General features: G+C 57.6%; 4 protein-coding genes across 8 annotated transcripts; all 4 read right to left on the bottom strand.

Annotated features, from left to right (window-relative positions):
• Nucleotides 1–8,797: 8,797 nt before the first annotated feature.
• On the bottom strand, nt 8,798–20,915 carry MAP4K2 (mitogen-activated protein kinase kinase kinase kinase 2). Of its 2 annotated transcripts, XM_054570628.1 has the most exons (32): nt 20,806–20,915; nt 20,625–20,682; nt 20,295–20,385; nt 20,142–20,206; nt 19,844–19,899; nt 19,497–19,544; nt 19,366–19,408; nt 18,929–19,001; nt 18,718–18,849; nt 18,578–18,640; nt 18,115–18,196; nt 17,911–18,018; nt 17,444–17,522; nt 17,198–17,256; nt 16,571–16,614; nt 16,447–16,485; nt 16,322–16,355; nt 16,088–16,193; nt 15,920–16,008; nt 15,797–15,838; nt 15,633–15,717; nt 15,459–15,538; nt 15,310–15,370; nt 15,102–15,219; nt 11,478–11,536; nt 11,294–11,397; nt 11,020–11,197; nt 10,020–10,088; nt 9,815–9,901; nt 9,530–9,600; nt 9,376–9,431; nt 8,798–9,270 (listed from the first exon to the last, which is right to left on the bottom strand). In XM_054570628.1, the coding sequence occupies exons 1-32, from the start codon at nt 20,899–20,901 to the stop codon at nt 9,183–9,185; spliced, it is 2,463 nt and encodes an 820-aa protein (XP_054426603.1). In that variant the 5' UTR covers nt 20,902–20,915; the 3' UTR covers nt 8,798–9,182. The 2 variants fall into 2 exon arrangements, with proteins under 2 accessions (XP_054426603.1, XP_054426604.1); XM_054570629.1 differs by lacking the exons at nt 19,497–19,544; nt 19,844–19,899 and having other exon boundaries at nt 20,806–20,868.
• A 334-nt stretch (nt 20,916–21,249) lies between these two features.
• Nucleotides 21,250–27,561, bottom strand: MEN1 (menin 1). Of its 2 annotated transcripts, none has more exons than XM_054570916.1 (10): nt 27,488–27,561; nt 26,620–27,080; nt 25,433–25,641; nt 25,101–25,229; nt 24,792–24,832; nt 24,623–24,710; nt 23,866–24,002; nt 23,315–23,450; nt 22,746–22,910; nt 21,250–22,535 (listed from the first exon to the last, which is right to left on the bottom strand). In XM_054570916.1, coding segments are annotated over exons 1-10 (1,851 nt in total). In that variant the 5' UTR covers nt 27,490–27,561; the 3' UTR covers nt 21,250–22,052. The 2 variants fall into 2 exon arrangements, with proteins under 2 accessions (XP_054426891.1, XP_054426892.1); XM_054570917.1 differs by having other exon boundaries at nt 27,476–27,517.
• A 1,021-nt stretch (nt 27,562–28,582) lies between these two features.
• Nucleotides 28,583–28,975, bottom strand: LOC129068474 (39S ribosomal protein L27, mitochondrial-like). The gene is made up of 2 exons (XM_054570695.1): nt 28,861–28,975; nt 28,583–28,770 (listed from the first exon to the last, which is right to left on the bottom strand). Exons 1-2 carry the CDS (start codon nt 28,973–28,975, stop codon nt 28,583–28,585), a joined length of 303 nt encoding a protein of 100 aa, XP_054426670.1.
• A 7,657-nt stretch (nt 28,976–36,632) lies between these two features.
• CDC42BPG (CDC42 binding protein kinase gamma) lies at nt 36,633–55,573 on the bottom strand. 3 transcript variants are annotated; one of them, XM_054570913.1, is made up of 37 exons: nt 55,389–55,573; nt 52,715–52,806; nt 52,551–52,634; nt 52,108–52,203; nt 51,652–51,800; nt 51,031–51,124; nt 50,575–50,775; nt 50,201–50,449; nt 49,731–49,810; nt 48,770–48,867; nt 48,596–48,676; nt 48,199–48,305; nt 47,916–48,095; nt 47,519–47,611; nt 47,255–47,376; nt 47,110–47,179; nt 46,773–46,879; nt 46,563–46,677; nt 46,181–46,329; nt 46,003–46,091; nt 45,642–45,694; nt 45,462–45,560; nt 45,324–45,383; nt 44,944–45,049; nt 44,517–44,650; nt 44,304–44,443; nt 44,132–44,213; nt 43,197–43,413; nt 42,360–42,422; nt 41,639–42,238; nt 40,503–40,600; nt 40,105–40,189; nt 39,843–39,963; nt 39,564–39,681; nt 39,315–39,429; nt 39,112–39,197; nt 36,633–37,779 (listed from the first exon to the last, which is right to left on the bottom strand). In XM_054570913.1, the coding sequence occupies exons 1-37, from the start codon at nt 55,546–55,548 to the stop codon at nt 37,723–37,725; spliced, it is 4,650 nt and encodes a 1,549-aa protein (XP_054426888.1). In that variant the 5' UTR covers nt 55,549–55,573; the 3' UTR covers nt 36,633–37,722. The 3 variants fall into 3 exon arrangements, with proteins under 3 accessions (XP_054426888.1, XP_054426890.1, XP_054426887.1); XM_054570915.1 differs by having other exon boundaries at nt 45,462–45,557; XM_054570912.1 differs by having other exon boundaries at nt 45,462–45,694.
• Between the last annotated feature and the right edge of the window lie 6,843 nt (nt 55,574–62,416).

Raw genomic sequence — 62,416 nt, 5'->3', positions numbered from 1 at the left:
CTTATCTCTTCTTTGGTTAAGTGTCTTGTCTGGTGACTGCTTCTTGACCCTTTCCTGCTGCACAAACACACTGACATAGTATGCCTTGGGCCACGCATAGGTTGATGCAGCTTGGACCAACAGGCCCACAGGGCTCCGCATGGGACTGGATGGGCCTGCGTCCCATTAGTAGACGGTCCCCAGTAGTCTGTAGCGGTCATTATTGTAGTATTCCTGCATAGGGCTGCCAGCATCCACCCCATGAGCTGAACAGTCTAATTTGAAGTCCCATTTCTGCATTCAACACATAGGAGTACAGACTGTCATACTTCTACCTGTAATGCTGATAGTCACCCCACACCCTCCCAAACCTCATACATGAGCCATGGCTTGGTGCGGTTAGCCTGTTGGCTCCTGAGGGAAAACACCTTTTCTCACGTCTGATGGAAGAGGTGATCAGAAGCCTTCCAGCCTTGCATCCAGTCCCACCACCATGGTAGGCCGGCGGAAGCAACAGTGGAAAATTCAGTGCAGACCCAACAATCGGAGTGGTTGCTGACGGCTGCTAGCATACCAGCCCACTGTAGAAAGATGTTTCCAGAGCAGAGTGAAGGGGTAATAAGAGAGATGTTTAATAGGAGCTAACAGAGTCTGGCAATACTCTATTAGCAACAGTCCAATCTTTGGTTAATATCATTACACTAATGAGTGGATGCCCTGGCCACTGTGTACCATTCCCTATCTGGCTCTAGGCTAAGGGCCTCCTGTACTTGAAGGGCCAAGGGAGGTGTGTGTACTTGCCAAACCGAGGCTATAGCTGTTCCCTTAGGAACTGAGGTCTGCTGTGGGTTGTATCAAATAAGGGTAAGGGACCAGGAAGACATTACCATAGGTGCTAGGTGTAACCCCATTATGAGTCCCTCTCCCCAAGGAACACCAAAGGGACTCTATCTGCACCTGCCAAGTAACTCCATTACTACATGGGAGTAATGGAGTGGTAGGCCCCAAACCTTTACACTTCCCATGAAGTCCTCTGCCCTGTGTGACGCATCTTTCTGTGGAGCTGCTTGACTGTGTCCTGCTGGAACCTCGTCTAGTGAGCGGATGTGTGCCAGGTCATTGGCCTCAACATTGCCAGGGCTGCGGAGAGGCTGGTGTCCTTGGACATGGAAAGAGTTATTACCTTTTCCAGACTATATTCATAAATGTTCTTCCATAGGTTCTGTCCCCATAAGGGTCGCCAAGCCACCTGCCAGTCGCCTTGTTGCCAACAGGGCGACAATATGGTTAACCCTCTGTACACTGCCCAGCTGTCTGTGCAAATCACTACCAGCCCTGGTTCTCAGGTTATGACTATCCAGACGGCTCTCAACTCAGCCCATTGGCTACTTTGTCCCAAGCCATCTTCCATCCACACGATGTCCGTGCTGGGCTGATGGGCTACCACCCTCCAGGTGGGTGGCTGGCCCCAGCAAGATACCAAGTGTCCTCAGGTGCAGGTGCTTGTCCCTCCCTAACAGTGAGTTCAGGCATGGGAAGGGGAGTGGAGGCCTCCGTGTCTGCAACTTGGTAAGTAACCTGGCCCAGGAGCTGCTGCAGTTCTTGGCTTAGAGGGCTTATCTGTTTGCTGCCCTGTCGGAGCTGGGCACTCCACTTAGAGTGGCGGTCTGCGCTACTGAGCTTGTGGGTCGGTTTATAAGGTCCTTCACCTGGCAGCAACGTGATAGGTAGTTTGGACTCCAACCTCAGCAGGGCCAGTGATGGCTTCAGTAGCTAGGAGAGCTTAGTAAACAGCGTTCACTTGTTCTGTTGGGTTGTAGCAAGCCTCCTCTCCCTTCCAGAGCTGGGACCAGGAGCCAATTGGTACTTTGGTACACCGCTGCCATACGCCCCAGGTATAGCCTTCAGGGGTGTCGTGGATGTCTAAATTCATGTCTGAGTTTGATTATAACCCCTAGTGCCTGTACCATCTTTACCACTTGTTTAGTTTCAGTTATTTATGCACTTATTGGTTGACTTGTATGTGCCCTGACTAGCGATCAAACCTGCAACCTTGGCATATTCAGATGATGCTCTGACCAACGGAGCTACTCGGCCAGAGCAGGACCTATTGTATTTTCAAAATGTGCTTCATACTTTTTAAAAAATGTAAGACATGATTCCATTTACCTAACATTATAATATATCTGTATAGAGAAATGCGTTGACAAGACAATCACGAAATTTCCAATGGTGGTGGGAACTCACGTAGTTCTTCCTTTTGTCCTCCGATTTCTATGTATTAATTTAATTTTTTTATACTGAGCAGGTATTATTTATATAATGAAATACAAAGCTAATATTGTGGATAAGAAAGGAAAAATATGACATGTTTTAAGTTATAGTTTGAAAATGAAGGAAAAAATAATTTACTCAGTAAATACAATAAACTCTTTGGAGAAGGAGAGAAAAGAGTCATTCAATGTTTGAGCAGCTACTGAGTGCAATACAGTGTGGTAGATACCGCAGTAAATAAAACGCAGTTCCTGCCTTTCAGAAAATCATCTAGGGCCAGAAATCAAACGCCTCCTGATTTTATAAACAAGAGTGCAGTATAAAAATTATGCACGGAAGTTTCTGAGTGATAGGAGTGTCTTGTTATTTATAACAAATCCCTTTGGACCCTTCCTGAGTTTAAGCTAACAGGGTGACTCATTGCCAGCCCTGAAGTAGCTTCGGGGATGGGGGGCGCTGGTCAGAAAAACCACCTCCTGGGAAAGGGAGAGGGGCTGGGGATGGCATTCAATCACATGGCGAATGACTGACCCAACCGTGCCTATGTGATACCACCTCAATAAAAACTCCAAATAATAAGGTTTGGAGAGCTGCTGAGTTGGTGAGACTTACTGATGTAACAGGAGGGTGGTACACCCTGACTCTACGGGACACGAGCTCCAGGGGTCAGGATCCTTACCGACCTTGTTGCCCTGTTCGACTCTTCATCCAGCTGTTCATTTGTATCCTTTATAATAAAACAGTAACCATAAATACGGTGCTTTCCTGAGTTCTGTGTGTCATTCGGTGAATCATCGAACCTGAAGCGGGGTTGTGGGAACCCCCGAATTTGTAACTGAGTTGGACAGAGGAGTGTGTGGCCTGGAGGCTCAAGACTTGTGGCTGGATTCCTTACCTTGTGGGTGTTGCCAGCTCAGGGTCCTTTGTGTCAGAACTGCATTGAATTGTAGGACATCCAGCTGATGTCAAAGAACTAGTGTTGCGAAGTATTGGGTAGGAAGTTTCAGCCCCATCCTACTAATCCCTGGCATTTCTCTATATAATTTTAACTCTACATCTGTAGTGCAGAAGCCCCCAGCCCATGGCAAGATTGAGAGGTAGTCTCATGCAGCCAGCTGACCATACCGGAGAGCCCCACTGAATTCTGTTGCATGAATTAGGAATATTATCAACTATGGGGTGCAACCCATGCAACCTATGATGTAGGAAGTACTTTCCACAATTTTATTTTTCCTGGAAAACCATGCTTATTTATAGCTTCCTATTAAAGGTAATTTGAACCAGGGGCAGTAGAATTTGTGACCTGGGTACAAATAAGAAATCATAGCATAATAAATATGTGCAAAGCACATACTTGGTAAAGGACTTGTATTCAGACTCAAAACTCAGCAATAAAAAAACAAACAACCCACCCTGGCTGGTGTGGCTCAGTGGATTGTGTGCTGACCTGTGAACCAAAGGGTCGCAGGTTCGATTCCCAGGAAGGGCACATGCCTGGGTTGCCGGCTAGGTCCCCAGTAGGGGCCGCATGAGAAGCAACCACACATTGACATTTCCCTCTCTCCCTCCCTTCCCCTCTCTCTTAAAAATAAATAATTTTTTTTAAAAACCCTATTTTAAAAAATTTTTTTAAAGGTTTTATTTATTTATTAGAGAGAGGGGAAGGGAGGGAGGGAGAGAGGCAGGGAAACATCAATGTGCACAAGAAATGATCCATTGCCTCTCATGCACCCCCAAATGGGGGACTTGACTTGCAACCCAGGTATGTGCACTGACTGGGAACCAAACTGGTGGCCTTTCAGTTCACAGGCTGGTGCTCAATCCACTGGGCCATACCAGCCAGGGCACAACCCTATTTTTTTTTTTTGTTTGTTTGTTTTAAAGCAAAAAATTCATGCCCTAGCTGGTGTGGCTCAGTGGATTGAGCGCTGGCCTGTGAACCAAAGGGTGGTCAGTTTGATTCCCAGTGTAACCATGCCTAGGTTACAGGCCAGGTCCCTACTAGGGGGTGCACAAGATGCAACCACACATCGATGTTTCCCTCTCTCCCTCCTGTTCCTTCTCTAAAAATAAATAAATAAATAAATAATCTTTAAAAAGCAAAAGATTCAAACAGATGCTTTACCAAAAAAGATGTATGGAAAATAAACGTAGGAAAAGATGCTCAATATTATTAGTAAGGGAATGCAAATCAAAGCCTCTGAGATACCACACATACTTATTTGAATGGCTAAAATTAAGCAATGACTATACCAGGTGTTAGCAAGGATGTGGAAGAACTGGAAGTCTCCTCCACTGTTGATAGGAATGTAAAACGATATAACCACTTTGGAAATCAGTTTGGCAGTTTTGTAAAAAGTCAAACACACCCACTATATGACCCAATCTTTCCATTTCCAAAGTATTGTCAACATAATGATGTCCAAACCTGTATGAGAGTTTGAATGTTTTTTAATATTAATTATTTTATTTGCTGATTTGGGGGAGAGAGAGAAACATTGATTTGTTGCTCCACTTACTTCTGCATTCATTGGCTGGTTCTTGCATGTTTCCTGACCCTGGATGGAACCTGCAACCTTGGCGTATTGGGAGGATGCTCTAACCAACTGAGCTGCCTGGCCAGAGCGAGAGTTTGAGTTTTATTTGAGCCAAACCGACAGCCTGCTGCTGTGGACAAAAAAGGAACTTCCTTGGGGTTGGTTATACCCTCTGAGGGGTTTGTAAAAGAGAATTACTTCTGGCATTTCAAAGGTGTGTTCACCTAAATGCACAAGAACAGTGTACAGGACTGGCTTAAGGCAAAGACCAATCTTTCATATGCCTGGGTTGTGATTACCCAACCTGACCTACCCAGTTTGGAACTTATAATCAGATCAGCCTGTGTGATTACTTTCTGTTAGGTTTATGACATCACCCCTTTTTTGTCCATAGTATTTACCAAAATGAAAGTATATATGTGCAAAAAGACAGGTACGTGAATGTTGATAGCAGCTTTATTTGTAAAAGTCCCAAACTGGAAACAGCCCAAATGTTCAACAGGCGACTAGTTAAACTGTGGTGCATCCATACAATGGGATACGACTTGGCAATAAAAAGGAGTGTCTATTAATACATGCAACAACATAGATGAAACTCAAAATAATTGTGCTTAGTGAAAGCCAGAGGAGAATGGGGCACAACGTATATGATTTTATTTATATACATTCTGAAAAATGCAAATTCATCTGTACTGACAGCAGACCAGTGGTTACTTGGGGGTGGGCAGGTGCGGAGGAGCAGGAGGGTGTGATTACAAGGAGGCAGAGGAAGATTTTGGGGGTGATGGAAATACTTATATTGATTGTGGCAATGGTTTCACAGGTGTATATATATATATATATGTGTCAAAGTCATCCATACTTAGAAAAACACCTTATGTGAGTTAGGAACTGAGTTATAAATTGAACACTTGTGAACCTACCACCCAGCCTGAGAAACAAGATATTACAAATACCTTTTGCAAATTCCCAGGGTCCTGCCTTAGCTTACCCTACTCCACTCACAGGGCTCAGCATTTTGCATTTTGTGCTTTTTCTTCTTCTGACCTCCTAATGGAGTTTTATCACATGTTCACCAAACAAAACTAAACCACTTACCACCAAGCGGCAAGTGGTTTAGTTTTGCTGTAATAATGTGTGCAGTTCTATGTAATTTGGCATTACCTGTCCAAGAGTCATCTGTATTGTTGTGTTTTGTGCTTTAGGATATTTTCAGTCCTCCCCACAGCTCTGCAGGCAGACTTAGATAGGACGCGCCCAGGAAAGTGCGGCTCAGCCAGCTCGCTCCGGCCGGGGCCCTGATGCCAGGGCCTCTGCTTCCCCATCACGCTCACTCCTGCCCTTGGAAAGCATGTAGAGGGGCTGCTCTGGGCCAGGCAGTGACCAGGTGCTGGGCGCGCCCCTGCGAGCATGGCCACTTTCTGGTTGTTGCCTCTCCTCTTGACCCTCACCTGACTAGTACGTGTGCCAGCTCCCTACATACCAGGGCCGCCCTCACCTCTTCTGCTCACCCACGGAGTGACTCAGTGCAGAGGCTTCTGCCCAGGGAGGGCAATTTGACAGCAGCTACCACAAGGACAAACTCAGCCACCTCTGACCCAGCAATGCCACTCCAGGAATTTGTCCTCATGGACACTCTAATGCATACCGAATGGCTTTGGCATAATATTTATTGCAGCATTGTTTTCAATATCAAACTAATAGAAACAGATTTCCATCCATGGGGACGTAATTACAGTAAGTTAACATTAGTTATGGGAAACCTATATAATGCATACCACTGGCTCTACAAAAATCAAAGCATGGGGCCACCGATCGCGGAAAGCTCTCCAGGACAGATTTTAAAGGGCAAGATGCAAACAGTATGCACGATGTTACTGTGGTATAACGAAGGTGGAGTGAAGCCGGACCGCTTAAATATGCGTAAGGACTGCCAGGAGGACCCATAAGTAGGTGGGACCTGGGTGGGAGGCTTTTCATAGGATCGATTTTGTGTTTTTCAAAAATTGTGTACCATAGGCAAGGACTACCAATTAAAAATGCATAAATAAAACAATTTTAGCTTTTCAACTCATATTTCCAGTCGTCCTGATCTTTCTCCGGCTTGTGGCCAACCTTTGCTATCAGCAAATATGTTATCAGAGGCCCTTGCTTTTCCCAGACCCCCCACTTGGGCACCTTACACTCAGCAGCCCGAACCCCTCCTTTTCAGACAGGGCAGCAGCCCAGGGCTGGGGGAAACCTGCCACAAGGTGGCGCTGTCGGCCCCTTGGTGCTCTGTGAGCTGATCAGGCCTCCCTGGGTACCTGGCGTGAGGGCCCTCTGCTGAGTGGGAGCTCACCTCTCACTTCTGCCACTCCTTCAAGTTTAATCTTACACCTCCGTCAAGAACTAGAAAACTGAAAGTTAGCAATCATGTCCCTGTCACCCCACCGTTTGATCTATCAAATGCTCTCCAAGCAGGGGCAGACAAACCTTCAGAACTTGGAAGATCCCTCTCACCCTCCTTTGGGTAGCACAAAGAACACAGGCAAGAGTGTCCGGTGCACGGGGCCTGTGTCTCCTGTCCTGTCTGACTCCCCACTTCAGCTGAGAAACCCAGTCACTAGCAGTCAGAGCAGCTGGGGCCCTGCTGCAGCGTGGACATGGAGATACAACCACCATGGGCTCGATCGCCCCTGGGACCGATCGCCTAGGGACTGGGCTGCTGCAGGCTGTTCGCATAAGCTGCCATCTGCCCACCACTCACTCACCAAATATGTCCCAACTGCCCGCCAGGTGTAAAGTTCTTATTTAAACACTTGCCCTCAATATCAGAAGGGGGATCGTTGGGCCGAACTCAAGACCTGGCCCCTGGGCCTTTGCTCAAGCTCTTCTCCCAGACCCAGGGCCTTCCCACCCACTGCAGCCTGGTCCTGCCTGTGCACCAAACCCCTCCTGCAAAGCCAGCTGCCACCCTGCCTCCTCGACTGCACCCGCCCAAAGGCTCTGGTCATGAGCACACTGGTCAGCGCCTGGGGCAGCACGAGGCTCCCTGCGGCAGGGAGCCCATGGCAATGCAAAGCACAGGGTGAGCCATGGGGCAGTGGCTGTGCCCTCGAGGAACGGGCTCCAGCCCCAACCAGTGTGGCTCAGTGGGTTGGGCATCCTCCTGCAAAGTGAAAGGTCGCCAGTTCAATTCCCAGTCAGGGCACAGGCCTGGGTTGCGGGTTTGGTCCTCAGTTGGGGCCTGTATGAGAGGCAACCAATTAATGTTTCCTTCTCTTTCTCCCTCTTTTCCCCCCTCTCTAAAATCTTAACCAAAAAAAAAAAAAAAAAAAAAGGCAGGCTCCAGCAAGCACAGCTCCCCTCACTGGGGTCCACATCCTGGTAGTGACCCCTCTGAGCCCAGGGCGTGGCTCTGAGGAGGCCCTCTGGGAATACTTGTGCAATGGACACAGGCTAATCTTCCCAGAGTCTCCCCTGGTGGCGGCACCCACATTCAGCAGGCCCGGTCTGACGGAGCACACTGATTGATACCCAGGCAGCAGGTGGGAGGCAGGGAGGCAGCCTCAGGCCTGGGCAGGAAATACAGGTCATGGCAGGCTGTCTCCACAGGCCTCCCTGGGGCGAGGTGGAGCAGCCCTTGGCTGGCCCCTCCTGGACCCTGGCTGCCTGGTGAGGTCCCGTATGGGCAGGGCTGCCCTGGATGAGAGTCCCTTTGTTCAGAGGCCTCCCATCTACGTGACTCTTGGTCACACTGCAAAGCTGAGGGCTCATCCTAAGCAAGAGAGCCCAGAAACAGTGCCCCTGAGACGCCTTCCGGGAACACTGGCCTCCCCATCACTGCTGCCTGGCACCCCCGTGAGGAAGTCACCACCACACTGGTGGCTTGCCCTCCCGTGATGCATCCCCAGCACGGGGTGCCACAGAAAGATATGCTGGAGGAAGGGGGAAGGAAATGAGGCAGTAGGCTCCGCTCTCCCCGACCCAGAAGGACCAGTGGAATAAAATCAAACCAGCTTTAATACCAATATAGTTCTCTCTTTTAAATACTATGTTCCCAGGACAGGGCACAGGAGCAGGATCTTGGCAGAAGAGTGGAAAGGAAACGTGGAACAAAATGGAATGGATCGCCCAGGGCCTGCCCCCACCCTACCCTGGGCAGCCTGAAAGGGAGGGGGAGGGGAGGTGACAGCAGCTTCCTCTGGTCCAGTTATTGCAGGGGTGTGGTGGCGGGGGGCTCCCCTCCCCTCCGCAGCTCCGAAACCTCTCAGGATTATTTCTGCCTTGGGCCCAGCAGAGCTGGGGGCCTGGGCTCCTCCGATGTGGGAGGGGCCCCCTTGCCTAAAACGGACTTCGGCTAAGGCATGGGGCTGGGTGGGGGAATGTCACTGGCAGGGCCTGGGCTGCTCAGTAACTGCTCTGATGGCCCGTGAGAATGTAGAGGTTGCTGTGAGCCCCAGGGTTGTCGGTGGGAATGCTCTCAAGGATGATGTCTCTGGAGGGGAGAGAGAAGCGGAGATGAGCAAGGCAGGAAGGCACTTGGGCACGTCCGTCCGGCCTCAGGAGCATCTGAAAGGCAGGCCAGGGCACCATGTCCTACCTGTGGGCCCCAAGTACTCGGAAGACCCTCGTCTCATCTGTGATCTCTTGGGTCACCTGGCAAGAAAAGGGACACTGAGGCCACCCCAGCAAGTCCTCTCCTAAGAGGTGGAGACAGCGGGTAGAGGGCAGCCAGGCTCCTGAGCCCCACTCACCTCATTGGTGTCCAGGCTGCGGCCTTGCATTCCATGGCTCCAGAAGGCCAGCACGCTATCCTGCAGACACACTAGGAGGGGCCGGGCTGCTATCAGCCTCTGCCTGCCCTGAAGATGCTGGCTTCCCGGGCCCCAGACTGGGCCCCAGGGGTCCTCACGGACCGCAGGGAACCAGGATGGCCCTTAAAAGGGGCCAGGGGGCCTGCCTCCTTTGTCCTGCTGCCAGCCCCAAGGCCCTGCAGGCCTGGGACACTCCCGCCCCACACTTCTGTGTGGCTCACTCACCCACAGTCTCAATAGGGAAGTCGAAGGTCAGCACAGGAGCCAGTGTGGCCGTAGGCTCACCCAGCAGGTTGACAATCCTCACGCAGCCTGGACAGGGAGAGGGGCTGGTGGGTGGGGGTGGGGTGGCTCCCTTCTGAGGAACCCACATGGCTTCCCTCGCCCCCCACCCTCTGCTGTCCGAAGCCCTAACCCCAAGGGCACTCACGGTCAAAACAGACTAGGACTGTGTCCCTGTCCACCTGGATCACCTGCTGGGCTGAGCCTGGGAGCCCCTCTGCAGGCAGAGAAGGGAGACATGAGCCACCAGCTTGTTGAGGCCCCAAGAAGAGGACACAGGGGACATGCTATAGGCAGCCCTTGGCCACAAGTGCATTTCATTCTCACAACCTGGCAGGGTCAGGGCTCAAGAATTTCATTGAACAGCTGGGGAACTGAGGCTCAGAGAGGCAAAGCGGCCCTTCCACAGGCTCAGAGGGAGCGGACGTGAGCCCCAGGGAGCTGGGGGAGGGCAGGGGCTCTGGAGTCAGGAGAGCCCGGCTTTGGGACTCAGCTGCTGTGTGACCTTGAACCTGAGCCTTGCTTTCCTCACCCATAACACAGGCATGGTGATGTCAACCTTGCAGAGCCATTGTGGGCATTAAGAATGAAATCCTGCCCTGGCCAAGTAGCTCATTTGGTTAGAGCATTGTCCCGATGGATGCACCAAGGTTGTGGGTTCGATTCCCAGTCAGGGCACATGCAAAAACCAGCCAAAGAATGGATAAATACGTGGAACAACAAATTGATGTTTCTCTCTCTCTTTCCCTCTCAAGTCAATTAAAAAAAAAGAAAAGAAAAGAAAGAAACCCTGTGTGCTTGACCCCTGGTTCGGGGCCTGGGACACAGCAGGGCCTTAGTTCAGTGCACTTTCCCTTCTCCTTTACCCACTGCCACTCACTCTGCTCCCATGAGCTGTCTCAGCAGCCAGTGTCCAGCTTCCTTGCTCAGTTCCCAATGAACAGAGGCCTCAGGAGCCCGCTGTGCCGGTTTGGCTGTCCCTGCAGCCACTGCACTGTCAGTCAGTTTTTTCTTAGCTCCCAAGCCCTTTGGTCTAATGAAATCTTTCACGGGAGCCCAGCTAAAGGGAGGCTGAGAGCTTGGAGCCCCCAAGGTTTCTGTGGACACACATCCGTGCACGTGCACGGCAGCCCAGTCCTCCTGCTTACCAGGTGGTATGAGGACATCAGGTGTCAGGCCAGCCTCCAGGGGCAGGACGTGGAACAGGACACGGCAGCCAGGCCCCTCGGGGCCCTCGGCCCCCACACACACCTGCGGTAGCTCCTTCCCTTCCAGGACCAGTGGCTCTAGCAGCCCTGCCGGGCTGGGCAGGGGGCTGGAGAAGTTCTGGGGGCAGCAGGGGTGCCATGTCTTCATTTTTCTCCCCAAACCCCCTGCCGCCCACTGGAGGGTCCCCTTGTCCTCACCCGCCCTGCCCCGCACCTTCAGCAGCAGGAACTTCTGTAGCGGCTCGTACCACTGCAGCAGGAGCAGGCTGGCGGGCAGGGCAGCCAGCAGGTAGGTGCTGCCTGAGTAGGGGTTCCGCACTGCGAGAGAGGCAGACCGTGGGCCGCGGGCTGGGCCTGCGCCCAGACCCCTCCCTGGCGCCGTCCAGCCCAGCTCTTACCCACACGGCACTGCAGGCAGCCTTTGGTGTCAGGAATCTTGGTGGACAGGGCAAAGCGCCTGTAGGGGTGACAACCAGGGCACGCGTCACAGGTGCCATTCCTGGGTGAGGCCCCCACAGGGCCCTAAGAGGTGGGGACCATCACCTCCTGTGCCTTCCAGGGAAGAGACTAAGACTCCGAGAGGCAGAGCAACTTGCCGCTGTAAGGAAGCTGGGGGGGGGCCCGGGACCCGGAGCTGGTCTCATGGCTCCAGCACCCACCTCGACAGCCTGGAGTGTGTCCAGTCCAGGGTCTGGGTCTCAGATTCACCTCTGAACTGTGTGACTTTGGGCGAGTCACTTAACCTCTCCACGCCTCAATTTCCTCATCTGTAGACTGGGGCAACAGGGCCGCCTACCTTGTAGAGTCACACATTACATGCACTCACAAAGGGTTTTTATCATCCTGTGTTACTACGTTCTTTCCTATTTCCAGTCACTGAAAATGCAGAGATGAATGGAAAGATGGCAGCATGGAGGGGCCAGGTGCTGATACGGCTCCTGCTGCACCAGGCGGCCAGGCTGCTCCAGACAGCCCACCCCGCCCCACGTGACCCGTGCCACGGACAGGCCAAGACTTGCAGAAAAGGGCAAGCAGCCTGCCCCCAGCTGTTTCAGCTCAGCCTACGGCCATGTGCGGCCAGTGGCTGGCTCACCTTGGTGCCTGGGAAGAAGTGGGGTCCTTGCCTTGGTCGCTGAGCTCCCAAGGGACTTTTGGAGCCTGTTTCTTCCTCCGGGGAACAGGACTACGTGTCTGCAGCCCTGCCATCTCCTCCCAGTGACCCAGGTGCTGTCTGTGGCCTCTGCCAGGACGTGGGCCCCTCCAAGGAAGCCAACGCCTGCCAGTCTGTCTTTCGCTCTCTGCCCCGTCCTCGCTCTTCTCTCTCCCCTTGTTCCCCCTACTCTCTTCCCCACCTGGCCTTGGGTAGGTATTTTTGTATTTGATTTTTTTTCTCCAAGCAATTCTGGTTCTCTGCTCTTTACATTTGAAGTGGACACCGTGACTCTGTGATTTTCCAAACACACACCCCAAGTGGCCTGTGACTCGCTGGGTTCCTGATGGGCCTGTTTCCTGTAGGTCCTGGGCCAAAGCAAAGACTGGCCAGGGGGCTGCGCTCAGGAAGCTGCAGGGCTGGGGGCTCCGGCGTGGTCCTCGAGCAAGCATGCAGCAGGAAGGGCATCTTCCCGCTGGGGCGGCTACCGCCTGACCTCCCCGGCCCGGCCCACGGGTATCCACCACGCACCCGGTCATAGCAACAGCTACGCCCACAGCCCAGCCACCCCCCTCAGAACTGCGCCTCAGCCAGCCAACAACTGACGGAGGTCCCCACTTGCGTATCCCAAACTCAATGCGACAACATGAATTCTGCTCCACCCACGGCTGATGACAGCTCCATCCTTCCCGTTGCCCGGGCCAGGAACCTTGGAGTCATCCTTGACTCCTCTCTCTATCTCTCCCATCTACCAATTGTCAGGAAATCCTGTGGGTTCAACTTTCAAAATAAAACCCGAATCCGTCCATTTTCCACTTCCTTCGCTGCTACCCTGGCTCAAGCCACCATCACCTCCCATGTGATTATTTGAACAGGCTCCTGAGGGTCTCCTGCTTCTGCTCTCATCCCCTCTCATCCGTTCTCAGTACAGCAGCTACGGCGATTCCGCGAACACCTCTGAGCACACAGCTCTCCCGCAGGGGCCCTCGGACTGCTCCCAGTCAAAGCCAAAGGCCTCGCTGTGGCCACAGGGCCCTCCTAGATCATCTCCGTCCCCTCGCCCACTCGGCTACACCAGCCTCCTGGCTGGTCCTCAAACAGGCCAGGCCTGCTCCTGCCACAGGGCCTTTGCATGGACGTCTCCTCCCCCTGGGATGCCCTTCCCAGACTCCCACGAGGTTTGCTCCATTATCTCCTCATCCAAGTCTTTGCTCAAACAACACAGCCTCAGCAAGGTCCTTCCTGACCACCCTGTTCTGTTTAAAACCACAGTCTACGCCCCGCACCTCCGTGCCCGCCATCTCTGGCACGTCTCCTCGTAGTGCTTTCCCCTCTATGTAGCCCCATGGAATGTTCCCCGTTTTTATGCTGATTCTTTGTCTTTCTCAATGAGAAAATCTGGAGAACATAACGGTTTCTTAGTTCACAGAAGTATTTCGTGCCCCCAGACCACTGCCTGGTACATACTACCTGCTAAATGAATGAGGGACTCTACCTTGGACATCCTGCGGGCAGCTCACAAACACGCGACACAACCTGCCCCTCTGGAGGTCTCCCAACCTCCCCCCTCAAGCTCACTTGGACCCTTCCCCAAATCCTGTCCATCCCACTTCCCCAATATTGCTCTCCAGTCCTCACGGTCCTGTAGCCAAACGCCCACCACCCTGGGTCACTACGCGGGCCTCCTTTCCAGGTGCCGCGGTCTCGCTCCAAATCCTCCTTGCCGCCATCACCACAGTCTGCCAGCAGGTGCCTCGCGTTTTCATCTGCCCAGTTATGCCCTCTCCCCCTCCCCCCAGCTCCAGGAGAGGGCACGTGAGCGACGCCTGCCCCGCCCCGGCCCCAGCGCCCCATCCCCTGGCCCAGAGACCGGCTCGGGGGGACGCATGGACCTAAACTAGACCAATGAGAATCGGCCCCCAGACTTTTGTGGCAATTCCTCGGAAATAGAGGTTCTGGTTCCAGGGGGCTTTAGCTAGTGGACTGCTGACCTGGAACCGCAGACACACATCAACCGACTGGAAGGCCCATGTGAGAATGAAGGTGACAAAAGGAAAACGTAGAGAGGCAGAAAGATTCTCGATGACGCCATTTATGCCTCAGTCCAGCGGGGCCTGAAGCTGACACTACTCCTGGACTTTCAGCCACATAAGCCATTAAATTCCCTTTCAGGTGAATCCCCTGCAATAGGAAGACTCCTGACTGGCATACGGAGGGGCCCTACAACGCTCATAGCACTGCTGCGTCGCACAGAGCCCTAATCCTGGGCCCGGCATCAAAGGAAGCGCTGGGCCACCTGTCCCGCACCCCCCCCACCCCCCCGCCGCCATGGCCAAACACCTTATAACTCCCCAGTCACCAACCTGTATCGCACCTGCTCTTCCCTCTGTCAGGGACGCTCTTCCCAACTCACCTGCCTGGAGGACCTCCATGTACTTCCGAACTCCGGGAACCAACTGGGCCTCTCTGCGGCCGCCCCGCCCCGCCCGGCTCCCTCAGGCTCAGCTCAGCACCAGGTGCTGACTGTCAGAGACAGACTCATCTGATTCGTTGTCTGCGCACATCAAGTGCTCAGTAAACGTTTGCCCTACATCCTAAGAACCACAGCTTCCACAATCTGTGCAGCACTTTCACGTCCACTACCTCATTCTTGCCTTCCAACAGGCCTGGGGGGCGGGGGTGCTCTCAACTGCATTGACAGATGAAGAAACTGGGGCTCAGAGGGGCAAAGTGACATGTCTAAGACCACGGCACGTCTAAGAGCTAAGGTCCCAGCATGAACAAGGCCCGAGTCCAACTCTGGCCCTGCGCCTCTGCCCCCGCCCCAACCCCCCTCTGCCCTGCACATCCAGGCTCCCGCAGGGCCCCCAACCTGGGGATGATGCGCTGGGTGAGGCGGTTGGTGGGGATGGAGAGGGGAACCTGTTGCTGTAGTCGCCGCTGCTCAAATAGGCCTGGGAGGTCATGGGCCCAGATGTGCGTGGATTTCCCTGCCAAGGAGGGAGGGCAGGGCTCAGAGAGCGTCGGAGGGTAGGACGCACCCCCTGCCTACCCCAAGCCCCGCCGCCTCCAATCTGTACCTGAGAGTGACAGCAGCACATTATTCACACAGTAGAGCCAGGTGCAGCGGTGTGAGATCAGCTGCAGGCCACAGGGCGACAGATGGACAGGCGGTCAGCACTCCCGGCCCCCCAAGGCCCTCTGCCCTCTGCAGCCGGCCGGGCCTCACCTTCTCCAGCGTGTCCTCGTGCAGTTCATGCAGGTTGAGGGTGTAGATGCCTTCCTCGGCCCCTACCACCAGGAACTGATCTGCAGGTTTGAGTACGGGGTCAGAGGTCAGTCACCTGCCCTGACACAAGCTGGGGATGCCCAGGCTCCTGCTTCCTCTCTGCCTCTGGCCTACCCCGGGTGACAGGGTGAATCCATGTGACAGCAGCGTGGATCCGCAGGGGACAGCCATTGAAGACCTTGGAGAAGCAGGCACCCATCTGGGGGAGGCAAGAGGCTGGTAAGGAAGCACAGGGGCCGTGGGTGGTGGGGCTGCAGGGCGGCGGGGCAGACACTTACGTGCACCTTGGGGGTCGGGGGGAGCCCATGGCAAGATGACCTCTGGGAGGGAAGGGAGCAGTCAGGGCCAATGCGACAGCCCTGGCCTCCCATCTCCCCAGTCCCTCTGCAGCACCCCCTCACCTCAAGATCCTCCCGGTGCTTCACAGTGGCCCAGGCAGAGGGGAGAAGCGGGGGGCTGTCAGGGCCGGGGGCAGCCTGGGGTGGGGTTCCTGCAGGCAGACACCCCGTGTAAATTCCAGCCCAGCCCCTCCCCCGGCCCGCCTCCTGGTCCCCAAGCCTGGGACTCACCTGGGGGGCTGGAGAGAGCATCCTCAGCTGGAGGCTCATGGGGGGATGGCCCCAAGAACGGGGCTCGCTTGATGGTTCCTGTGGCATCGTCTGGAGAGTCCAGCTCCTGGTAGGAGGGTCGGAGGGGGGGGGGCCGGCCCAGCTGTCAGCGGGCGCCTTGTACCCTGGCCCCGCCCCAGCTGCACCCTCTGCAGCACTCCCCATCCCCCGCGCCAGCTTCCCTCCGGTCCGCACCTGGAGTTCCAAGGCTGGCCGGATGGTCAGGCTCCTATGGCAGGTAATGAGAGGGAAATAAGGCATGAGCTGTGACAGCGCCCCGGCCCGGCTGCCCCATCCCTCCTCCAGGCCCAGCCCCTCACCTTTCCTCCAGGGCCTCCTGGACGGACTGCAGCAGACTCCTGCATGCAGAGGGGAAGGGCTCAGAGCTCAGCCTTTTCTGCGGCCCCCACACCCTGCCCTGCAGCTTCCCTCTCCCTCACTCACCCACTCAGCTCTTCCTTCCCCAGCAGCGTCCACTCCTCTTCCCACTGTGGGGAAACCGCGGCAGGAAGATGGGGAGAGGGACAAGGACAGAGGAAATGTGAGAAGGTGATCAAGAGGCTGTGGGGAAAAGAGAAGACAGACGGAAAGGGAGACAGCAATAGGCAAGAAACTTGAGAGAGAGAGGAAGACAATGAGGGGCAGAGAGATTATGAAAGAGAGACAAACAGCAGAGAGAATGAGACAGAGCAAGGCATGGAGAGACTGAGGCCGTGGGAGTGATGAAATGGTGACAATAAGAGATGGCAAGAAGCAGAGAGACGTGACTCAGCCAGCCGGCGACAGACACAGAGGCTGAGGCAGAGAGAAGCGTGCTGCACAGAGCGGGCTGGGGGTTCAGGGGTGTGACAGGCCCACTTTTTAGAAAGGCGTGGTCGCCTTGCCACCTTCCAGATGCAGGAAAGAGCCCCCAGCCTTCCACGTCCCTGGGTGGGACTTGCCTGCTTGGACAGCCTCCCCCAGGCCCAAGGGCCAGCGCTTCAAAGGCCCTTGATGTGAGAAGCCCGACCTCCAGCGTGGCACCCTAGCCCACCCTGCACACCACCCTTCCCACGAAGCCGGCCCTCTCACCGGCTCATTTAGTGGGTCCGTCTCCTTCCTGCGGGGGGCGCCAAATTTCACCTGGTGAACTGGGGGGCCCAGCGTACACAGGTTAGGGGGAATGAAGACGCGGGACTCACCCTCCCACTCACACCAAATCCACACACACACAGGCCACCCCCAATCCACACACTCAGCCTTCCCGCAAAACCCATACACACAGCCCCCCCCACCGCCACCCAATCCACAGACGCAGCCCCAGCTCCACTGACTCACACTGGATCTCTGAGGGGGTCCTCTCAGCCTGACCGTGCTGACCCCGGGAGTGAATGGTGTCTGGAAACATGTCATATGTCTAAGAAAGAACACAAACAGTGGGCACACACCCAGCGCTCGCCTCACACCGCATCCAGTGTGCCCTACACACTTGCGCACCCCGAGGTTACTGTGAGGTGACAGGGCACGCTCATCTTGCAAATGAGTGAACCAGCACACGGAGGCAAGTGACTGCCCAAGGTCGCACAGAAAGCAGAACATGGCTGAGCAAGGGTCATGGTCAGCCCGGGTCAAGGGCAGGAACCTATCAAAGGGCAGCGCAGTGAGGCAAGACCAGCTCAGGGAAGATTCCTAATGGGTGGCGCCCTGTGCCAGAAATATTCAAGGTAAAGGGCCCTTGACCTACATCACCTTTGCACTCCCTACAGGCCAGGCCACGACCCAATTCCCCAGCGCCTCTCAAGTACCTCCAGATCACAGTCGTCCGGGGAGGGGGCGCCCAGCTGGGGGTCACTGGCCTTGTCCAGCAGCTGTGTGAGGAGAGCGCGGGGCAGCTGCTGCGCTGTGAAAGGGTGCTGAGGGTCGAGGAGGGCTCAGGTTAGTCTCTGGCCCCCGGGTCCCTGCTTTCAAGCACTGTGCCCCGTGCCCCAGCTCCAGCCCCGGCCTCCCACCTGTAGAAGCTTCTCTGCTGTTGGCCTCTTCTTGGGGTTCTTGGTCAAGGCCAGCTTGAGGAAGTGGTGGAAATTCTGGGTCCTAGTGGGCACAAGAGCCCCCGGCACCCAGACCCCGGTTAGCCCTCGCGCAGAACATCCTGCCTCCTGCCCTCTGCCGTCACTCCAGAGGAGTCTGCTGGGCCTGCCCAGCAAGGAGCCAGCCCGAGGCCAAGGACAGTTGGCCTGAGCAATACTGCTGTTGCGACATGGAGGATCCTCCATCAACCACCGTCTGCCCTTCTTCCCTGTCCATACTGGTCCCAGGCCCAGAAGGGCGCCCAGGTCCCTCCCCACAACGGTCTGCTGAATACCAGAGAGGTCAGGGCTCTCGAGGCCGCACTCTGGGAGCTGGCAGATGGCTCCCCTGCCCCCATGAGGACTGGCTGGAAAGGGTGCCCCAGGAAGGGACGTGGACTCTCACCAGCGCGTCTTGTCCCTCAGCTTGGGCGGCTGGAAGCTGCTCTTGGACATGAGCATCAAGGCCCTAAGGAGAGCAGAAGGCCAGGAGTTGAGGGTCGGCGGGGCCCTAGGGGTCAGGCATGGGGCAGGTGCTCCACTGACCTCATGGGGTGCAGGTGGAACAGTGGGGGCTGCAGCTCGCCCAGCTCAATGGCTGTGATGCCCAGGGCCCAGATGTCACACAGCTCGTTGTAGCCACCTTTGCGCTCCACGGCAGCCACCTCAGGGGCCATCCTGGAGGTGAGGTCACGGACAGGATGGCGAGGGTCCCCACCTATGGCCCCTGCCCCCTCAGCCTGAGGTGCAGCCTCACCAGTATGGAGTCCCAATGAAAGACCTCCTCTTAGCCACAGATGCCGTCAGCTCGCCTGACACCCCAAAGTCAGCTGCGGGGAGAAAAGCTACTCGCACCCGCCCTCTGGCTGCCACTCCCCACCCACCCCTCGGCTCAGGATGCACCTGGCAGAGCTCAGACAGCAGGCGGACCATGTTCAGCTACAGCCGCCAAGGCCAGGTTCCCCTCGTGGAAAGGGTCAACCACCTTCTACCTCGACCAAGTGCCAGGTCCCACATTGAACTCCGTAGAGACCTAACTGTATCTAACTTCTAGTGGGAAGAAAGGCCTCTTCCACTTTTCTCAATGGGGAAACTGAGGTCCAAACTGCAAGGTGCCTTGCCCAAGGAGCAGACTGTAAGACTCCAGGAGTTCCCACAGAACCCTCACCCTGACTGTGTTCCCCAGGTACTGACCCAGCTTGACGTCTCCCTGGAGGGTGAGCAGAAGGTTGGCTCCCTGCAGAAACGGAGGACAGAGAATACCATCTGGTGCTCCTGAGAGCCTCCCCCTCTCTCCCCCCGAATGCCCGAGGCCAGACCCCTACCTTGATATCTCTGTGGATCTTTCCCTGAGAATGCAAGTGGTGCAGCCCCTGGGGACAGAGAGGAGCCCCTGAGGGTAGCTACCCAGCACCATCCCACCTTTCCTGAACCCCTCTGGGGACTGGGGTCCCCCACCCAAGTGGCTTCCTCCTCCCCTCTCCTCAAACAGGAAGTGACTGAGCCAAGAGGGAAATGGGCTGCTTCCGGCAACAGGGCTGGGGCCCCTTCTCCCAGGACCCACAGCCCCTCAGGACTGAGGCACTCCACCCCCCAACACACTGGCCAGCGGGGCTCCCTGCCCAGAGCTCCTGGGGACGGGGCGCGGGAGCAGCCCTAGGGGCCTGGCTACCTTCAGCGCCTCTCGGCAGACGCGGGCAATCTGCAGCTCCTCCAGGGGCCCTGTGGCTGAAATGGAAGGGGGTGGGGGCTGGCGCGGGGGTCTGGGGGATACGCTGACCCTCCCAGGCCACCCTGGGTCAAGGAGGCAGCAGGCAGTCTGGAACACAGAGCCCAGAGAAGGCTAGTATTTCTCTCAAGGTCACACAGCCATGTAGACGTGGGCCCCGGCTCTCCCCTCCTGCCACATGTTGGGGTAGAGGGCGGGAAGAAGGCTGTGGCCCTCTGGGGCCCGGAGTCCTGGCCCTCACCATGATAAATCTCCTGCAGGGACCCCCCTCCGCAGAACTCCATGCAGATCCACAAGCGGTCATTCCTGGTGGGACACAGAGCTGGGGTGGGCACATGGCAGGGTGACACATGGGGGCTGCCTCGGTGTGGGCAGGGGGATGAAGCAGCCTCACCTGAGATAGCTGCCAATGTAGGCCACCACATTGGGGTGGTGGCACTCACGGAGGATGGTGATTTCCTGCTGCAGGGAGCTGATGTCGTCCCCTGGGGAGCACAGGGCATCATGGGGGGAGCCTCGGCGGGCTCGCCCTCACTCAGTGCCCTCATCAGCAAATGAGCCCTGAGTGCTTCCCCCCTCCAAAGCCAGACAGGTGCCAAGGGACAGGACCGCCTGGGGCCTGCCTCTCAGGGGGATCAGAAATGTCAACTCTCCGCCCCTCACACCGCGCCGCCAGGCTCTCTGCCCTCCCTCTAGCGCAGAGGCCCTGGCTCCGGGCCCTCACCTGGATCTAGCTTGACTATCTTGACCGCGGCCAGTTGGGACGTGACCGTGTCGCGGGCCTAGAGGGACGGTGGGGGGAAGTGGAATGAGGAGGGGGGCGGGGCTGGGGGCTGGATCCCACTGCCAGGCGCCAGCCTGCTCCCTCCTGACTGCTCCCCCGCCCGTCCAGCCGCCCGACGCACCTTGTAGACGTCGCCATAGGTCCCGGTCCCCACGCGCTGCAGCAGCTCAAAGCGGTCCCGGGGATCCTGCAGCGACACATCCCGCAGCAGCGCCATGGCCCGGCGCCGGGCGGGCCGGCTGGCGGGCGGACGCGAGCTGCGGAGCCGGCGCGGGCGGCGCGGGGCGGGGCAGGGCCGGCGCCGGTGGCTCAGAGGCCGCGGGGGCGGGGCCGGGGCCCGGGGCGGGGAAAGGCTGGGGATGCCCCGCCGCCCAGCCGGGAGGAGGCGCCCGCGGGACAAACCCTGGGCGGGGAGGGGAAGCCCCGAAGGCTCACGGAGCCCACCCGGCCGAAGCCCTTCAGCCAGCCACCGGTTTCCTGCATTCTACAGGTGGCGAGCCACAAGGCATAGGATAGAGAGGGCGCCCTATAAGCCCCCCTTCAATTCCCAGACGAAACACAGACATTTTTTTTTTGTTTTTTTACAAAATGTATTCATTTTCCTTGGAACTGAAAAATAAATCTATGTACCAAAACAGATAGATAGGCTCCCCTCATCCACTCGCAAACCTGCAGATTTCCTCCAGGGTCCCCTGAGACGGGCTGAATCAGGGGAGGTTCCCAGAGGGTCGGAGAGGTCTGCTCTGATCTGGAGCCAGTGGGTCAGAAAAGTGGCGGAGCTCAGGACTCACACAGGCCGGGGGCGCGGCTTAGTACCCCGGAGTAGTGGGATAGAGAGGGGAGGAAGTCACTATTTCCAACTTCTGGAAGTGCCCCTTCAATTCTTTGGGGTAGGGGGCTTGACTTTCCAAGAGATGGAATTCTTAAGTATGTAAATGTTCTCTGAGCGGGGCCCTAGGTTCCCGGGCGGGCGGGAGGCTGGACCTGCGCGGCTAGGGTTTAGGGTGAAACTTGAGCCCCACGGGCTGGGAAGGGCGCAGAAAAACACGGGTCAGGCCTACAGTTAGAGACTGGGTTCTAAGGTGGGGCCTGAGGTTCCCGTGGTCGGACCTGTAAAGATTGGTAAGGGGGCCCAGGGTGAGGTTTCAGTTGGCCAACGAGGACACTGGGAGATGGAATCTATATTCCAATGTGGAGCGCAGGGCTGAGTCTGACTCGGACAGGGACTGAGCCTCGATTCCGGGTAGGGGTGGGGCCTGGAGGCCGGGCCGGGGCCCCATTGGCTGCCTGCACTCGCGGGGTTGCTGGGGTGGAGCCTGAAAGGGACTGAGGGCGACTGCCGTGAGCTGATAGGAGTTCTAGGGTAGTTCAGAGGCCCTTACGCTGCCGCTTAAGGAAGGAAAGAGTGTAGTCGCTGGGTGTAGACACCTTCTGCTTCTTCATCTGCACTTGCGATTGCGCGGTGAGCTGCAGCTTGATGGCGCTCGAGTTGATCTTGGTGGCCACCAGCAGCTCCTTCATGCCCTTCATCTTCTCGCTTTGGAAAGTGAGCACCGGCCCCTCTGGTGGAGGCGACGCAGCAGGCGCAGGCGCTGGGGCCGTGCTGCCGCCTTCAGGACCTCGGGCAGTGCTAGGGACCGTCCCTGGGGGCTTCCGGGGGGGCCCTGGCACGACGCCCTGCCCGGCGCCTGGGCCCTTGTCCAGCGCTGGTTTCTTGGGCGGCGGCGGCTCCTCGGGCTTGGACTCCCGCCGCGGGCCCCTCCGCCGGCCTTCCCGTGCTTCCTCGCCCCAGGGCTCCTCCGCCTCAGCTGCCTCTGATTCCCGGCTCACTATTCGCACCTTCTGCCGCACCTGGAGCGAACAGGGAAAGCAAACTGAGGGAAAGGTTGCAACCCAGTGGCTGCATTCCTAGGACCAGCCTTGGCCATCATGTTGAGGCCTCAAGTCTCATGTGCACCCAGGGGATGAGCAAATCCCCTCCAGGGCCACGAAGGCTCTAGCTCCTCTGTAGGTGCTGCCACCACCTACCCTCCTCAGTCCCTCGGTGCAGCTGCCCCTCACCTGTCCTTCAAAACGGCCTAGGGACTGCACAAGAAAGGTAGCCCAGCCCACGTGCAGCACCGGCGTGGGGCTGCCCTCTTCCCATTTGCAGATGCCATCGTAGAAACGCAGCAGATGGGCGAAGCACTCTGGGTCCTGGAGGGCAGACCCTTGGCTCTGGGAGCCCTGGGCAAGGGGGAAAGGAGGGCACAGATCAGAATCCCTTACTCACCCCTTGCCAGAGGGGACAAGAATTCCCAGAACCTCTTTCTTTTTATAAAATCAATCCTTAGCCAGACTCAGAGAAAAGGGGGAACCATTCCTTACCTCCCCATCAACTGAATAAGGAGCCCTGGCCATGAAAGAAATGGGCTTCACCCCATTTACCTGAAGGAGCAGGGCAGAAACCCCTAAAATACCCCCACTTCCCTCAAACCCAGGACCTCAGCTACTGACGGAGAGAACAGAGCTGTGTGTGCTGGGCCACCTTCCTCATGCAGTCCTGGTGCTGGGCAGCTGTCCCCATGTGCCGTGACTGGGGGCCCTGGTCAGAAGGGAAGGTGGACACAGGTGGGGCTCCAGCCCTTCACCTGGGTCTGCTCCCCCGGCCGCTCCTCGCCAGCCTCCAGCAGGCTGGCTGCCTCCTTCAGCAGGTTGGGGATGACATCATTGGCTACTTCAAAGAACTCTTTGTAGATCTCCTCGTCTTCCCGGCAGTAGTTGTAGCTGTGAGAGCAGTAGGGCACCGTGGGGCCTTGGCCATGGTGGGTGCCCCCTGGGACCTGGTGGGGGATGACGCCCAGGTTTCTTCCCCTGGGTCATCTAGGAACTGGGTGTATGGCTCGGGTCCTCACTTCAAAATGATAGGGTCGGTGTCAGCCCAGAGCAAGAGTGAGGAGAGGGGCATGGGGTGCAGGCTTTACTGCTAGATGACGGTGGTTGGCGTTGGGGAGGGGAGGGGAAGGCGGGAGACCCTCATTGGGGGTCCCTATCCCCTGGGTGACAGGAGCCTTGCCTGCCTAGAGGCTAGAGGAAAGAATGGGGCTTGGGACCCAGGCCTCACTCCTGGACAAGGGTGGCTGGGACCTGGGTGGAAGAGGCAGAAAGAATGGGCTAAGGCCCTAGCGGGGGCAATCCTCACTCTTGGATGACAGTGGCTGTGTCGGCCCAGGCCTGCAGGGCTTCGCGCACATTGCGGTTGCGACAGTGGTAGCCAGCCAGGTACATGTAGGGGTAGATGTGCTCATCCCGGTAGTAAGTCTTGGCTGAGGCAATGCCCTGGGAATAGAGCAAAGGGGCCTCAGGGAGGCAGCCCCCAGCTGCACCACTTGGCACGGATGTCCCATCACATCACACCCAAAACGTGAAACAGGCAAGATCCCAGAGTCCCATCTCCGATCCCACCTCATCCCCTGGCATCCCCTCTAGCAGGTGCTCCTCCCTGAGTCCGCAGGACTGCTTGCTGAGGCCTGGACCCAAATGCAGATGGCGGGGACCCCCACAGGACAAGAACTAGGGAAGGGGAGAGGCCCATCCTCCAAGTGTGTCCCTCTCCCAGGCTTTCCCACACACTCCTACACAAACACCAAAGCCTTCCAAACCCAGCCCAATGTCCCTTTAACCCCACCCCCACCAAGTTAACAGCCCTTCCTCAGTGCCCCTACATTTGACCTCTGTCATATTCCTCGAAGGACAATGAGAGGCAGCAGAAAAAGCAGGGCTGAAAGGACAAATCCAGGCCCGCCACTCCCAGAGCACCCCCCAGGCAGCGCTGAATATGTACATAGCAAATGCAAATCCACACAGGTTCTCTCACTTGCCCCCTCCCAGTTCCCGGGGAAAAGGGAACCCCAGCCACTGTTGGGTCTCCCCTCTGCACCCTTCTGAGATGTCCCCACCTTGTGGTAGAGGGTGAGTGGGTCTGGCCGGCCAGGGGTGGGCTCCAGCTCCTCCAGATCTGCCAGGTTCCCCAGCGCCATGGGATACCTGGGAAAAGGTCATGAGTCCAGGCTGCCATCTAGCCTCCCAAGCCCCGAGGGCCCAGCCTGGCCACATTCCTCCACTGACCTTTCCAGATGTCCCAGGTCATAGAGCAGCCAGAGCAGCTTCTGGAGACCGAAAGAGAGAATTATGAACTGGGGGAGGGAAGGGTGTGGAGTCCTCATTCTACCAGGCAGAAGTGGGGTCCAACAACAGCAGGGACCTCCCAATAGGCGGGAAGGGCCAGAATTTAGGAACCAGCCTCTTACAGGGTCAAAGCTCTTTCACATCTCAGTACCACTCTCCCAAGAGCCCTGGGAAAGGCCAGGCCAGGAATTGTTAACCACGTTGCAAAACAGCAAGTTAAAAGCCCGGGGTCCCACGGGCACACCTCACCTGCTGCAGCTGCAGCAGCTCCAGGGAGTCAGTGTGCAGGTCAATGGAAGGGTTGATGGCGCACACCATGAATGCCACCTCCATCTTGCGGTCACAGCGCATGTATGATCCTTTCAGGTACAGCCAGCTCTTGAGAAAGGGCGAGACCAGACGTCTCCTGATGACCCACCTGTGCCCGCTCCAGGGAATGACAGCCAGGAAAGGGGCCCTTCTGCGTCCCCTCCTGACATATATGAGTGGTGATGGGAGGAGGGGAGTGTGGCCCAGGAAAGCACAGCCCCTTGGGTGGACTGGGCCAGGGCTGTGAAGGGAGCAGGGGGAAAAGGCAATACCCGCTCAGCCACGCCTGCATTGACTGTCTGGCCCCTTCGGTCCTCATTGCCCTTGCCATGCCAGGTGACCTCAGCTGTCTGCTCTCCATTGGGCCCAAACACAACCCAGGCGTGGTCCTCAGACAGGGCGAGGTGGACATCCCGGAGACCCAGAGCCTGGCAGGCCCCCACGACAGCAAAGGCCACACCAGAGCTGTCCAGTTTGGTGCCTGTGGAAGGGGGAGCTAATGAAAGAGGGTCCTCTGAGCTCTGGCCTAGGGAAAGGGGTCTATGTAGTGATGGGCCCTGTTCCCTCCCACCCCCACCTCCCAGCCTGTGACCAAATCTCAGAAGCTCCTTTAACACCTCTCCCTCCCCCTCCTCCTTTGTGTTCAAAGCCCCGCCCTCCCTATTTAGGTCCCCTATCTACAACAGACCTTCTTGGAATTTTCTAGTTCCACCCAGCCTTAGACTAGTCACTGCTCTTTCTCGGCAACCATCTTGTATGTTTATCTTGACTTAAGAATTTCCTGATTTTATTATGCCTATCAGGTTATAACAGAGTGGGCAAAAACAGGACCTCTGGCCAATGCTCTTTTTTTCCATGGACTCCCTGGCAAATACTCCTGATTTATCTGTGCACTCTTTTCCTGCTAAGCTCAGAAGCAGCCTCAGGTTCCTTCTCAACATGGCATTCCAGGATGCAACTGCTGGTCAACTGGGCTTGGAGCAAAGAAAGATCTCTGCCAGCCCTGAGACTTAAGCCATCACTTGAGGTGAAGCCCTTAGTCTGTTCACCTTCAAAACGTTTTCATAAATATTTCATGTAATTGTCTCAAGTGTAGCAGATTTTAGCTCCTCCCCCTCCAAATCTGCTGCTGTCCTCTGTGCCTCATACTGGGCTGTAGGTCTCCCATAGCTGCTCAGTGGCAGGGATGGGGAGGGGCGCTAAGGGGATAGAGGATGGTTAATGGGCTTGGAGCCAAGTGCCTGGAATCTAGTCCCAGCCTTGCCATTCTGTGTGACTCTGGAGCATCGCTTCCCCTCTCTGGGATTCAGTTCCCCTAACTCCATAGGTTAACACCTGCCCCACCTCACAAGGCTTACAGGTCTCAAAAGGGCCCTGTAAACCAAGTGTTGTGAAGAGGTGGGCCAAGGTTGTCAGGTGGGACAGGATTCGCCCTCCGTGCCACCTGTGAGGCTCCAACCTGTGATGAAGCTGAAGAGGGATTGGATGTGGGCCCGATCCTTGAAGTAGGAGCGGCTGAGGCTGTTCCAGATGACATCCGAGACCTTCTTCACCAGCTCGCGGCTAGAGACGCCCCCCTCTCGAGGGTACAGAGACAGGTCGACAGCACCTCGAATTTGGGCGGTGAAGCGGGCATAGAGCGCAGCGATGATGGATAAGTCAGCAACTGGGAAGTAGGTGAGGCCGCCGGGAGGGTCAGGCGCCGGGCTGGGCTGGAAGGTGAGCTCGGGCACGTTGGTGGGGATGACGCGGTTGACAGCTAAGAAATGCTCCACGAAGCCCAGCACCAAGGATAGGAGCACCAGGTCAGGCTCCTCTCGGCCCAGCTCGGCTGCAAACAGGCGCACCACGTCGTCGATGGAGCGTAGCGGGAACAGCGTCTTCTGGGCGGCCTTCAGCCCCATGGCGGCGGGCCTTGGCCTGCGGGCGAGCCGGGGGAAGGAGAGTCGGGCAGGCACAACGGAAGCCCCCTCCCAGGCTCCGCTAAGGTTCCACTCCCCACCTTCTCCCTCCCACACACACACAATCCCTTGCTTCCCTGTCCTTTTCACCCTCCCCTTCACCCTCCGCTCATCTGTTCTTGCGCCAATGAGACCCCCTCAGCCAAGGCTGCAGGGCCTCCTCGTCCCCTAAAACCCCAGGAGCCCCGGCCCCGATGGGGGTGCGCCCCTAGATCCGCGCTGAGGACCGCCAATGGCCGTTCCACTCCCTCTCTATGACCGGATCCCCAGGCCCTAGAGCCCGTCTGGAAGGCACCCTCTAGCCAAGCCCCCCAAATCCCAAGAGGAGTCCTAGCCTCGGTCCCCCGCGCCCACCTCCACGCTTACATCCCACACAAGGCACAGCGGCGCCCGCCGCCTGGAGCCTGCTGGGAAATGGAGTCCCGCCCCTCGGCCGCACTGCCTGCCGGGAAGTGGAATACCCGGCCCTCTCCTGCCCCTGCCGAGCCTTGAAATGGTGGCCAGCTCCGCCAGTCCACTGTGGCTTATGGGAGTGGTAGTCACTCCTCTGGGCGCCCCAGGCGTAGGTGAGGAGTGGCGGCTGCGCCACCTTACTGAGGTTCCCAGGGATTGGCCATTCCATTTCACGCAACCAGGTAGCCGATAAACCGCAGTGCATTCTGGAAGGTGTGGTCCGGAAAGTGACCCGGCACCCTCAGAAGGTCACTGCGCTTTTGTAGGTTATCACGTGTCGGTAAGAAGTGAGAAAAACGAATACTTCCAATGCTACTGCCGTATAAATGTGTTCAGACACTTGAGTCGGACATTTTTCAGAATCTATTAACAGGTAAATGTGCCTAGTCTATGTCGAGCAAATGTTCTCATGAGATGCACAGAGGAGCATTCAAAGAACCATTGCAGCCCTGCCTGGTGTGCCTTAGTGGGTTGAGCAGCGTCCTGCAAATCAGGCCACGGGTTCAATTCCCGGTCAGGGCACGTGCCTGGGTTGCCTCCGATTAGGGGAGTGGGAAAGGGAACTTCTCCCTCCCTTCCCCTCTCTCTAAATATAAATAAATAAAATCTTTTAAAAATATAGTAAGAACTAAAAAATACAATGAATAATAAAAATAGTTACATTTAAAAAATATTAAGAACCATTGCAGTTACTTGTAATAGGGTAAAATTTAGAAGAATGTCATAGCTCTAGGTGTCCTAAAATTGCTCTCCAACACACACTGTTGAAAGAAAAAAGTTGCAGAACAGCATGTTTGATAGGGTAGTATTTATAATTAACACTATTTTTTATGGCTCCAGCTAAGTTCATTTTTGGCCCCACATCAGGTCTCCAAAAGGTTTACCAACCAGTCACTTCACAGACTTCTTCCTCAGGAGGTCTAGTCATCACCCCAACCCTTGACTTCTGGTACAACCCGCTCCTGCCACTTGGGCGCCAGGCTCTGTCCAACAGCCTTAACCAGGAGCTCAAAGCAGAGCTACCAGTTTGAAGATACCCTCAGGCTTGGCAGGAACCACAGTGCCCTTGGGCAGCCTGAGTGACAGATCCACAGCCTCCACGTTGTTGGGGTGGGGCATGAAGACCTCCTTAGTGTAACCAACGACCCCCTTCTCCAGGGCATACAGATACTTCTTCCCCAGCCCCACATGAGCACCTGGATGCCAGCAAAAGTGACTCTAAGTCCCAAGGATGTTGCTGGCATGAACATAGTGACCCTCCATTTTCTTGATGCCAAAGTAGTCACCTGGTGACTTTCCACCAAGGTGTTTGGAGCTGCCACCTGTCTTCTTGGATGCATACCTGATGGCAAGAGCTGCAGCCTGAGGTGGCATCAGCTGGGCTACAACCGCTGCCAGCATCCTCAGCGCCAGGGGCACCAATGCCGTGTTTGCTGTACATTCACTTCCAGTCTACATTAATATTTTAAAACTTCAAAACAGTACTAAAATTGCCCTGACCAGCGTAGCTCTGTTGGTTGAGCACAGACCTGCAAAGCAAAATGTTGCAGGTTCAATTCCCGGTCAGGGTACATGCCTGGGTTTCAGGCCTGGCCCCCTGTTGGGCAAGTGCAGGAAGCAACAGATCGATGTTTCGCTCACACATTGATGTTTCTCTCCCTCACTTTCTCCCTCCTTTCCCCTATCTCTAAAAATAAATAAATAAAACATTTTTTAAAGATCCAATTTCTGCCCTACTTCACCTCTGTGGGTTTTCTTCCTCAAAATGACAAAAGGACATCCGGCAAACCCAAAGTGAGGGACATTCTACAAAATACCTGACCAGCATTCCTCAAAAGTGTCATGGTCATGAAAGAAAAGGAAAGACTGACTTCTGGCCAAGATGGAGGTGCAGGTAGATACACTTTGCTTCCTCACACAACCAAAAAGAAGGACAACATCCAATTTAAAAACAAAAAATAACAAGAACTGCCAGAAAATCAAGCTGTATGGAAGTCTGACAACCAAGGAGTTAAAGAAGAAACATCCATCCAGACCAGTAGGAGGGGTGGAGATTGGCAGCCAGAGCGGAGAGGATGTGCGACAAGGTTGCAGCTGGAGGACTGGGCAATCCCACAATTGCATGCAGGTAAACCAGGAGGAACAACTGGGAAGTGAGAAAAACCATGTAACCCAGGGTTCCAGTGAGGGAAAAGAAAGCCTCAAAACCCCTGGCTGTAAAAACCTGTGGGGGATACGGTAGTGGGAGAAACTCCCAGCCTCACAGGGGAGTTCCCACAGGGAGAGATCCACAGGGTCCTAGAACATACACGAGCCCACTCACCTGGGAGTTAGCACCAGGAGGGCCCAATTTGCTTGTGGGTAGCAGGGGAAGTGACTGAAAGCCAGGTGAGAGCTGAGCAAGCAGTATTGTTCCCTCTCTGACCCCTCCCCCACACAGCGTCACAACCCAGCGCCGTGGGTTGCCCCGCCCCGGCAAATATCTAAGGCCCCGCCCCTTACAATGTCACAGGTGCACCCAGACAAAGAAATATGGCCCCAATGAAAGAACAAATCAAAACTTGAGAAAAAAAAACCTAAGTGCAAGAAGATAGTCAACCTATCAGATGCAGAGTCCAAAACACTGGTAATCAGGATGCTCACAGAAATGACCGAGTATGAATGCAGAATAAAGGAAGAAGTGAAGGCAATGCTAAGAAAAATATACAGGGAACCAACAGAGAAGGGAAGGAAAGTGGGACTCAAATGAATGATTTGGAATAGAAGAAATAAACATTCAACCAGAATTCAAAAAAATGAGGAGAGGCTTAGGAACCTCCGGGACAACTTTAAGCATTCCCACATCCGAATCATTGGGGCGCCAGAAGGAGAAGAGAAAGAGCAAGAAATTGAAAACTTATTTGAAAAAATAATGAAGGAAAACTTCCCCAATCTGGCAAAGGAAATAGACTTCCAGGAAGTCCAGGAAGCTCAGAGTCCCAAAGAAATTGAACCCAAGGAGGAACACACCGAGGCACACCATAATTAAATTACCCAATATTAAAGATAAGGAGAGAATCTTAAAAGCAGCAAGAGAAAAAGAGACAGGTACCTACAAAGGAGTTCCTTTAAGACTATTTAAGCTGATTTCTCAAAAGAAACCTACAGGCAAGAAGAGGCTGGAAAGAAGGATTCAAAGTCATGAAAGGCAAGGACCTTACAACCTAGATTACTCTATTCAGCAAAGCTATCGCTTAGAATGGAAAGCAGATAAAGTGCTTCCCAGATAAGGTAAAGTTAAAGGAGCTCATCATCACCAAGCCCTTATTACGTGAAATGTTAAAGGGACTTATCTAAGAAAAAGAAGAAGGTCAAAACTATGAAGAGTAAAATGACAACAAACTCACAACTATCAACAACTGAACCTACAAAACAAAAAACAAAATAAGCAAAGAGCTAGAACAGGGACAGAATCGCAGAAATGGAGATCACATGGAGGGTTATCAGCGCGGAGGAGGGGATATGGGGGGAAATGTACAGGGAATAAGAAGTATAACTGGTAGGTACAAAATAGACAGGGGGAGGTTAAGAGTAGCACAGGAAATGGAGAAGCCAAAGAACTTACATGTACGACCCATGGACATGAACTAAGGTCGGGGTGGGGGGGGCATGCTGGTGGGAGAGGGGATGCAGGGAGGAGGGGGAGAAAAGGGAGGAAAAAAATGGGACAACTGTAATAGCATCATCAATGACATATACTTAAAGAAAAAAAAGGAAAGACTGAGAAGCTGTTGCAGATTATAAGAGTAAGGAGGCAGGACAACTGAATAAATGTGGTGGATTGAATCCTGGACCAGAACAGGGACATTAATGGAAAAGCTGTAAATAGGGTGGCTGATGGTCCCTGTTTGTCCAAGACTGAGGGGACCTCATGGGTATGGAACTTTCAGTTTTAAAACCAAACCAATCAAACCTTGGGCCCCTCAGAGCCCTCCTTGTGAAATTCTAAGTCTGTAGCTTCATTCAAAATTTTCACCAATTAGTTTTGACAAATGTACCATGGCTGTGGAAGATACTGACATGAGGGGAAGCTGGGTGAAGGGTAGATGGAGATGAAGTCACCAAGTAGTGAGTTCTGGTGTCCCCTTCCTGTAGAGGTTGGGGGACCAGGAGGAAGCAGAGAGGAAGTGTGAGCAGAATGGATGAGAGAGGTGGGCGGAGAACCAGATGAGCGTCTGGTGCCGAGAAAGACCCGGCACTGAAGCCAAAGCATGATTGGTAGTGTCAGATGCTGCTCACGGGCCAGCAAGCTGGGCACAGTTGTCTGACTGGCTTTAGCTCTGTGGTACCTCCTGGTGGCCCCTGTAAGAGCAGTTCGGGAGAAAAAGCCCGAAGTTCAAGAAAAATGGGAGAATCACATTTGGAGGGCTTTTCCAGCAGGTAGTGAGAAGGGTTTGTGACAATATTCCGCTTGAATTTCAGACATGTGTCTTTTTCCTGAAAGATCTGTACTTTTTTTTTAAAAAATGTTTTATTTATTTACTTTTAGAAAGAGAGGAAAGGAAGGAGAAAGAGAGGGAGAGAAATATCGGTGTGAAAGAGAAGCATCAGCTGGTTGCCTCCCGTATGTGACCAGGGACCGAACCCGCAACCCAGGCTTGTGCCCTGACAGGGAATCAAACCGTCAACCTTTCCCTTTGCGGGAACCCCAGTCAGGGCAAGATCTGCACTTTTTGCTGTATGTATTTTGAGGCTATGTTATTAGGTGCATACAAATGTATAATTAAATGTTTCCAGGTGAATTAAACCTTTATCATTATAAAGAAAAAGAAAAACGGGAGAAAAGAAATTGGAGACAGTGATGGTAGTATACAGCTGTTGGGGAGCTTTGCAGGAAAAGGAAGGAGAAAAATAAAACGGCAGCTGGGTGTAGGGGAGAGGGCAAAAGAAGGTTGTTGTTGTTGCTGTTTATATATATATATATATATAAAGAAGGTTGTTGCTGTTATATATATAACAGTTTATTTGAGCCAAACGAATGACGTATGCTGGGGAGCGAGCTCTCACATGCCGTGTGGCTGCCATTGTTTAACAGGAGAAAACTGAAGGGCTGCCAGCCGTGACGCGGTAGGGGAACGGGGGTTCCTGTGTGAGAGCTTTGCCCTTTGCTGGGACACGGACAGTTTATCCGCAATAACTGGGCAGGAGACAAGAGTACAAAGGCACATGTGATGGGTTCTTTAATTTTCTCAATGAACTAGGAAGCCAACTTGGTCTCCCTCCTTCTCTCCTTCACGCCTTTGCTCAAATGTCACTTTCTCAAGGAAGCTGAGCTGACCCTGACCAGACCTACTTCAAATCACAGCCTCCAACCCAGATTCCTCTTACAATCCCCCCACTCCACTCGACTTTTTAAATGGTTCTAAAGCAATAGCACCTTCTAGAGCAGGGTTTCTCAATCTAAGCACTACTGACTTTTGGGGCCAGATAATTCTTTGTACTTGGGGGCTGCCTGTGCACTGTATGATGTTCAGCAGCATCCTGGCTTCTACCAATAGATGCCAATGGCACTTCTCCCCCTGTTGTGGCAACTAGAAATGTCTCCAGACGTTGCCAACGTCCCCTGGGTGGGGGAGGGAGGGCAGAATGCCCCCTGTTGAGAATCACTATTCTAGCATATAATGCGATTTACTTATTTGTTTATTGTTTGTTTCCTACCACCAAAATATAAGGACAAGGACAAGGAATGTCTAACACGTAATTAGTGTTCAACAAATATTTGCTGAATACATACATTTGTGCAAAAAAGTGACTGTAGTTCATGATTGACCGCAACATAGGCTGTGAGGAGGGACGTAAGAACACAAGAGGGGTGAGACGGAGCAAAAGTGTGGCAAAGTCCATGGACTGTCGATTCCAGTGGGGTCAGAAAATTACTAGAGTTGGCCAGCTGGAAAGAGAGGGGTGTTGTAAGAGAGTGGGATGCCTGCCATTATGACTGTGTCATTATTGGCAATGAAAAGACCTAGAGCGGTACTTCCAGCGGAAACAACATGAGGTGCCTGTGCAATTTTAAACTTTATTTTTTAAATTTATATTATTTTTTAGACAGTGGTAAAAGGAGAGAGAAAGAGAGGGAGAGAAAAACATCGATGTGTGAGAGAAACATCAATCAGTTGCCTCTTGCATGCCCCCAACTGGGGACATGATGCACAACCCAGGCAAGTTCCCCAACTGGGAATCGGCCTGGTGACCTCTCTGTCTGTAGGCTGGCACTCAGTCCGCTGAGCCACATCAGCCAGGACACATATGCAGTTTTAAAGTTCCCAGTACCTACATTAAAAAAGAAAAAGACAGCCCTGGCTGTCTACAGAAAGAACCTAGGAGGCCCGAGGTCCTTGTGGTGAAACTCAGCCACAGGGATAAATGGCAGGGCCAGTTCGGAGGGTGTGCAGGCAGGGGTGGGCAGGGGAGCTGGCTGTGAGGAGGGGCCGCGGGGGGCAGGGGTTCCTGACAAGGGTGTGAAGGGTGAAGGGTCTCGAGACTGACCTTATCCCTGCTGATGGAGACGAGGAGCGCTGTCCACTAATAAATATATATATGGAGCCCATTAACCTCAACCGACCGTATGGGCCAGAGGAGCGAGTCAATGGGGAATTCAGTCTCTAATTGTTTACAAAACAAATTGTGTATTATTGTGATTAATTTAAAATATCAGCTATGAAATAAAAAAAAAAAGCTCTGAATTTAATGAGGAAATAATTACCTAAATGCAAATTGCAGGTCATTCTACAAAAGAACTGGCCTGGACCCTTCCAAAGTGTTCATACCATGAAAGACAACAACGGAAGAGTTGGGGAGGCACAGAGAGAATTGTTCCGGATGAAAATACTAGAGAGACATGACACCACACCACATGTAACATGTGATCCAGTTTTTAAGAATACCATACAGAACATGTTTGACACCATTGCGCCACAAACTGCATGGCTTAAACATACAAAAATGTACCGTCCCCAGTATTGTAGGCCAGACGTCTGAGAGCAGGGGTGTCCGACCTGCAGCCCGCGGGCCACATGCAGCCCAGGATGGCTGTGAAGGTGGCCCAACACGAAATTGTATATTTACTTAAAACATCATGAGATTTTTTTTGTGATTGTTTGTTGCAATGTATTTAATGTGTGGCCCCAAACAACTCTTCTTCTTCCAGTGTGGCCCAGAGACGCCAAAATGTTGGACACCCGTGCCTGAGAGCACAGGATCAGTGGGGTTGGTTCCTCCTGAGGCTGCGGGAGAGGACCTGTCCCAGGCCTCCCGCCGAGCTTCCGGGGGTGTGCTGGCACTCCCGGGTGTTCCTGGGCTTCTAGACACATCACCCCTCATCTCTGCCTCCACATTCGCATGGCCACCTGCCTGGGTGTGTCTGTGTCTCAATTTCCTCTTTGAAGGCACACCAGTCATATTGGATTGGGGCCCACCCCAGAGACCTGATTTTAACTGATTACATCTGCGATGACTCTATTTCCAAATAAGGCCACATATTGAGATATCTGAGGTTAGGACTTCAAGATAGGAATTGGGAGCGGGGTGTCACAATTCAACCCATAACACATTGTATAGTAGACAATATTGTTGAATTGATGTTAAATCTCTTCAGACAATAACAGTGGCTTCTGGTGGCTCCTTATTCTTAAGAGAGGCCTGTGGAGCATGTAGGTGTGAGGTTCAAGATGTCTACAACTTACTTTCAAATGGTAGCTGGTCACATGCTTTACATATATAGGTAGAGACAGATACAGAGGTAAAGCCAAAGCAGCACAATGTTAACAATTGATGAGTCTAAGTGAACAGTCCAGGGAGTTCATATTCTTTCTGGAGGTTTGAGATTTGTTAACATAAAATGTTGGGAGAAAATTAATTCTTACAAAATGTGAAAACCTTTTGGCTAAATTATTGCTGGGCGCTAGGGACGTGGCCATTCTCCGGTTTGGTGAGGATGATCAGACGCCTTCATTTGCAAGAGACCTCGGGTTCCCTGGGCCCTCGCTTTGGGCTTCTGCATCTCAAGACGCAGAACACACACATTTCTTAAGTCGGTCAAAGACATTTCACACTCATTGTATCACCAAATCTCACCAGAGCCACCTGTGAGATGGGTTTTATGATCCCCACTTATCAAAGGGGAAACTGAGGCTTAGGGAGGTCAGGTAACGTGCCCATGACCGCAGAGCTAGGCCAGAACCCAGGTTGTCTGATTACCGGGGTTGGGCTCCTAACCAGGCCCAGGAATTCCACAGGGATCCTCCTACCTGCATCCCAAACCAGACGGGACCCTTGGACCCTTGGACCCTTGGTGCTTCTTCTAGTTGTAGAGCCTGCATGAGCCTCAGGGCTTAGCCATCGGTCCCCAAGGCCTGCCTTGATCCCAGGGCACACGCCTCACCCTCCCTCCTCAGCCAGCTCTGTGTCGCCCGCGGGCCTGCCCAGTCACAGTACAAGTGAGACCCCTCCCAGACCCCTCTGCCCCCCGTCACTGAGCAGCCTCACTTGGATGGGGTCAGGGTAGGCATTCCAGATCCATGCCTGCCCTTCCCCACTCAGCTCAGGGGGCCTACGGCTACCTTCCAGGACCTGCATAAAACAGCTCTAGGGTCCTCTGGTCCCTGCTTGGGTTTGGACAAAAGGAGGCAGGGGATGGGGGAAGTGGAGTGAAGGGGAAAAATTTACTTCCGGGCTGCCTTCCTGCTGGGCCTGGCTAGGCTCCTCTGCTGAGGGCTACGGTCCCTCTCAGGGAACACCACGGCCTCCCCCTGCCCCGCAGCCAGGGCTGGGGGTGGGCAGCGCGGGGGTCACTGCCACTCCTCAGTGCGTTCCCTAAATGCTGCCCACTTTTGAAATGTGTCACCTGATTCCTGAAAATACAAAGACAGCCTGGCCCGTAACTTGCCTTGATATTCTTACTCTTTGCCTCATTTCTGACCCCCCCTCCCCCATTTTTTGAACCTCAGGAAGACAGATCCAGGCGGGGAGGCCAGCAGCTGACGAAGTTGTCTTTTATTGTTTTCTTATTGCTTCACAAAGTGTCAGGGTCAGCCCCTCCCGGGAATAGGGCATTTGAGGAGATAAATACTTATTTTGCCCCCCCACTCATTAGTAGGGGGAGGTTTAATAAAAATAGTAATATAATAACAATAATAATGACTGTGATCAATAATAAAATGTCCCCTATGATCCCTTAATACACAGTTGGTCAAAGCTTTGAGAAAAAGGACCCCCCGCTTTGAGGGAGGGCCAAAGTGTGCCAGGAGACCCTCCAGCGGACCTGTCGGGTGCCCATCTCCCACCAAGTAGCCCATATAAATACCCTCCCCATCCCATCCCTGTTTAGGAATTATCTTCTCTGGACGGATTAGAGGACAATGTCAGTTGGCTTATAGAGCCCCTGCCTGTTCCCAACCGCAAGCTCCTCTCCAGACACAAAGGACCAGTAAGTGCGCCCCCCCAGCTCCCTCTCCCCTCCTCCCCTCTGCTCTCCTCCCTTATCACTCCTGCTTCCTCCCTTTCTCTTTCCCTGAATGGCTTTTCCCTCCTTCCAATCACTATCACCTGCGCCTCCACTTCCTTCTCCCCACCTGCCTCTCACCTTTTACCTACATCCTTCCCCCTGCTTCTCCAGCTTCCTTTCCTTCGCATCAGAGCCTGTCCCTTTCACCCTGACCCTGAGCAGAGCCTGGGATGTGCCTCTGAGGGCCTGGGCTAGACAGGGGGCGGCCCACACCTGAGGCTGCTCCCGGGGACCCAGCCCTTCTTTGCCCCTCACCCCGACTCTTGCTTACAAGCCTCCTGAGGCTTGGCACTGGAAATGAGAGTTTTGGCACAATCATCACTGGACACCAGGACAGAGGGGGCCCCAGGGCGGAAGGCGGGCCGTTCCGTTCCCAGCGGCTAGCACAGGTCGGGCTGGGAGCAGCGGAGGAAGGTGGGATGAGGGCTGGGAGCCAGGCTCCCAGGTCCTGGGAACCCAGGCCCATCCCAGTTGCTACCCAGCCCTGGCTCTCCCTGAGTCCGAATTCCCGCATGACCCGGACCAGCCGGAGCATGGCATTCCTCAAGGTCTTCGCTCCCTCACACCTCAGTCCTGGGATGCAGGTGCCCCCTGCCAGACGGTGTCAAGGGGAGCTCTCTGATTCAGGGGCTAGGGGGAGGCTCCGGGGCCGCTCTGAGACCTGGAGGGAAACGAGGAGGAAGTCAGGGGTGGACAGAGGAAAGCAGGACCCTGTCCTCACTGGGCCAGGGCCTCCGGAGGCCTTCCTGGGACCCACCACCTGCTACGGCAGGCCCTTGGGAGGGGCCAGATGCGAGGTGGTTGTGGGCTTAGGTGAGAAAAACCTGGGGAACTCATACTTAGTCCTGGAGCCCCAATTAAAGTCCCTTTGTTCATTCACTCCACTCTTCCTTCAGTAAACAATATGCTTTACTTTGGAAGAAGACAAACTCGACCCCCACCATCAAAGAGCCCACAGTTGAGGGAAGAGGACTGGCACGCAGACAAAAACCAAAGCACAGCAGAACTGACAAGAAACTGGGGGAAGGAGGGCACAGAAGGTGGACCAGCCCCAGGGAGGCAGTGACCGCCTGACCAGGCAGCCAGGCGGTCTCTGGAGAAGGTGACATTGGTGCAGAAGCTTGAGGGTGACCTGGGCATTTATCAGGTTGAGGACGGGAAAGGACATTCAAAGCAGGGGGACAGCAGGGGCAAGAGCTCGAAGGTGTGAAAGACCATGGCGCCCAGACTAGTGTGGCTCAGTGGGCTGGATGCCATCCGGCGAACCAAAAGGTCGCCAGTTCAATTCCCAGTCAAGGCACAAACCCTGGATGCTGGCCAGGTCCCCAGTAGGAGGCGTGCAAGAGGCAACCAATCGATGTTTCTCTCACACATGGATGTTCCTCTCCCTCTCTTTCTCCCTCCCTTTCCCCTCTCTAAAAAATAAATAAGATCTTAAAAAAAAAAAAAAAGACAAAGAAAAAACCATGGCAAGTTCCAGAACTCTGAGCGGCCTAGTGGGGCTGGGTGTCGGGGGTGGGGGCTGGCATTTGGAGACAAGGCTGGTGGATGAGTAGGAACCTTTCCATTTCCTCTTAGGTCGTCGCCAGTCCCCGGTGAGGGCGAATTGCTCCTGCCCATGGGCTTGGCCTCTGTTAAGAACCCCAAGAGGTCCCCCCTCTGTGGCACCGTCCACATGTGCCAAGCACCATGCTGAGGTGTCATCACTTCATACAAATCTCACAATAACAACCTCATTTTACAGGCAAGACAAGCTCAGGGAGGCCTGGCACCTTGTCCGGGGCTGCAGTGCTGGGACAGTCAGAGCCAAGACTCCCACCTCCAGGCCTCTGCCAGCCACTGCGGGGCAAGACAGGTAAGAGTGTGCACCTCTTGGGATTCAGGGAAGGCATGGGCTAAGCTCGTTCTCCAGCCCCAGGTCCCAGGGAAGGGCCTCATCCAGGACAGAGCTGACTGTCCGCAGGGTGAGGGAGGAAGAGCCCCGCTGGCTCACCTGTATTAGGGAAGTTGCAGGGCTCAGAGATCCCTGGGGACAGGACACGGACTCACTGGACAGAGATGTCCAAGGCTTTCTCTTCACTGTTCCAGAAACAGGATGAGGGGACAAAAATGCAAGATCAGATTCGAGAGGTCCAAAGCGGGTGGAAACTTGGGGGAGGGCCGTGGAGGTGCCGCAGGCTGTGGGGCTATCCTTACCGGGGTCGGCGTTCCCATCGCTGCCAGTAGAGGCTGAGCGCCGGGAGGCCTCAGAGAAGCTGTGCGGCCGCTGTGGGACGGAGCTGCGGGCACCCCGGCCCTTCGCTTCAGGGGCCTGTGCGGGCACAGTGCGGAGGGGTCAGGACGCAGCAGCACCAGACCACGACAAATGAACCGCTGCCAGCCACCAGCCTGGATACGCTGACCACACGGGTACCAGGTGAGCCGAATTGGCACCGGAGGACTCACCTGGGACGGGTCCCTGGCGCTGGGCTTCCCATCCGTAAGGCCCACGTGCGCCACGTGGTTGAAGTTGGTGGGCGGTGAGATGAGCTTGGAGCGCATGAAGGGGTCCTTCAGCATCTCCCTGCCGGCAGAGAAGGTGTAGGAAGAAGGGCGGCGAAGGTGACAAACGCCACCCCCACCCACTGCCCCCTTTCCCAGAGCGGACTCTCCGCCCTCCTTGCGGGGCAGGCCTGTGATTCGCCCCGCCCCCGAGAGTGGGAGGCCCCGCCCCCAAGGGCACACCTGCGCTGCTGCTGCCGCTGCTCCTCCGAAACCCGGAAGAAAAAGCGGCGCTTGCTCTTGGTGCGGAACAGCTGGCGCCGGCTGTTGTCGGTGAGGTCGGGGATGTTGAACTCGTCCTTCTCTGTGGGAGAAGCAGAGAGCTGGGCAGTGCTCACAAGTCCCCAGGGCCCCGGTCAGCTGGTGCTCAGGGTCACACGCCCACACGTGTGCACAGGTGAATGCGCACATGCGTACTCACATACATAAGCACACACTCCCTCACCTGCTAGACGGTTCCTGAGGTAGGTCAGGCGGACCTTCTCGGTGCCATAGAGGAACAGGGAGCCCTCTAGGTTCAGGGGTCGCACCTGAGGCAGCAGGCACAGATGTCAAGCCAGGCTACCCTGTCCCACCCCAGTTCAGCCCCCGGGGACTAGGCAGGTCCTCACCTTTTTTTTTTCCCCATTATTTTTTTTAGAGACAGAGATGGGAGGAGAGAGAGAGAAAGAGAGAAATATCGACTGGTTGCCTCTTTTACTGGCTGCCTCTTGTACATGCCCCAACCAGGTACCAAACCCACAACCTGGGTCTGTGCCCTGACCCAGAATCGAACCCACAACCTTTCAGTCCATGGGGTGATGCTCCAACCAACTGAGCCACACCCGACAGGGCTGCCCTCACCTTCTTGAGTGGTACGGTTTGGACCCATTCTGCTTTCCTCACATCAAACACATCGATGGAGTTCTCACTGAACACCGTCAGGTAGGGGACGACGTAACCTGCAGGGTAGAAACTGCCTGTGCTGTGCAGCCCTGAGCAAGTCGAGCACCTCCCTGGGCTTCTTTCCTCCTCATGACCACAGGGAACACCCTGTGCCCGGCCACCGCCACGGCACAGTAACGTTCTGCCCCACCAAAAGCCCTTCTTCTGAAGACTCTACAGGCTGCCCCACCCAACTTCCATAACAAATCGGAGATAACAATCTTGGAGTGCCACTCCATGCCATGCCAAGCATAGTTCTAACCACTTGGAATACTTTTCCTCCTGTAATTCTCAAACAACCCCTATCTTACAGATGAGGCACCAGAAACCTCAGAGCTAAGTAATGGGCACAGCCACCCAGCGACGAGTGAGAGCTGGGAACTGGCCCCGGGCTGTCTGGGCCCATCGCCTACATGCTGAATGTCTGTGCTGCGCCCAACCCACAGGCCCCGCCCCAGAAGGGCCATTGCTCACGAAGGGAGCTCTGGCCCTCTTTCCGCCCATACTCCCTCACACCCATTACTGCGAATGTGCCAGACTCCCCCACTGCCCCATTCATTCATTCATTCATTCCTGGACGCGAAGAAGAAACCAGCCCCAGACAACGTGCAGGCCCCCAGTGTACCAAGCCAGTCATTACAAAGAAGGTGACAGGAGCCAGGGAAGAGGTTTGAACAAAGAGGTGGGGGAGCAAAAAGGAGCAAAGAACTACTGATGGGGGAGGGCAGGGAAGGGAGCAGGAAGATAGCAATCGTGGTGGTCACTTATGGAGGGCCTACCAGCTCCAGGCCCTGAGCAGACGTTGGGGCTGGACTGGATAAGAGTTTGCCAGGTACAAGAAGGAGAGCAATCAGGCAGGGCAAGATGTGAGTGAATGCATGGAGGAGAAGATCCCCTGCAAGCCAGAGGTCAGGGCAGGGTGTGTCGGACAAGGGGGCGCACACTGGCTTCCCCCGTCAAGCTCAGGAGTTCGGGCAAGACCCTGTCTTCCTCTGATGTATGAGATACACTTCAGGTGCCTGGCCCCACCCAGCCTGGCCCTCTGCTGGCCTTACCCCAGCCCGTGGGCGATGCTGGCCACAGCAGCTCATGGATGCGAGACTTGCGCCCGGCGCTGTCCACGTAGACCCCGGCAGTGGTGAAGAGGAGCAGGAACTCACTAAGGCTGAGCTCCACCGCGCCCATCGCCTCGCCCAGGCCCCCTCTTGATGGTGGCAGCTCCTCAGGCATCAGACCACTCCCCAACGCCAAGGGCGCAGCCTCATTGAGCAGCGGGTAGAGCGAGAAGGCACCGGCAGCACCCACACACAGCCGGTCACCCAGCAGCTCCAGGCTCTGCACAGGTGCTGGTGCCTGCAGCTCGCGGATGCGGTGCTGCCAGGGCCCCGGGCCGGGGCCCAGCTGGTAGCAGAGCACTTGGCGCTTGACAGCTATACAGAGCACAGGGGTGCGGGCCTGCAGGATGCTTCCGGCTGCCAGCGCCTGGCAGCCTCGAGACTCAGGGATCTTGGGGCCCGCCACCTCTGCGCTCTCCAGCTCGGCCAGGGGGAAGAGGCGCACGCTGGGGCCTCGGCCACACAGCACAATCAGAAGGCCCGCGGTGGGGCTCACAGCCAGCCGCTGTACCCGCCGGCACTCGCCCACCTGGAAGATATCTGCAGAATTGGCAAGGGAGACTGTCACCATCAAGCAGGTGAGAAACAACCCAGAGCCCATCCTCCTGTCCCCTGGGGCTGAGCCCCGCCCACGCCCGCCTTGGCCCCGCCTGTCTTGTACCGTTGCTGTGCAGGTGGATCACAAACAGCCCCTCCTCAGTGCCCAGAGCAAGCCGGTCCTGGTCTGGTAGAGGGAAGGGGTCAGGAGTCAGAGGGTCTGTCCAGAGGCAGAGACTGGGTAGTCCACCTGCCCTTGAGGAGCCTCAGTTTCTCCCTCTCTGTCACTGAACCCTTCTGTAGGGTGAGTGTTCAGCTCATTTCAATCCTTGCTAAATAAATGTCCCTGTACCCCCAACTCCCGACAGAGAGGGCCTGGCAGATCTGCCTGGTTGCTCTCCTGCCTCCCACCCTGAGTGACTGCAGGGGGAGGTCCCAGCTTGCTAGGGCCGGGGCTGGCCCAGGGCCCAGGCTGCCAGGGGAAGCCAAGGAATGCTGCTAGCGCCTCTCCCCCAGCTGTCTGCCACGGAGGCCCCGGGCTCCTAGGTGAGCACGGCAGCCCTATGGGGGATGGTGTGAGGCTCCCGTGCATCCGGGCTCCCCCAAGGTCACCCCACTGCTGGTACGAGACCTGGGAGCAAAACCCTCGTCTATATCTTATTAAAGCCTTTGACCTGTTCGCTCACTGAGTTCTTTTAGAAAAAGCAGAAACAGAGGCACCGAAATGTCGAGCAACAGAAGCCAGGCCTGCCTCCCCCTGGCCTGGGCTCCTCACACAGCCATGCCCAGGGGATGGCTGAGGAGGACGTGTGCAAGGCAAGTCCACAGCTCATGGCTGCAGGGGCTGGACAGTAAAAGCGGCCCTTGTGACTGTGGCCGGGCTAGCACTGTCCCTACAGGCTCTGACTGCTCCCCCCAGCCTGCCCCGAGACGGGCAGTGCCCCCTGGGCCTGAGGCTCACCGATGATGGCGGCACAGAGCGTGTGGGGCAGCAGCGGCAGCCCATTGTCGTAGGCCTCCTTGAGCGTGAACACAGGCCGGGGCCTCGGCCGGGCGTCCAGCAGCAGCCGCTGCAGCTCGCCCAGCACCTGCAGCCAGCGCTCCCGCTCACTCTCATTCTCGGCCAGCAGCAGCACAGTGCACGTGGCAGGCGGCACCGTCAGCTGGGAGGCTGTCACCTGCAGCAAGACACCCAGGCTGGAGGGCCACAGGCCGAGGGCCAGCTGTCGCTCCTCCCTTCCCTCTCTCCAGCAGCTGATACTCATACACCTGGACGCGAGCTTGCTGGGCGCAGAGCTAGGTGCTATCTTAGAGCAGGCGATGAGCCGGACAGGGCGGTCAGGCGAGCACACGGACGGCCGCAGGGCAACCATGGCAGGGGAGTTCGGGCCACTGTGGGAGCACAGCGCAGGGCCCCAACCCAGGCTAAGCAGGGAAGGACGGCCTTCCGGGGAAGAGGCATTTCTGCCGGAGCTGGGTCGGGGGAACCAGTGGAAGAACCAGCAATGGTCGAGGTCGGGGAGGGGCTGGCAGAGGGATCAGATGAGAAGGGGTCCACGTGCTCAGGGCGCTTCCAGAAGTGGAGAAAACAAGGTGTGGTTAGAGCAGAGAGAGACTCCAGGGAGAGGCCGGGAAGGCCTGCGAGTGAGAAAGCAGGGCCTCAAGGCCGTGGTCAGGAGCAGGGTGACAGGGAGCCATAGAGAAGTGCTAAACAAGGCGGGACAGCCAGCTTCACGAGGGGAAACTCTGCCCTCCGGGAGGGAGCGTGGGCGCGGCTGTCCGTGTGGAGGGAAGCAGGCAGGATGAGGGGTCAGCTGTGGGGATGGAGAAAAACCGCTGCAGGGGGTCAGCATGACAGTGGATGGTGGTCTGACCCATCCTGCCCTGGGCTCTTACCCTAAAGATGCGTGGCAGGTCCTTGGATTGGGCGTGGATAACATCAGAGGCTAGGACAGGGGTGGCTGAAAACTGGGGGTCCCTGGGAGGGCCATGGAACAGGTCAGAGGTGGCACTGCCCCTAGCCACACTCCACCCACCCACTTGTCCCGAGCCACTGCCTGGCACCCACCTCAGATCCAGGGCCTGCAGGAGGGCCCCGCTGGCTGGGCTGAGTCGAGGGTCTGGGGCATCAAACAGCAGCAGGCGTGAGTCACTGAGGGCAGCAAATACCCGCTGCCAGCCGCGCCGGACACCCGAGGGCCGTGGCACCTGGGGAAGGCAGCCATGGGAGGGCCTGCCAGGCCGTAGCCCTGCCCCCGCCCCCGCCCAGGCCCCAGCTCACCGACAGGAAGCCCTCGTAGGCAGTGCCTGTGCCTGTTTCGGGGTGCACCCCCAGGGCCGTACAGAGGAGGTCAGGGGGCACAGGGCAGGGTGGGGCCTGTGGGGCACAAGTCGAGTGACAGAAGTAACCGCAGGCTGTGGGGAAAGCAGGAGAGGGCAGGTGGTGTGAGGTTGGGCGGGGACAGCCTGGAATCAGGACTTTGGGCGTTCCCAGCCCCAGCTTCCCCGAGGCCCTGGTGGCACCTGAGCTGTCACCAATTCCCCATCAAGTGAGAAAAGGAAAACAACAACTGAGCAGTGGGAAACAGCCTGCACTGAGAGGCAGCCTGGGTACGTCAGAATCAGGGCCACTTTCGTTCCCTCCCCCGGGGCTGGGGCTGGGGCTGGTGCCTGGGAGGTGGCGGCATGGGCAGGACAGGGGGTCTCACCGTCACAGCCCAGGCCCTGGCGGCCCAGGCCCAGCATCAGCGAGGTGCAGCGCAGACACTTGGTGGGGGATGGGAAGCTCCGGGGACGCAGCATGTGTGACCCAGGCTAGGGCGGGGGCGGAGGGGGGGGACACGGCCGTTACTCGCGCCTGACCCCAGCCTTCCAGGGCCCTGAAGCGTCGGGCAGCACCAGGAAATGAGCCAGGCGGCAGCGTGAACTGAGCCCCGCGAATCTGCAGCGGCACACAAACACATTGCCGCCGCCGCCACCCACAATGTGGCCTGCTGGCCCTGATGCACGTGGAGGGACCAAGAGGGTCCCTGGAAACCCAGAAGAATGGCTTGGCATCCCCACCCTGCTCCACGGGCTAGGCACCAACCTTTGCAGGAGGACTTTCTGCAGGGGCCGAGGTAGCAGCAGGCGCTCTGGGGAACACAACCTGCAGGGAGGGCGAGGGAACAGGTGAGAAGCGCGTGGGCAGAGGGTCCCCCATGGCAGGTTTCCCACCGGTCCTCACCCCCATGCGCAGGCTGCGTCGGCCCTCTGGCCTCAGCTCTGGCTCCACTCCAGGTCTAGGTGCCTCTCCTGAGATGCCAGGGTCCTTGGCAGAGTCCTTCTGGGGTTTAGGAGCAAAGTCAAGGTTCCTGTGCCGCTTGCCAGGACTCCTTCCCAACCGGCCCCTGCACCAGGTTCTTACCTCTGAGCTCCGGAAAGACAGGAAAGGAATCAGGGAGTTTGAGGGTTTGGTGTCTGAAAAGAGAGGGTGCGGGTCACTGGGATGGAGTCCCTAGCCCAGCCCTGACACTTATTCCTGAGGAACCAGGAGCCCGTGGGGACCTCTGTGCGACCTTAGTAGAATGGGGCAATGACTGTAGGCTGCGGTGGCAGGACCGGCACACAGCGCATGCGCGGTGAGTGCTGGCGCCCAGGCCGGGGAGTGGCAGCCTGGAACAAATTCTTGTCTCCACAGCCCGGCAAGGCTGTGTGGGACCCCGTTAGTAATAGTGAGTCGGGAGTGGGGACCTTGCCCCAAGACAAGCACGCAGACGGCCACTCACCTCCTGGCCCGCGGGTCCGCAGCTCCTCCCGAAGCGCTGCCAGCTCCTGCTGCAGGCCCCGGTTCTGCTTCTCCGCCTCCTGCAGGTGGCTGGGGGGGAAGCGGGCGCGAGCTCACCGCGGGCCTCCGCGTGGGTCTCGCGTCCCGCGTCCCCACTGCAGCTCCGGCCCGGGCCTCACCTCTCGGCCTGCAGCTGGGCCTCCTGCACCTGTGTCAGCCGCTCCTGCAGGCCCTGCTTGGCCCGGATCTCGGCCTCCAAGGCCAGCTGCAGCTCCAGCCGGGCCGAGGCCTCCATCTTCTGCAGCCTCCTTGCCTTCCACTGGTGGTCCTGGTGGCCAGGGGGCACCCATGTAAGATGCCTCCGGGGACTGGCTGCCTCAGGGGCCCCTTCCCACCAGAGCACACTACTGCCCATGCCACCTGGCCGGGTCAAGGCTCCAGCTTTGCCGCCGACATGCTGTGGGCTTAAGCAAGGCACTGCTCCTCCGTGAGCTGTGTCCTCACCTTTGGAACGGGGCTACTGGCACCCCGCCCCCAACACTGGGTATCTCTGGGGCTCACCAGCGGCTGGGCAGGGAGCGTCTGGGTGCCCACGTTCTTCAAGGACTCCAGCTCCTCAGCCATCTTGGTGGCCAGGGCCTGCAGGTAGCCTCTCGAGACCTTCTCATCATTCACCCTGATGGGAAAGGGGGCTCAGAGTCATGCGCTGGGCCCTCAGCTCCGCCTGGGCCCCGCCCCCAGCCCCGGGGCCCCTAGCCCATCAGCACCCACCAGGTGAGGATGTCAGCAATCTGGGCCTCCCAGTTGCCCTCTGTCTCCCGCCGCTCGCCCTCCAGCCGCTGCCTGCTCTGCTGCTCCCGCTCCAGCTCTTCCACCAGCTGGGGACCAGGCGGCAGGTGGAGTCAATCCCCGGGGGCCCAAGCAGCCCTGAGTCTTGCCCGTGCCCACCCTTGCTCACGGGTTACAGTGTGTCTGCTGCAGTGGGCACTGTGCGTGGGAGGCAGCCAGCCCGGGGACCCCGCAGGCCGGCTCCCCTCCCCCGCCGTGTTGTCCCTAGCTCTGTCCTACTGCCCGGCTGTCCACCTTGCCCTCCGTCTACCCTGCTCACCCGCTCCTGCTCCCGGCTCAGCCGCTGGTTCTCCTCCTGTAGCCGGCAGAGGGCCTCCTTTCCGCAGGGCCTGGGAGGAGACGATGACTTAGTGGCTCCCAGCTTGGGCCCTGGCTGGGTCCCCTGCCCCAGCTGCCCAGCTCACCCTTGGCCGCGGGCCTGCTCCAGCTGTACACGCAGGGCGGCCACCTCCTTCCTCAGCTGTGCTTCCTGAGGCCCGTCCTCGGGCAGTCCCGTGCCATTGGTCTCAGAGGCAGCGTGGACGGTCTTGAGGACATGGAGAGGGGTCGGGTGAGGGGCATGAGAAGCCACGGTGCACACTGCCCCTGGGACACAGGCCTGGACCTGAGGGCCCTGAGTGGGGAAGGCTAAGGGCAGTGCCGCTCGGCAGGGGGTAAGTCTGCACTACCTTGATCCGGGCAGACTCCTTCTCAAGGCTGCGCGCCCGCCGTCTCTGAAGCCGTGTCACCTCCCGGCTCAGGGAGGCCACCTGGGCCTGCAGCTGTGATGGGGTGCAGAGACAGCCAGTGCTGACCGAGCCCACCCCAACCCTCTCCCAGGCCACGCTGCAGACTCTCGGGTTCTGCCAACTGCAGCGGGAAGGGAGGCAGTGAACCTCCAGCCCGCCCGCCCTAGCCATCAGCCCCTTGCTCAGGCCACCGCCAGCCATGGGGGGGCAGGGGGCGGCACAGGGGCACAAGGTGTTCCCAGAACCTCGGACCAAGCTCTCTGGCCTTCCCCCAGCCATGCCAGGGGTCCCCGTGACAGGGCCCTACTGCTGTGCCCTCCTACTCCACGCCGCTCACCTCCCTCCGGGCAGCCTGGGCTTCCTCTAGCTGGGAGCTCAGGGCCTGGGTCTGGCTGGCTGCAGCCGCCTCTCTCTCCTGGGCCTCCTGCAGCCTTTGGAGTAGCTCCTCCTGCCGCCCCTGGACTTTGCATAGCTCCTTCTCCTGCGCCTGCAGCTCTGCCTGAGCTTCAGCCAGCTCCTGGGGCATCGGGGTAGGGGAGGGGAAGACAAAGCCTGGAGTCAGGGTAGAGACCCCCTACCATCGAGCCCTGGGTCATTCACCCACCTCACCAGGTCCTCACCTGGACCAGCCGCTCTCTCTCCTGCCGTAGGTCACTGTCCTGGCCTGGGCTACTAGCAGGAGGCCCATCCGTCTGGGACAAGGGGGCCTGGCTGTCCCTCAGTGTCTCTGCCAGGAATTGTCAATGAGACCTACACTTACTGACTGCCCCAGCCTCCGCCAGGCCTGCCACATGCAGTGTCTCCTGGAAGCCTCACTGCAGGCGGGAGGTGGGTCTCCTCGGTGCACTTTCTATGTGCAGGCTCAGAGGAGTTAAGGTAATTCCCTAAGCTCATGCGGCATGCACAGGGTGGGGGCAGGACGACCCCAGGATGGCCCTGGGCATGCTGGGAAAGCAGGTCAGCCTCCAGGTGAGGGGAAGTGGGGGAGACGGGGTGGGGATGGGTGGCTAGGGATACCTGCCAGCCTGTCCTGGAGGGTCTGAACTTCCTTCCGCAGCTGCTCCAGCTCCCGATGGTCTGAGGGGATCTGCAGGGCCTCTGTCGTGAGGAGAGCCCATGGGTGAGTCGCTAGGCCAGCAGCAGTAGCCCCGGGTCAGACTCACTCGCCCTGGCCCAGCTGGCTCCCCGTACCTTGGAGCTTCCGGCTCAGCTCCATCTTCTCCTGCTCTAGACAACGGAGCTTCCGCTCCAGGGCAGCCAACGGCTCGGAGCTGCTCTCGGGGCCTGGACTGGGGAGAGTGGGGCAACACGGGTTGGCAGAGACCCCCCTTTACCCAAAGCAGCCTCCATTCTCCAATCATTCATTCTCCCAAGAACACCCACAGTGTGCCAGGCCTGTACCAGGCCTGGGCTCTGTGCCAAGAAAAGCATATTGGACCGGGCGCTGCCCTGGGGAGGCCCCCGGATGGCACCACAGGCAGCAGCCCAGGGCAGCGGCTCCAGAGCCTCCCAGGTCCAGGTTCAAGCCTCAGTCCTGGCCCTCACAGGTTGTGCGACCACCAACAGTCATCTGACATATCTGGGCCTCAGTTTCCTCACAGGAAAATGGAGGTGATAACAGGGTTTCTTCCGAGGATTGTCAAGAGGACTTGGTGATATGGGTCCTGCCGGCCCCCCGCCCGGCACACCGCGGGCGCTCCTGAGCGAGGGCCAGATGCGTTTACCAACACCTTGTGGTGCCTCTTCTCCCGGGATCTCACCATGGTTTCAGGCTAGCCCCGCGCATGGAGCTGGGTCATCCCACCCGCTTTACAGAAGCACAAGGAGAGGCTCCGGGGGCAGAAGGGGCCCTTCCAATGCTAGGCCTCCGGCTCCAAGTCCAGTACATCCCTAGCCTGCCGCGGAGGCTACCGTGAGAGCCAGATGCTGGGGCGGGACCCAGAGGGGGCACGGGCACGGCACCACTATGACCCTGAGGGTGTGGGGGACCATCCTCGTGAGGGCTCAGGGCATACTTCCTCTGTACCTGTCACATGCAGCCACCAGATGGGACATTCAACCCCTCTCCCAGGGTCCTGACAGGCTACGCTCCCCGTGTCCTCCGGGCCAGGCACCCCCAACTCCCCACCAGGTGTGTGAGGACTAGACTCACCAGCCCGAGGTGTAGGTGAAGCCCACAAATGGTAGGTGGTGGCCTGAGAAGGTCCCATGGGAGGGTGGTGGCAGGGTCCCCTGCAGTAGAGAGGGGAAAGAGTCAACAGGCACAGCTCCAGGCTGAGGCTTGAGACCCAGGAGGTGCCCTGGGACTGGGCGTGCTGACCTCCTCCCCAACCTGAGCCCTGAGTGGCCCAGAGCTCCCATGAGTCCTTGAGGTCAGGGCCTCCCAGGCACCGCTGGCATCTTCTGCCTTATACAACTTCTGCTTGATAGGATGACACAAGGTCCAAGGACCTTTGCTAGGCACAGCCCACCTCAGGGCAGGTGAACCAGAACTCCCAAGAGCCCCTGGGGTCTGAAGGCCTCATTCCCAGCCCAGCAGCTGCTTTGGAAAACTTCCAGGGGGTTTCCCACAGCCAGGAAGGGCCAAGGCAGCTTTCCGACTGCAACGGCACCCACACCCACCGGATGGTTGAGGGTGTCGTCATCCACGTCGAAGTTGGAGGTGTCCATAGGCCCACGGAGCTCAGGGATGTAGGGAGCAGTGCTGGTTGCCAGCCGCTCCCAGTCCACGCCTTCGAAGAAGGGGTGGTTCCGGAAGTCGTCCAACCCTCCGCGGCCCAGGCGCTCCTCCTGGCGGCACAGCAGCTGGCGGATCAGGTCTCGGGCACTGGCTGGCACGTCGGGCACGTCTGAGGGAAACTGCAGGTGGTCCTGCGGGCCCGGGGAGAGGTGGGGTGGGTATCAGTGATCCCTCCTCCTGCCTACGGGCACCACCAGCCTTGGGGTACTCAGGAGTCCTGTGGCCCCCCCAAAGCCCCGGAGCCTGGCAGCCAGACCTCATGGTTCATGATCTTGCCGTAGGTTTCCACCAGGGACTCAGCGTAGAAGGGCGTCTCCCCAAAGAGTAGCTCGTAGGCACAGACCCCCAGCGACCACCAGTCGCACTGTGGGCCGTAGTGGCCCTTGCCCTCCTCCATGGCCTGCAGGATCTCGGGGGAGATGTAGTCGGGAGTCCCCACCGCCACTGATGAATCCACCTGTGGGGGGTGGTGTTGAGAGGCCGTGAGGCCAGCATCGGGCCGGGCTGGGCCTCCGGGCCCCTCACTTGTGTCTCGCCCTGGCGGCCCCACTCCTTACAGGTTGGCTGGCCTGGCGCATCCCCCTGGGGCCGGGGCCTAGTCCTTCCCTCCCCTGGAAGCCCGATGCCCCCTGCACTAGGCCTGTGCCTCCCGGGCCCCGGGAGCTCTCCCAGCCAACTGTCCCTTGCCCCCACTCCGGGGCGAGGTCCTCACCATGCCATTGCTGTTGAGACGTAGGCAGGAGCCAAAGTCAGCCAGGCGGATGTGCCCGTTCATGTCCAGCAGGACATTGTCTGGCTTGACGTCCCTGGGGGAGGCAGGGAGAGTGAGAGGCCTGGCCTGCGTGCGTGCACTGGGTGTGTGTGTATGGGCATGTGCGTTTCTCAGCACGCATGGGTTCTCACGCAGCCCTGCATGCATGCATGTGGGACGGCTGAGGGCCGGTGGCCAGGCCTCTGAGCTCCCAGAAAAGAAGGCGGTGGTTAGATGGGGGAAAGGGATCCATGAGGACGACCCTCGGAGGCAGCAGGGTGTCCTACGGGGGACACGGGAGTTAGACTTCCCGAGGGCAAACCACAGCTCGGCCGCCCACCAGCTGAGTCACCTCAAGCCAGGCAGGTGCTTACCTGTGCTAAGCCCTAACTTCCTCATCTGTAAAATGGAACAATAGCAGCCCCTATCACTTAAGGTTTTTGGTGTGAGTGATCACAGGCATCATGCAGGTGACGCACCCAGCACAGGGCTTGGCACGTGGTGAGTGCTCAGCAAATGGCAGCTGTTCCCAGAGCTGTCAGCAGGGGCTGGACAGGGCATCGTGAGCTTTGTGGGCCCCACCTGTGCACGTAACCCAGCTGGTGCAGAGAGTGGATGGCCAACACCATCTCTGCCAGGTAGAACTGGGCCAGCTCGGGCGGGAGGCGATCCTCAAAGCGGCTCAGCAGGGTGAGGAGGTCCCCACCGGCGTAGTAGTCCATCACCAGGTACTGCATGGTGGTGGGCAGGGGAAGAATCAGATAGAAAGCGGGGACAGCTGCCCCAGGCCCCGCCTCCCGGGGTCCCATGGGACTCTGGGAGGCAGGACTGTGTTTCCCTCCAGCTCTGGGGTGCCAGCTCCCAGCCAGGGCTCAGGCGGAGGCGGCAGGCCCTGGAGCTGCTGGGGAGGGTAAGCCCGCTGGCCCCAGGAGGAGGGGTCTCTCTCTCCCTCTCTCCTTGGACTCAGGGCCTCTGGCCCCAAGGGCCCCCTCCTTTGTCCCCAGTCAACCCCGCTCCAACCTCGCGCAGGATCCTCACCAGGTACTCCTCGTCTTGGAAGGCGTAATGCAGCGCGGTCACCCAGCGGCTGTCCCCCTTCACCAGAACATCCCGCTCCTCCCGGAAACAGGCTGTCTATAGCAGGTTTGGGGGGCAGGGGGCGGGGTGGGTCAGAGTGCAGGAAAGCCCCATGCCCGCTCAGGGGATGGCGTAAAACTCAGAAAGTCTAAGAGCTTAGACCGAGGTTGCCCACATGAGCCCGAGCCCTTGCTTCACGGCTCTGGGCCTCAGCGTCATCGCAAGGAAGGTGGGGTTGGGGACGACCGGCTTGCTTCCAAGAAGGCTTTATAGTGAGGAAGGGGTGGGAGCTGGCAGCCCTGGGGTGGAGCCCCTGCCGGCCCCTTCCCCTGCAAGCCCCGTATCTCAGTGGCAGCACCCGCCCATTTGTCGGGTGCTTCACGCCCACCAGGCCCCACACTGACCTCAGCCCTCTTCAGCATCTCCCATTTGTGCAGCATTTTCATGGCAAAAATCTGCCCGCTGTCCCTCTGCCGCACCACAGCGACCTAGAGCCACGGGGAGCACCGGGGTTAGCCCTGCCGTGGTGTGAACGCCCTTCCCCACCCAGCCCAGGCCCTCTGCTCACCTCCCCGAAGGCTCCTCGGCCGATCACCTTCAAGATCTCAAAGTCATCTCTCTGCAGCCGCAGCTCTTTCACCTTCGTTACAAAGGGGCTGGCTGAGGAGACACAGAGCAGGGCTCAGGGAACCTCGGGGAGGGCCCCAGGCCCGCTCGCACCCTAGGAGGCCAGGAGCTGCCATTCCCATGAGGCCAGGGCCGGGATGACCTCCCCGGGGACAGCCTCCGGCCACAGGGTGGAGCAGCACTGCAGCCCACTCAGCCGTGAGCAGGAGGCATGCAAGGTGGGGTCCTGACAACTGACCGCCCCGCATCCAGGGCTCTCTGAACCCCTGTCCCCAGGCAGCCAGGATCCCAAGGGCGGATGGAACTAGCAGTCCTCCCCAGCTTGGGGGCTGACCCTGGCCAGCCAGGTCACCTTGGGGCGAACGGGGATACCATTCCCACTCCCGGCTCACAGTTCTTGGCCACCTAGCAAGACCAGGCCAGGGCCTGTCTTGGGAAACTGGACAGGCAACATTCCTTGTCCCCAGAGAGGCTTCTCTGCCATTGAGGAGCTGTGGCCTGGTCCCGGGACCCTGCAGGCACAGAGGTACCTGGCTGGGGGTGAGACCAGTGGGAGCCCCAGAGGAGAGGCAGGACAGTGGCTCTGCAGGGCTCCAGAGGACAGGCTCTGCCTCCCCCTGTGGGGCCTCCTCATGGGCAGTCATCGTGAGGTCTGCCCAGGCTCTCACAAGACTCAAAAACAGGGCCAAACGCCTTGCCCTGGCGCCCGACGCTGGCACCGGGAGACGTGAGCACTCAGAGTCTCCTCCAGGCCTGACCAGCTCTACCACTCCAAGCCCTGCCTCCCTCTGGACTTGGCCTTCCCCCGGCCAGGAACCTCCTCCTTCCTCACAGTCCCTGAAACTCCCATACGGGGCATCTCCAGCTACTCCCAGGTCCTCTCCAGGCCCGGAGGAGGGGACTGGGGCCGGGGTACTTAGGGAGGCAAGAATGACCAGTAGGGGTTGAGGTCAGCTGCGGTCTGGCTCCCTGCCTCAGTTTCCCCCTGCCAGGTGGTAAACTCCCTGCCAGCTAGGCGGGTCTGTGGGTAGGACAGAGAGCTGCTCCACAGGTTTATCAGGCAGAACCCTCGCAGCAGGGGTGGGAACCTCATTACAGAAATTAATTGTCTCTTTCCCAGGTCTGTGTGTGCAGCTGAGAGGAGCAGCCACAGGTCTCCACGGAAGAGCCGAGGCCAGGGCGGCTACCCATTGGCCGGAGTGGGGCCAAAACTGGGGGCCCGTGGCCAGGAGGACCCAGGCCCCCAGGACAGGCTGCCCAGTCCCCTCACCCTACGCAGGGGATGGGGGCTCTGGGCAGGATCGGGGACAAGTTAGGGCAGAAGCAGAATGAGTCACTGCCCTGCAAGTTACCTCGGGAGATGTCAACAGACAGGCCCCCACGCGGGGGTCCCAGGCAGAGATGCCAGAGGCAGGCAGGGAGGAGCACATGTGTGTGCAAACACACACAAACACGTGGGTGTGGCGTCACAGGGAGTGAGTGATGACAACACAGTGAGACACACACACATAAGGTGCAGGAGTCCAGGGAGAAAGGCAGGGAGCAGGAAAGACAGGGGCCCTCTTACTGCCCTCACCCCTGAGGAAAGGGCTGGGGCTGAGGGCCTGCTCACGGGCGTGTCTCAGGCCCCCAGCTGTGCCAGGCTGGCCCTTGTGCCTGCCCAGAGCTCAGGAGTGCCTCGATGCTATTTGCCCACTGGGCAAACACCCACTTCACCCCACCCTCCAAGCCAGACCCTATGCCCTCCTCCCATAGCCTGGCCAGGTGTGACCAGGGAACCCTCGGGCTGGCACAGGTATTCACACTGAATTCAGGGTCACCCCAGGCCAGCCACTCCCAGTGACTCAGATGAGTCAACCAGGAAGGGGTGCAGACCCACATCCAGCCAGGTCTCCCTCCCCGGCCCTGGGGAAAAGCCCTCAGGAAGCCTGGCCCACGGCTTGCACAGACAAAGGGGCTGAAGCTGGTTCCTATGTCCAGCCTGGGATGGTCGTATATGCAGGGAGATGGATGTGTGTGTGTGGGAAATGTGCAATGCCTACAGCTCTGTGAGCAGAAACAGGTGAGTGTAACAGCCAGTGGGGTTGGGGGTGGTCTGCGGGTAGAAGCGTGGGGCTCCCTGGGTCTCTCCACCAGCTGTGTATGAGTGTCTTAGTGTGTCCGTGTGGATGAGGGAGACTGAGAAAGCATGTGTGTCAGTGGGTGACATGCATGGGAGGTTGCATGTGAGAGTTTGTGTTCTCACAGGTCATGAGGTATGATGTGTGAGTGAAGAATTCTAGATGTGACTGTGTAGAGCATCTATTGGGTATCTGTGTCTGGTGCCTATACCTGGGACCAAGTTTCTCTGAGTCTATGTGAGACGTGTGTTGTGTACATGTGCCACGTTCTGTGAGTGAGGAGTGTGTATATGTGAATCTGAGTGTGCAGGTGTGCAGGTGACTGAGAGGCCTGCGGGGTCCGATGGCACATGTTGGGGATACTTCTGGGGGTCTGGGGATGGCGGGTCGGGGAGTGCAGCTGTGGGTGGGTCTGTGGGCGTGGAGTGCGGAGGGAGAGGGTCCTGACGTGGTGTCCCTCGGTCCGCCCCCCTAGGTCCCGCCTGAGTCACTCACCCCAGCTCAGGAACTGCGCCACGTTGCGCTCTCGCCGCAGGGGGGCGCTGCTGAGCTCGTGATGCAGCCCCAGCAGTAGATCCAGGAGGCCGTCGAGTCCCGGGCCGCCGCCGGCCTCGCCCCGCACCAGACGCTCCAGCGCACGCAGCCGCCGCTCCATGGCTGCGGCCGAGGCTCCGCGCCCGGACTAGAGCCGGGCCGGCCGCATACCCGCCCGTCGGTCTGTCCGTCTGTCGGTCCTCGGATCCTCCGAGCGTCCTCCCCCCACCCTCCCGCCCTCCCCGCTGTCACCTTCCTCCGCGGCAGCCTGCGCGCCCTCACCTGGGCGCCCCGCCCCGCCCTCCGCCCCGCCCTCCCACGGACGGGCAGGTGTGCGTCGGCCAATGGGAGACGCGACAGTAGGTGAAGGTGGGAGGGCGGAGGCGCGAGGAGGCGGGGCCAACCCTCGGCCAGGAAGTGGAGGGGCGGGTCCGAACAGCACTAACTCCTGGGCGGGGCGGGGTTAGGCGGGGGTCCCAAGGGGTCCAGGAAGGCCTCCTAGGCCCCCGCGCGGCCCCAGACCCAGCCTTACTTGGGCCTCGCCGGCCCAAGTAACCTAGGTGGGGATACCCGGAGTCCTGCAACTTCCCTCGCCCGCCGGGGCAGCGGCCGCCTCTCCCTCAGCTGAGGGAGAGGGGCTGGGGACGCCCGCGGCCCCGGAGCCGGATGGGAGTTGTAGTCCGTTCCCTCCCCGGGATGCCTACCGTGCTTGGCACTCCCCTCCTAAAACACACGCCAGTTTCTGATTTCATTGTCTTTGTAACGTTGCAGCCTACCCGGGAGACAGGTATGTGAGGCAGGAATGGTTACACCCATTCGGCAGGGGGACACACTGAGACTTCGGCGGACAAAGATGAATGGAGAGGCTGAGGATGAGGGGACCCTGCATGCAGCTAGACCCTGCAGTGGCGCAGAGCAACTCCAACTGCCCCTCAGGCTGCTGCCTCAGGGGATAGCCTGGGGCGAGCTGCCGCTGCCCATTGCTCCCCTGGTTGCAAGTCTGGTGGAGTCCCAGAGAGTTTAGGAGATGCACACCTGCGGGGGGAGGGAAAGGTGCCGGCTAGCTCCGGGGAGGGAGAGCACGCCACTACAGGCTCTTACAGCCTAGGCAGGAGCAGGGCCTGCAGCCGGCCTGGAACTTAAAGGCCAAGAAGAATCCAAACTGGGCTAGAGGAGCAGGGGAGGGGACGGAGTTGGCTCTGTTCAGTGGTGTTTCTGATTGCTGCCCAGCTGTCTCCAGCTGGGCTGGACGAGATGCGGTAGGACTGTGGGTCTGTCCAAAAGGAGGGATCAGCGGGGAGAGGGATTTGGTGGCTTTAGATAACAAATTCTTCCATTAAAAAAGATCTCTTTGGGGTTTTGCCTCCTCCCTCAGGCAGGGTCTTGACAGGGTCAGGTCACCAGTGTGGAGGGAGGAGGCCCTCTGACCATCCCTGGAGCTGAACTGAGCATCCCCAGCAGCCCCGGGGCTTCCCCTGGGGTCTCTCCCACTTGGCCTTCTCTGAGTCCTGTCTGTAGTCTGTGGAATAGGGAAATCAAGACAGGCTCTCTCTGTACCGAAGTCAAGTGGAGGAAGGGACCCAGGATTCAAACCCAACAGCCTCTGTGTCTTTTGGGAGCCGGGTTAGGACTGTGCAGTTGAGCCCTCTGGGTTCTCATCTATCGCCCTCCCTTTGGGGGCGGGGCAGGGGTGGGACCCACAGGAGGGTTTGCACCCTCAGAGGCCACAGGAGGGTGCTAGAGACCAGAGCAGGACCAGGTGCTCAGGACAGGCCCAAGTTTCCATCTCCTGAGGAACTACGGGGCAGGGAGAGGCTCCTGCGTGGGTCGGAAAATGGGCCATTCCTCATTGCCTCTCTGGGATGCCCTCATCCCACGCCCCGCCCCACCTCAGCCCCCAAGGTCTGTAGGCAAGGACCAGCTGGTGAGACCTCTGGGTCCTGGCTTCTGTCTCTGTGACCCCAGGCAAGTCCCTTAGCCTCTCTGCTGAATTCTCAGACAGGCCCACCCCAACCCTTCAGACTCTACCCCGTAGAGCAGCAGAGGAGAAACAGAGTCCCAGACAAAAACTGAGACCCACTGATGTCTTTGTGGGGCAGGCCATCTGGTATTCGATTCTACCTGGGCCTGGATTCACTTTTGTCACATCCTGTTCCAAACCTCCATTTCTTGTTCATAAAAGAGGGCCCACTGCTTTGCAGCTCCAAGATCAGAAAGCCCCTCAAGACTCAGTCTGTTCCTGAACCCCTGCTCCAGGCTCAACAAGCAGCCAGCCCTCCAACCCTGCCATCGGAAACAGCTCCTGCCCTGGCCCCGCCTTGCCCCCCCGCAGATCTGCGCTCAGACCGTGGGTGAGCCAGGCCACCAGGGCTGCGCAGGCCTCCCCGCAGGGAGCAGGGTCTGCCCGTGTGCAGTGACCTGAGCAGGAGACCTTCCCATCGCCTCTTCATTCACATTCCTTGGTCACTGCTTCCTGGAGGCCCACCCAGGCGCAGGAGCGCTTGCTCCTCCCATAACCTCTCCCCTTCCCTGGTGCTGGCACCCACTCTTACGCAGCCCTGGGGACAGCAGGCCATGGCGGTGACACCTGCGTTCCTGTGGTCCTCAGCATTTCAAAGGGACTGCAGATCTGCCATCTTCACAAGGGCCCTGCCAGAGGAGAGAGTTATTAGTTCTCTCCCTGAAAAGATTGATTCCTGGAAGCTGGGGAAGTGGGTGGTATGAGCTTCAAGCTTCTCCAGGTTCCAGGTCAAGGCCAGTGCCTGGCAGCAGAAGGGCAGCATGTGGCCCCAGAGGCTGCAGAAAAAAAACTGTCGGTTCATCCACGCAGGCCTAGCAGAAAGGGGGTGGTTCCGATAAGGGGGTCCCCAAAGAGGGGGAGGGACGGGCAGGGGACCTGGGCTTTCTGACCCGCAGAGCACAGGTCTCTGGGTCTGGGAGGAGCCCATACACAGGCAGGCTTGGCGATCTGTCACCTCCACCGCCATGTCTGAGGCCTCCCGAGCTGGGCCTGTGGCTTCCCTTCCCCAAGGCGGAGCTTCAGTCCCAGTGGCTGAGGGTGAGTCTCTCTGAGCCTTGCCTCGGGAAGCCCCTTTCAGCAGATGGTCCTGCAGGGCTACTTGCAATGTGGCCGGCTGCCCTGGCCCTTGGTCACACTGGAAGTGCAGTGCCCCGCCCTTGTGGGGTCATGCTGTTGACCAGGTGTGTGGCCTTGGACAAGTAAGTCGCTTCTGCTCTCTCTGGGCTGCTACCTGTGTACAGTGGGGAACTGCCCCAGCTCAGACACGGGTGGACGATACACAGGATGGCCGCCGACTGTCTCTAGGAAGAGCGTGTGGCTGGAGGGCGGGGAGCTGCACTGCTGCTCAATTTCTAGGGTTTATTAAACGTGTGTCCGTTTGGGGGAGGGGCTGATGGAAATGGTGGGGTTGAGGGTCCCCACTCCCCAAGCCAGTCCTTGTAACTCCCCACCCTCCCACTCCCCCGCCCACCCCAGCCCACCAGGGGCGTGTCCTTCGAAAAGTCCAAAGTTCCAAATGGGTGGACATATGGTGATTTCATCATCCCTGCTCTTCTTCCAAAAACCTTCCCTGTGCTGCTCCAACACACCGCGGGGGCTCCCACGCTCCACAGAGGCTGCAGCCCATGTGGTTTTATAATTAGCAATCCCTCTGGGTGCACAGGAAGCCAAGCCTGAGCCCCTTCGGCCACCACCCCTCTGGCCCATGGGCGCCACCGAGTCTGTGAGCTGCTTTAGGGAAGGGTGGATCCTACCTGCTTTGTTCTAGGAGTTGGGTGGGGTGCTGGGCTCCCGGCACCAACCCTTACCCGCACCCTGACCAACCGCCCAGGGTGCTCAGCAAAGACAACCACTCGCGTCCGTCCGGCACCAGGGGCTCTGCCTCCGAGCAGCAGGGGCTCCTGTCTGCTTTTGGCAAACGAGGAAACAGACTCAGGCGGGGAGAAGACAGCAGTCCCGGTGAGCGGCAGAGCTGGGATTCGAATCCCTGCCTGTCTGCCTGAGGCCTGCCCCCTGTGTCTTGACTGGAGAGGGGCAGAACTGGTGGCTGGGTGTCCTAACCGTCACAGCCTGCTGGCCTTGGGCAAGTTCTGTGACCACCTCATTTGAAACAAGAACAGGACAGGAAGATTCGTGGTAACATTTTTACGTACTAGAGAGCAGAAATGTGGTAAGATCTCACATGGAACCTCTGTGGTAAAACAAAGCTGCTAGGTGGGGGTCCGGAGCAGTGGGTGGGCTCCCTTGCTTCCTGGGTCCTGGGCTCTGAGATGCCATGTGGGCTGATGGCCCAAAGGCCTCGTACTGCAGGAGCTCTGGGTGTGGGTGGAATCAGTCTGTGTCCCGCCTGCCTCAAGGGCGGCCTTTAAGCCCCCTGGGCCTGGCCAGCTGGGGGCAGGGGAGGAGGTGAGGAGAGGATGCCACCCCTCCCAGGACGGCCACACCTCTCACCACACACACTGGCTCTCCTGAGCTCCCACCACAGGGGAGAAGACTCCCTGCCTATAAAACTCAAATGAGGGGCCTGAGCTCCAGGCCAGCAGGGGTACAGCCACCTGCCCTCGACCCCTCCCTCAAGTCTCAGGTCAGCTGCCACTTCCTAAGGCAGCCACTCCACCCTGCAGCAGCTGGGGCGGGGGAGCGGGGGGCTTGTGCTGAGAGGGTGGGAAGTCCAGGAGGGTCCTGAGGTGGTGGGCTCCCCTAAGGGGCCCAGACAACTCCTAAAGTCTATGTTTTCGTTGTGTTGTCAGCTTGAATAAGCATGCTGCACCTCTTGGGTGACCCCAGGGACTGAGCGGCTGTGCTAAGCCTTCGGGGCCCCAGGATGCAGTGGGAGCATTTAATCTATTTAACTTTCCATGCGGGTTTCTCAGATCTGAGTCCATGGCTACAGAATTGAGCTCTAGGCTTCGTTTCTTTGAATTAGAGGCTCATGGGGCTCCCACCAAGAGTCAGGCAGGCGGGGTTTGCCTCCCACCCTGCACACCGGCTCTGCGAGCCTGCGCGTCTCAGGGCTGGCTGTGCTGTGGGGGAGAGCACCCACCTCTCGGGCATGATGGCCAAGGTAAACCCAGTACAAGGCAAAGCGGCCGAGTGGTGCCAGGGCTGCCAAACAGACACTGGCCATCAGGCCAGACACCCACAACGAGGGCTGGCAAACACGACCTGGCCCCCAGAACTGCGGGCACCTGTTCACATGCTCTCTTTTGCTACAAGCATGCCTGGAGCGTGCCCCACCCGGATTACACAAGCCTGAACCCTTCCATGGTGCAACAGCTCCCAATTTGTCTCCCCTCCCTCTGCTGGTACACAGCTCCCTCCCCTCTATCTGTGATGTGACCGCCCCACCCTTAGTAATTGTTATTTTTGTCACTGGTCTGAGCACCAGCTTCGCTGTATCTAAACTCCCTGGGGCCAGGACGAAGTCCAGCCAACCCTTTCCTACTTGGCCCTTCCCAGAGCCCAGAGCTCCATGGGCGCCCACCAGTCTGTCCGAGGCGAGGGCAGGCCCAGGCCGGGGGAGATGCTGAGTCACACAAGGCAGATATCTTCTCCCCAACCCCAGGGCAGGTAGCCGGGTTCTGTCATCGGGGTTCCCGCAACTTCCCTACACCATCCTCTCCTCAAATATAACTACTGCTCACCCCCACCAGGCATGAGGAAAGGGGCTCATCAGCCCTGCATGCAGGCATCGACGAAGAGGAGGCAGTAGCTGCCAGGGCGGAGTGTGACTGGGCACAGACCCCACCCGGGCACGCTTGCCAGCATGTCCCTGGTGGCACCTGGGCCCCCCAACACTCTGCCAGTGCCCCCGCAGACCCTGTGGGGAGCAGGCCCGAGACGATGCAGCACGAGGAGCCAGCTTCAGCGCAGTTCAATTATTTTTTAATGGGAGAAGAAGTCGTCTTGGTTGCTTTTCTTCCCACAGGCGAACGTGGATGAGCCACTGCACCTGAAACGGTGAACACCTGACACTGCATGGGGTGGGGGGCCAAGGCGGGCTGGATGTAACTGGCCAGTTTCTGGCCATGCGGACCTGGCAGGCGGGAGCCTGGAGAGCAGCACTGGGAGGGGGGCGGGGGCTGGAGAGGTCAGTGGAGGAGTCCCTGAGGCCCCCATGGAGTGGCTGTGGGCCCACGCCCCCGCCCAGCAGCTCTGCGGCATCAGTGCCAGGCCCCCAAAGCTGGGCTCAGGCGCCTGGCTGGGTGAGGCAAAACAGTGAGGCAGCCTGAACCCGCCGCTCACTTGTTCCTGGTTGTTGCTCGCCTGGGGAAGGTGGTCTAAGGATGTCCAAGTCACCTGACACCCTCCTTCACTCATTGGAAGGGAGCAGTTTGTCCCTGGTCTCTGGCCACCAGGCCGGGGCTGTAGCACCAAGCCATGCCAGGTCCATGAGGACCCAGCACCCACCCCGAGGTGGAGCAGGGAGGTGCCCAAGAATGTCCCAGGAAACCGAGGGTGCAGCAGATAACTTCATCTCTGGGATCCCCTGTCAGGGGAGCTCTGCGTGCACCCACATCTAATGGCTCCTGGGTGGAGCTGTCCCCCGAGTTGGAGTATGAGAAAGGAGACAAAAATCACAGCTTCTGAACCAGTGGCTGGGAAGTTACTGGAAAATTTGGTCAAGTATAAAAGGTGTTACTTTTATGGAACCAAAACTAGCTCATATAGTTTTCTGAAAAATGTTTCTCTCATACCCACCCATCCCCCTGGCCCCTCAAAAGGCAGCCGGGCCTCTGCCTGCCAAGCGAGGGGTGGGAGGCTGTGAGGAAAGGGCAGGCCCTGTGCCCAGAGGGCTGAGGGTGAAGGAAGGCACGAGAACCACCTGAGTCCGGGAGCACAGGGAGGAAGCCACAGGCGGAAGAAACAAGGAATAAACATCTCGTCATTCCCATCTGCGCACGGCCCCAGGGCCTGGCGGCTGCCAGGATGAGCGAGCTGGGACGGCCATGGCGGCAGTGAGTGCTGC

The sequence above is a fragment of the Pteronotus mesoamericanus genome, unplaced genomic scaffold, assembly GCF_021234165.1.
Source record: "Pteronotus mesoamericanus isolate MK-2021 breed Mesoamerican mustached bat unplaced genomic scaffold, CSHL_Meso_final contig_214, whole genome shotgun sequence".
Classification (NCBI taxonomy): domain Eukaryota; kingdom Metazoa; phylum Chordata; class Mammalia; order Chiroptera; family Mormoopidae; genus Pteronotus; species Pteronotus mesoamericanus.
Note: the sequence above shows the minus strand (reverse complement) of the source record. Positions and strands in the feature narration are given on the sequence as shown.

Coding starts and splice junctions, on each gene's coding strand:
- MEN1 (XM_054570916.1), bottom strand. Junction 25,230..25,432: donor ATGCAGGCGTGGCTGAGCGG/GTATTGCCTTTT, acceptor CCCTTTCTCAAG/AGCTGGCTGTACCTGAAAGG. Junction 24,003..24,622: donor CACTCACCCTCTACCACAAG/GTGGGGACATCT, acceptor CTCTATTCCCAG/GGCATTGCCTCAGCCAAGAC.
- CDC42BPG (XM_054570912.1), bottom strand. CDS start 55,548: ATGGAGCGGCGGCTGCGTGCGCTGGAGCGTCTGGTGCGGGGCGAGGCC. Junction 45,384..45,461: donor GACGCAGCCTGCGCATGGGG/GTGAGGACCGGT, acceptor CCCTCCCTGCAG/GTTGTGTTCCCCAGAGCGCC. Junction 44,651..44,943: donor CCAGGGCCTGGGCTGTGACG/GTGAGACCCCCT, acceptor CTTTCCCCACAG/CCTGCGGTTACTTCTGTCAC.
- LOC129068474 (XM_054570695.1), bottom strand. CDS start 28,975: ATGCTGGCAGCGGTTGTAGCCCAGCTGATGCCACCTCAGGCTGCAGCT. Junction 28,771..28,860: donor CCTTGGTGGAAAGTCACCAG/GTGACTACTTTG, acceptor GCTGGCATCCAG/GTGCTCATGTGGGGCTGGGG.
- MAP4K2 (XM_054570628.1), bottom strand. CDS start 20,901: ATGGCGCTGCTGCGGGATGTGTCGCTGCAGGATCCCCGGGACCGCTTT. Junction 19,002..19,365: donor CCAGGGAGACGTCAAGCTGG/GTCAGTACCTGG, acceptor TTCTCCCCGCAG/CTGACTTTGGGGTGTCAGGC. Junction 18,019..18,114: donor CAGCAGAGAAGCTTCTACAG/GTGGGAGGCCGG, acceptor CTCGACCCTCAG/CACCCTTTCACAGCGCAGCA.